The sequence below is a fragment of the Tyto alba genome, unplaced genomic scaffold (genome assembly GCF_018691265.1).
Source record: "Tyto alba isolate M040663 unplaced genomic scaffold, T.alba_DEE_v4.0 Super-Scaffold_39, whole genome shotgun sequence".
In the NCBI taxonomy this organism is placed as follows: Eukaryota; Metazoa; Chordata; class Aves; order Strigiformes; family Tytonidae; genus Tyto; species Tyto alba.
The window spans coordinates 14051111-14123199 of NW_024881314.1; the positions used below are offsets into that span (position 1 = coordinate 14051111).

General features: G+C 38.2%; 3 protein-coding genes across 4 annotated transcripts; 1 reads left to right on the forward strand and 2 right to left on the reverse strand.

The window, feature by feature from the left end:
• Positions 1-408: 408 nt before the first annotated feature.
• On the reverse strand, positions 409-39135 carry GLP2R (glucagon like peptide 2 receptor). The gene is made up of 13 exons (XM_032988819.1): positions 39031-39135; positions 33132-33225; positions 29601-29705; positions 26823-26948; positions 23331-23433; positions 22941-23097; positions 21845-22004; positions 17542-17602; positions 16455-16524; positions 10999-11087; positions 9387-9525; positions 2843-2884; positions 409-747 (listed from the first exon to the last, which is right to left on the reverse strand). Exons 1-13 carry the CDS (start codon positions 39133-39135, stop codon positions 409-411), a joined length of 1590 nt encoding a protein of 529 aa, XP_032844710.1.
• Positions 39136-43557: 4422 nt separating this feature from the next.
• Positions 43558-47046, forward strand: GSG1L2 (GSG1 like 2). The gene is made up of 5 exons (XM_032988820.2): positions 43558-43569; positions 44363-44399; positions 44864-45082; positions 46684-46731; positions 47024-47046. Exons 1-5 carry the CDS (start codon positions 43558-43560, stop codon positions 47044-47046), a joined length of 339 nt encoding a protein of 112 aa, XP_032844711.2.
• A 13270-nt stretch (positions 47047-60316) lies between these two features.
• On the reverse strand, positions 60317-70550 carry DHRS7C (dehydrogenase/reductase 7C). Of its 2 annotated transcripts, XM_009966253.3 has the most exons (7): positions 70395-70548; positions 66309-66416; positions 64988-64995; positions 63789-63999; positions 63097-63189; positions 61139-61294; positions 60317-60632 (listed from the first exon to the last, which is right to left on the reverse strand). In XM_009966253.3, the coding sequence occupies exons 1-7, from the start codon at positions 70546-70548 to the stop codon at positions 60424-60426; spliced, it is 939 nt and encodes a 312-aa protein (XP_009964555.1). In that variant the 3' UTR covers positions 60317-60423. The 2 variants fall into 2 exon arrangements, with proteins under 2 accessions (XP_009964555.1, XP_009964556.1); XM_009966254.3 differs by lacking the exon at positions 64988-64995 and having other exon boundaries at positions 66304-66416; positions 70395-70550.
• Between the last annotated feature and the right edge of the window lie 1539 nt (positions 70551-72089).

Sequence of the window (72089 nt, forward strand, 5' to 3'; positions counted from 1 at the left end):
TTTATGAAACACACTTATGAAAGAGAAAAACACCCAGCTTCTCTATTATGTGAGTAGAATGGCAATCAAGCATGGATGAAGCTGCTGGGACACCATGTGTGTGTCCAGAGTCTACCCATTTCCAGAGTACATCCTGCTCCCCTGTGTACATCTCTTTTAGAATAATTTATCTTCCAGGCTGGTCAACTCAATGCATTTTTTGATCCATCAAACCTCTTCTACCCCAGCCACACAGTTTAGTAACACCCAGATCAACATTTTTCTCAGATCAAGAATAGTGGGACAACTAGGATATTAACTGCTTCCTCCTTACATTGCACATCCTAAAGATATGTACAGCCTGGGGGTGAGAGATCATCTTTCAAAATGCCGTGGCTGTTGGAAGGTGCTGTCCTAGTGGACAGCTTTCTAAATCTCACTTTCTTCGAAGACTTCCTCAGTTGTCTCTCCAGTGGTGATTTCTCCTTCGCTGCTGTCTGACATGCTTGCCTGTGGATGAGATGGGAGAGCACATCCTGGCTTTGAGCTTAGATCTGTCCTCTGCCTCACTAGCACCTGCTGGAGTTGCATGCCCCAGGGCTTGCTTGCCTCCAGGGACAAGTGGTGTTTGCTGCCGAGGTGCTGCTTTTTTCGTTTCTGTGAACATTTCCTAAGGTATTTTATGTTTTCCCTGAGAAAGCAGAGTTTACAGCCAAAGGGATCTGCCAGCAGGAAGCGGGACCACTGCTTCTGGAGCTCAGCTTTCACCTGGGGGGAAAAGAAAACAGTCTGTCCACAGTGGTGTCTTGTGACCACCCTGCAGTCCACTAACCCAAATTCTGGTTGTAAAATGAGAGGAATTGTGGAAGTGCTGAGCTTCCTGCTGCTTTGGGGTGCACCTCACACCTGGCGAGGTCCTTGTGGGGTAGAAACAAAATTGTTTGCCAAGTCAGTCTTAAGAATTCACTCTCTTCACTCTAACTTAGGTTATTCCTAGCCCCTGAATCTCTGATACACTGTGATCCTAATGGATGTGTGTGGGAGAGCTCTAGTGACTTTCATGTTTACAGCCTGATGAAGTGAGGAGGAGGAAAGCTCAAGGGCTGTGGAAATGAGGACCATGCATCTTTGTTGGAGTATTGTGCTTGTATATCTGGTTTGTTTTGTTTTTTCTCTGGCAGTCTGCCTTAAATCCTCAGCACTGAACGTCCTGATGCCTGCATTACCCAAGCCAGTGCTGCAGACAGAGGAGCAGGACATGCCCTTGCTCTAACAACCAGGCCCTTTGGCCGGAGAGCTCAGCTGGAACAGGAGGTAGAAGGCCAAAAGAACAACTTTTAACTGTTGATGAGAAATGCTAGTAGTTCTGTGCCCTTCACAAATGTTAGACAAGTGTTCCTGTATTGCAGACAAGTGCCAGCTATCTTTTTTTAAGTAGTTCCAAAGTTGTTCCAGGTTTCCTTGTTAAATATTAGGAACATATGGCCTACCTTTTGTATAAAGCATATCTAATTTGTTTCACTGGTGCCTTTAAGAAGGTGTCCAAATTCATGTCAGTGTAGTGTGTACCATGCCAGCTGGCTGTGCCAGGCTCTGAAGTGCTACTGACATTAGATACGTCTCCATTTATTGCAAGTAGTGGAGATCTGCATCAGGACCAAATATAATGGGACTACAGACAGTGAGATTCAACTTAGAAAACATTTAAAGTTAAGTGAGATTAATTTCACAGCCTACATAACATCATTTTCTGAAATAGCTTGTCACAAGTCAGTGTGATAAGGCAAAGGCAACATGCAGCTGTGACAATATGAAGGCACTGTGCTGTATATGGGCAGGAGCAGAGCTGGTAGATCAAGAGAAGTGATTCAGTAACTCTGAATACTGCATCTAATTTTGGGCCCTCAGCACAAGGACTGTGTTGATAAGCTTGAACTTATCAGCAGAGATCAGGGCTGGAGTACTTGCCCTATGAGGAGAGGCTGAGTGAATGGGGCTCATTCACAATGAAAGCCTATGAGGACATCATGGATGAGGTTGAGCCAGGCACTCTACAGAGGTGTTTGGTAGAGACATAAGAGATAGTGGTCATAAAATGAAATAAATAGGGGAAGTTCTAACAGAATATATGGAAAAAATGTTTCCTCCTGAGTACAGTGAAGCACTGGAACAGAGGACCAGAGAGGTGGTAGAACCTCTGTCCTTGGGGAGGTTTCAGAGCTCAGCTGGACAAAACCCTGAACAACCTGGTCTGAATTCAGTCTTCACCATACATTGCAGCAGCTTTCTCTGCTATCATCTCCTTGTACAAAAGACATCAGTCATTGGCATAAATCCTGGCATGGAGCAAATTGAACCTTCAGGTGGCCCTTGAGGCACAGCAGGAGTGAACTTCCAGTCATGGAATCCCTGCTCTCTTCATCAGGTTTAGGGATGTCCTAAGCAATGCACGCATGAAAATATTTTTTCAACATGTTGCTGTCTAAGATATTAAAGCACCCCAAATTTGGTCACTTCACATGGACTTTAAGGGTACACTAAGAGAGGTTTTAGCCTGGCCAAACCAATTAAAGGAGTGGGGTTTAGGTGGCTGAACAAAAGCCTCTACTGATATTTCAGACAAGCTAGGATATCCATACCTCCACAGTGCTGTACTTACTCAGGCTTCAGTGGAAATGCTTTGCATTAAATCCCAAACCTGTGAGAGGTCTTGCTGTTCTCTTCATAAAAACTATTATACCAGTTCAAAAAAATGTATGCATGCTCTCGAATTAGCAGAGCTAGTTAGCATGTTCATCCTTTTTGGTGTCAATAATATACTTTACTAAACAACTAAAAACATTTTCCTAGCATTGTCTCTTACCTCTCCATTGGCAAAGCAATACAAAACTGCTACAAAAAAACCCTGTAAGAGAAAGACAGTAAGAGGGAAAAGTTAGAGTATACAGGAAATACCTGAAGTTTTAGTTTAAAGATGACATTAATGTTGAAGCCATAAGTATAAAGAGTGCTTCTTAATTTTCAGAAAACTAGTCACCTGTATTTACTTATTATTGAAGTAACCATTAACTTGTTTTCGTATGGTGCCTTAGCAAATATAGGGCACATTTGGCACAGATACTGAAGAACAGAGATTATACAACCATTTGCTCTTCCATGTGATCTTAATTTTGCTACCACATAATACTTCTGTTTTTTTCAAACTACTGCTGTTATACCAAAGCTGCTGATATTTCTAAATATGGTAAAACAAAAAAAAAAATGCAACTTGGATCTCTTTATCCATGTGTTTATTTGAATTTGCTAATGAGTCTGCTAAGAGGGTTTTCATTTGGGTGCTTTTTAAAAATTAGTGATATATTAAGTGATTAGTGCTAGTTTAAGGCTCAGCTGTTTTAAGTGTTATGGCTATTTTGACTTGCCATTTTTCCTTTGAAATTGATTTAAATAAACACCTTTAAAAAAATAATTGAATCCTAGAGATAAAACCTGTTTTAAACCAACCCCAAAATTACTCTTTCCATTTTCCACCTCTCTCTCTGTATTTGATCTCAGATCAAAACATCTTAAATGCATGCATCTCAGCCTAACAGTCTGGCACAGATAAGTGGATTTATTACTATTGCTTCAGGAAATGCACTTCTTCTGATATGTCTAAACACATCTATGACACAAGTTCTGGTGAAGAGAACAAATACTGTTGACTATCAGTCCCAAATCAATGTTCCTAACACAAGTAAAAAGGTATCATAATCGTATATAACACAGCTGACATAATTCAATTGTTTTCATACTTATATTTTTCCAGAAATATTTCTGTTTTTCTCAGACAAAATCTTAAAAAGAAATTGACATACACAGCAACTTCAATGCTTTTTGTTATATCTAACATTGACCAATAGCATTTTGAACCTACTGTTAATTTTATAGCAATCCTGAAGGGTCTGGAGCCATTAACTCCTTAAACATATGTGCAGTAAATATGAAAAAAAAGAAACCAGTTTATCTGCCACCCCAGTGGAAATGGGGCAAGAGAAATAGCAGTCACGGTTGCTTTTTCCATGTATTTTTTTTCTATTATATTTCATGCTTCACCTGGATTATGGTAGCAAGATACAGGTAATTTTGACATGTCATTTATGAATGTAACTTTTAAATAACTCTTTGCATCTGAATTATTTCACAGAAATATGCAAAAAAAAAAGTCACACAATACTTGGTCACTAGAGTTTATAATAGATGATATTTTACTATGGGGACAAATTTTAGAATAGTGTTATAGAAGACTCAGAAACCATGGAAAGAGATTCTGATAGATAAATAAAAATTTAATAACTTAAAGAGCAGCTTTTGATGCAGAACTGCTTCTGCATCTGGAGATCTTTTCTGGGTAGAAAGTCCATGAAAACATCTCTACTGGGTGGTTTTATTGTGTTCTGAGCATGAGCTCTAAATTTGGCCTCACAGGCACCACAAGCAGAAATAGGAACTAACCTACACGGTGCTGTTAAGTCCTGTGACTTCTAAGCCTGATAATACCCACTGCCAGAAATGTAGAAACTCACCAGAGAGGGCTTTGTGGTTAGGTTACTAGTGGCACCTCTGTGTTTACTGTAAGTTTGTAAATCCCTATGTGAATTTAGTTGACTGCTGCTGCAAGATCAGAACATGCAGTGACAGGCAGAAGCACCGTAAAATTATACAGAAGGTGGAAAACTCAGTTGATTATGCATGTTGATGTTCATTTTATATCCTGATTTCTTTAATGATTCCTCATATTAACTTTTGTTTGCAATACATGGAACTTAATACTTAGAAATCTTTCCTGTCTGCTATGATTTCTAAGGCATACATTTTTAAAATTATCACAGGGTGAGGGAAATAGAAGAATCAGAATGTCAGAAGAAATATTCGTTAACATAATAACCAATAGAAAAGGATAGATGCATGTGTAAGCCTCACTATTGTTCTTCAGTTCTATTGACAATAGCAACGTGATAATTTACTTATTAAACAACTGGTTTTTATCCACCAGAAACAAGTATTTTATTCCTGTGGCTAACAGTTTGTATGCACCAGTGAGCCAAGATGTTTATATCGCTCCACTTTCTAAAGAAAAGAAGCACCACATCTACAGCAGAACTGGTATTTAGAATTTAATTTTGTGCTCCTTGAAAATGTTTGAGTTAAAACCTTCAGATGAGATACCAGATGTAATTGTTTTTCTTTAATAAAACAGTTTAACTGCTTTTAAAAAGTACTTAGAAGATTTTCAGACTAAACAAATGTAATTGTGTACAGTTTATGTGCTTTTTTTACTAATCTCTTCACAAATAATGCTGTAGCTAAAAAAGGGAATCTGCAGTAAACATTGTCTGGGATCTTTGGGTATTTCAAAAAGAAGTTTTGCTTCTAAAGCATGCCATGTAGACAAGCATATGCATGTTCCTCTAAAAGGAATGAAGTTTGTGTTTTCTAGCAGGGATGGGTAAGCTATCTTCTATATCATATTTCTTTGTACAAGCCAGTAAATAAAATTTTAACTTAACATGATTCTCTGTTTCTTACGATATCATCTAGACAACTGCAATCTCTCCAAGTAAGGATATGTCTAGCTGAGAAACATGTACTCCAACACCATGTCAGCAGACTCCCCTTAGGATGGTGGCTCTGCATGAACTCTCTGCTGCCTGCCTGGACATTTTTCTCCTCAGGCTGGAGTGGAAATTTTCATTTAAAGCCTCAATAACAGCATCAAAATACTGCTGCATATGTACACCAAAGCACTGGTGCATACATGCAGGTTAAAAACAAGGATCACCATAAATTGTGGGAAAAGTGCAATAATGCTTTGATGTCTTCATGTCTCAGACTGTAGAAGTGGGCAGACATATGTCAAAGTAGTGAGTTAGTTAGTAGTAGGGACTTCTAGAGAGAGATATTGCTGTATACCTCATTAAAGAAAGGGAACTTGGAAACTGCTGTCCTGTCTCACCAAGAAGGTCAAGGCAGGAAGATAAGGTAAAGGACAACTTTGCTAAGCAGGTAGTTTAATGGGAGTACTACTTGAAAAAGTAATTACTCAGAAACTCTGCAGAACACGGATTGAAGCAAATAGCAGTACTTTGTGCTTATAGAATGACTGGCATGTCCAGTTTGTAGCCTTTGTAAATTGGAGAGTAAAAGGTTACAGTGAAACACATGTATACTTGTGCATAAGCAGCTACCTGAGACTCACCATTTAGTTTCAGTAACAGCTTGCTGTGGAATTTGGACTGTTTAGGATTGACCACTGTAATGGAGTGTGGCTCCTTCACACCTTCATGCTTGCAGCCGAGATATGAGGGCACAGAGTTACACACTCATTCCTTTGCTACCTCATTTCTGCTTTACTTACATGCCACTGAAGCAGAGTGACTGAAGGGGGAGTCAAGTACATAAACATCTCTAAAACATTCTGTTGACTGTATAGGTGAGAAACTTATTTTCCACGTATAGTTGCTAGTCCATCTATCTGTTCCACCCATGTGAGTGCTCTGACAAATTTTCTCCTAGCTCTAGAAATTTGTTCATGAGTAGAGTACTTTTTGTGAGTGCACATATACGAGGTTATACTGTCACTTTGCAGATACGGTGAATGAACACATCCTTTAGGGAAATGGAGCCCAAGTTTTGTATGAGGACAGACATTCTCATAGTTATGATATTTAAGGGGTAGAAAAGCTCAATACATAGACATTTCAAATGGAGTATTGCAGGAATGAACTTATTTGTTATTCTTTCACTTGAAGAATTGTTGGTACTTCCTGAACTGCCTAGTTCTTTCAGAGGACAGTAAGAAAGCTGTCTCTGCTCAGGAAAGCTAAATTGCTACCTGATTTACCTTATGTACCTTCTGAGAGAACTGAATATATGGCAACTCCATTAAAAAGAGACTCTCTTAGAATCTTTACTAGAATTTATAAATGGCATCCCATAAAGACTTGAACTTTACGGTGTGTCCTTTTATAGTTATTTGTAACCAGAATGGGAAGAGCTCTCCTCTTGGTCAAGCTGCAGTGATTACCAGGAGGAAAAACAGCTCCCTATAGCAATACGGGAGTAGTAGATATGAGAGACATGTTTACAGGTGTTGGCCTTGCTAGACCTAAACCCCAGGAGCCATAGGAGAAAAATGTAGAGGTGATCTTTTTACTGCTGGGAGAAAATACCAAAAGTCATTTAACCAGTTGGAACATGGCAAATATAACCATTGAAGGGTTAGGAAACTATATTCAGTGGGAAGTTTAAATGTTGTGACTCAAGGGTAAGTACTCAGGCTTATACTACTGCAATTCTTCTCAAGTATCAAGTTAAATACAGCTTATACAAGTTATATACAGCTAAGCTGCTGTATATAGTGAATGGGGTGGAGGATGGGGCACTAGGCACCTAGACTGGGACTCACCCAGTAACTGGAAGCTGGGATGAAAAGCAACTAAGAAAAAAATGACAAAGCAGAAAATGTAACTGCTTCAGTCATTCCTTGCATGGAATTAGACACCCATATTAAGGATCCGACTATAGTCAGTGGGTCAATGCTTGTTTCTTCAAAGGAGGAGAAGCTGGCTGTTTTGATATAGCCCATATTTTACTCAATAACCCGGAAGTACAAGAAATACCTAGTGCCTCACCACAGGCACAGCCATGCCCTAGAGTAGTCACCCAGCTAACAGCCTGTCTGGGTAGAGGCACATCTGCACATCCCGCACACCTGCATCTTGAATCAAGGGAGGTTAATATCCACTACTTCCATGTCTCACTAGGCCATGAGTGGAAGTAAAGGATGAGTAAGGCAAGTGCTGAGATTGTTCTACTCCCTACTCCTCTGATTAATTTCCATATGCCTTCTAAAATCTATTTTTATTTAATGTAAATGGCATCAACACTCAGGAGCAGGTGTCGAGGCCTCAGAGTGCCCCTTTCCCAGCCAGCTGGTCTAACCACTAAGCCACAGATTCTGTTACTCTTTCATCCTCCTTCCTCTCAGTTCATTTTGCATCTTTGGTTGCTGTCTTACACAGCTTTGTTTGAGCAAGAGAAAATGACGCTGTGTAAGCCTTATTGGGCTCTTCCCTGGAACAGGTTAAACCATCTTCTAGCTGGGGTCTGTGTTGCCTCCATTTCCCAGAGAAGTGCACTAATCAGGGGTCTAGTGTGAAAAAGTGAACTTTTTTATTGGTGCCTGTTCACTGAATTCATGGTGAGTTTCCATGTTTCATTTCCAATGAATTAAGTGCTTTGTTGAATTTACATTTAAACCCATTAAAGAGGGTGAAGCCCCAAATTGAGGGCCTCAAAAGGGCATCTCAGATGACATCTTCAATGCCTATATGTGAACTATGAAGGCCTGAAGTATGTAGATGTAGTTTTAGCATAAAAAATTAAATGTCTTCAAGATATTCTCAAGGCTTGCATGGAAGTAGCTCTGTTACAACTGCTGAACAATACGTAACTCAGGTGAGTCATGGCCCTGACAAAGTTCTTGTACAAGACATGACTTCAATGCACTTGCTTGAGGGCTTTAGTCTGGCAGGTGTACCAGGCATGTGTCCTCTAGGCTGGAACCACACACAAAACTGTTCCTGCTTATCCTTCACATGCTGCTTCTCATAGCAAATGTTTTAACTTTGTTTATTCTTCTCACAGTATTCAGATCTGAATCTCCTTTCATCAAACTGCCCTGAATACCATGTAGTCTACATTCAACTCCTTTTGGAAAAAGTCCTAAAAGGTAAGGACTGCCCCACAGGCCTGCCTTGTCAGTGATGCTTCTGAACTGACTGCCCCAAATAACCAAGCTAAAGTGAAGCTGATCCTTGTATCTCCTGGTACAGAGTCTTGATTGTTTTTTGTTTGTACAGTGGCACAACAGCAAGGTCATTGTGGTGTGTCTGAAGTATGATGGACATGTACTATGCACTGAAAAAGATGAGTCCAGAACAAACTCCTTCTTCAGTGTGACTGTAAAGTCAGCAGATCACCTGAAAATCTTGTTAAAAAAAAAAAAAAAAAAGCTATCCAGTGGTTTTTAGGAATTAATTTACATGGAACATGTATTTTAAATAGACCACTTTAATCCTGTATTAGGAACATGAGTCTGTGACGAACTGCCACACATTACTAGAGAACACAAGACACACCGTTTCTGAAGATGTCAGACTCCTTTCTTGGTCTTTGGGACTACCATGTTTTTAATATGCAGTTTGTGATTTTTTTGTCTTGTCACTGTAATAGTGTATTTAGAGACACTATAGGTTGGAGTATAATATTAAATTCAAGTGCTGTATATCTGTGGTATTCATGGGTGAGCAACATATACGTGGATATATGACCCCTAAAAGCAGTACCTGCAAAACAGTACTTACATGAAATGAGCTCATTGTCAGCTGAATGAAAAGTCTTATATGTCTTGAAAGTCCTTCCACCTGTTCATCAGTGATGAAGGTAAATACAAATTCATGGATCCCCAACAATGGAATCAGCACAAGTGTAGATTTTGCCAATCTTAAAAAGAAAATGTTTGATTATAGTATTTTTTCAAAATCATTAGTGCAAAAATAAAAAATTTAGCTACAAAGAAATGATTCCAGAAATATTCCCTCAATATTCTGACTCTGGAATGGTATTAGTAATTTTGTGATTTTGTGGACAATTTCCTAGATATAAATTTTGAAGCACACTATCAGAATAAGTCTGTACAAGAGAGAATCTTGGGTTTGGGTTTAAGGTGAAAAGTTAGGGACAAGAAATTAGATAGACACTATCATGAAATTTATGCTTCCGGGTAAGAGAAAAATATTTACATAGCTAAATATGAGTGGTCTGTTAATAGGGTACTTAGACCTTCCTATCACTGCTGAAAACCCTATGTAGCTGCATAGAAAGTTTCTGCAGTACTGTTGGCAGTTGTCTACTTTTTTAAAAATACAACCAAAATAATTTTTATGGAAGATAAACTTTAACAAGTCTGGGAACATGTTTGCATGGATCAAAGAAGACATCTAAAAAGAAAGTGAGTTCTGAGGAAGACTTGCAATGTGAGAAATAGCTTGAATCCTTGAAAGTTTAGCAAAATTTTAAGCAGTAGAACAGAGAATATAACACAAAACATTAGTCAATGTTAAATGCAGGCATTGCTGTCTGTCATCACAACAATCTTCCTGTAGCAATCCGGAGAATATAGCTGAGATCCTTTGGACCTTGAATGTTGAAACAAAATTGAAATGTGCTTCTTGTTAGGGATTTAATATTGGAATTTAATAGGAAGTTAGTAGTGGAATTTCCACCCCACCTCACCCCCTGCCCAGTCCTGTTAGACAATAAAATAATTCATCTTATTAAGGCAGGACTGTAGTAGCAGACAGCGATTCACAATGCTTTGATTAAAGGTACTAAGAATTGGAAAGAACTGTGATGTGGAAAGCAGATAACAAGTCCTCAGATTTCCATTGATTTCACTGCACCCTTAGCTCCTTGCAGAGCAGCCTGCCCTTACTGTTCCCACAAAGTGAGATGTTTGAGCAAAGGGCCTGCAAGAGGGCAGGCTAAAGATAATGTTCTGATTTGGGTGTGTAAGGAGACCAGGCACATTCCTGAGTCAAAAATGTCTCTGTGAAAAAAAGTAGATTAGAAATGCTAATGTCATTTAGGAATGTCCCACAAATCTTCCACACCTTCTTTTCTTTTGAGGACCTTTCCTCACACTCCAGGAAAAAATGTGTCACATCAGTGACACCTGAGAGCAGAGCTCTTACTACATTGCGAAATCCATAATAGCACACAGACACTGACCTGCCTTTACCTCTCAGAAGATAAAATGTTTGTGGAGCCTGTTTCCCCAGATGGCTTTCCTATATCACACTCTGAATATCTGTTACATCTGGTAGTGATAGGTAAATGTATAATCTCAAGGGCAAACTGGCAACCTTCTGATGTTGTGAGAAATAAAGGGCTAGGTCTTTGTTGTTTATTACATACCTGTATTTGTAGTCATGAAAGCTCATCTGCTGAGCTTTTAGTTTGGAAACCAGCATCCTGAGAATTTTTAAGAAGATGCCAAAGTTAACCTTGAAAGAAATTACATATGGATGCGTTACAATAAATGCTATGACACTGCTCATATACATAAAGAAATGTAAAATTGATATTAAACTCTTGAAAAACCTGTCATGTAATAAACAGAATGCAGTTGTGATCATGTTGTAACAGAAGCAGGTTACCACAACTGCAGCAGAGGACACAGAGCACCAGTGACAGACTCTGCTGGTATCAACTCTCTCCAAATGAGGAAGTTAACAGAGTTTATATTCCTTTAGGTCATACAACCTTTCACCAAACCAAGACAGGTAAGCAGGATGTGGTAAAAAACAGCAGTTATTGCAAGTCTTCAGATGAAGACGCTCTGGACAGCCAGACAAGGAAGTCTTGGACATTCTTTTACAAATATTTCACTCCTTTTTGTTAATTAAATTGCGCTGACTTAGCCAAGGCCAATCTGCAAATATTTATTTTTTAATGAGGCCTGCAGATGCCTGTGAGTCATTAACTATTTTACTTCCACATATCAAAAGCCCTATGCCAAAAGGGTATTAAGATTGAAATGTTGAGAACCTTATCATTTCCTTACTCAGACTGCTTTACATATATATCTTACAATACATTATCTTTTAGTATGGCCTGGTTTCAGCTGGGATAGAGTTAATTTTCTTCCTAGTAGCTGGTACAGTGCTGAGTTTTAGATTTAGTGTGAAAATAATGTTGATAAGACACTGATGTTTTTGTTGTTGCTAAGTAACACTTATCCTAAGTTAAGGGTTTTTCAGTTTCCCATGCTCTGCCAGATCTGAGCAGGTGTACAAGAAGCTGTGAAGGAGCATGACCAAGACAGATGACCCAAACTAACCAAAAGGATATTTTATACCACAGAACGTTGTGCTCAGTATATAAATGGGGGGGAGTTAGCTGGGAGGGACAGAACACTGCTCAGGCATTGGTCAGCAGGTGGTGAGCAATTGTGTTGTGCTTCATTATATTTTCTTGGGTTTTATTTCTCTCTCCCTTTCCTTTTCATTATTATTATTATTATTATTATTATTATTATTATTATTATTATTATTATTATTATTATTATTATTATTATTATTATTGTTTAGTTTAGTTATTAAACTGTTATTATCTCAACCCATGAGTTTTACTTTTTTTTTTCCTGATTCTCTCCCCATTCTATTGAGAGGAGGAAGGAGTGAGTGAATGGCTGCATGATGCTTAGTTGTTGGCTGGGGTTAAACACAGTACAAATTACACTTTAATTTTAACACAGAAACCTGCTTCCTCATTTTGGGAATGGACAATTGTTCAGGACTACTTTTCTTCTCTTAATGTGTAGGTATTACTGCTGGAACCCTAGTTCTTGTTCTGTATAAATAATCGGACACTTTTCATACTGTTCTCCACAAATGTGCTCAGATATATCTTTAAAACATCACAGTGGATATTATTCCCTTTAAAAAAAAAAAAAAAACAAAAAACAGCAACAAAAAAACAACAAAACAAAAACCCAAACAACTAAATCATAAAGAGATGGAGGTCCAAAATGTAAGATCTCACTAGTTAGAGGTGCTTTGATTTGATTTTGCATACAAATTAGCATCAACATTATGTTACTGAAAGTATACTTGTTACTTTAGCTGCAAGTGGTAGTGCTCAACCTTTACCCCATTGACTGTCTGGATATTCAGAGAGCAAAAACCAGAAATCAGTAGTCTGTTGTGATATTTTGCCTAGCAATGTGTAAGAACTTGGGGACAGAGACAGAGGTAGAAAACAATTTTCTGAGATAGCATTGAACTACCTTAAGCTCGGGATCATCCTTTTTCCTCAAAACGTGCCCTCTTGTCATTCACACATGTCTGTTTCTAAAGTGTGTGTCTTGCAGACTGTGCTCTCCTGTTTTATTCTGCAGCAATAAGTTCATCTTGTGGGCATCTCTTTGGACACGTTAGGGGAGCTATAGAAGTGTACATATACAAGAGGGAGTGATTTACCTTTAAATGGATGACTCTGTCTTTTCTAATTTTTAGAATTTGTCTTCTCCTTTTACTATAATATTTTGGTTTTACAAATACAAAGAATTCACCATAGTCAACACTGTAAGGTTGACTAGTAGAGCTAGCAAGCATATTCCTATTCAAAAAGTAGAGCTAGCAAGCATATTCCATTCAAACTTACTTTTGACTGGAAAATCTGGTTTATTCTAAATATAATCTTCCATTACATACTACTGCTTTTCACAGAAAACACTAAAACTTCATTGAAAATTACTGCCATAAGTTTGAAATATTTTTATTCTCAATGTTTCATAGAAAAGACAGAATTTTCACTAGAATCTTTCACTATGTGCAAGAACTCTAGTAGTTTATTTCTTACCTAATGTGAGACAAAGGAAACCAAAAGCGGCACATGGAGTTTTTAAGATCAGTTTTAAGAATGACATCCATGATAGCCTATTCCAGTTCTTCACCACCAAACTCAGTAACGACTTCCTTTTTGAAGTACTCTGAAGTTTCTGGATGGCAATAATATATATAAAAGCAAGGTGCCATCATTCTTTTCCAGGCTGACTGAATGAATAGAGCTGTTCAGGAAATAATAACATACAAGCTATCATGGTGCTTTCCCCATTATACTTTTATTTTTATTTTAAATAAAACAGGACTGTGGAATAGGGTTGAATAAGGTTAAAAAATACAAACTTAACATTTCTGAAAATTTGTGAAAATTTTTCACAAGAAAAATGTTAGGAACTTTTGGCTTGTACACCAGCTTATGCCTCATGAAGACAGCGTCCAGCTGTTGTACCTGGCTTTTATAATCCATGCCCAACTGTCATTATGTAGTGCTAACACACATTTTGTTATTTGATTTTAGATAAATTTACTGAATTATATTCAAGCATGGGATATTTAGAACAACTTGTCTGGTTATTACATGATCTGGCTCTCAGTTTCTAACCCCTTCATTTCTGCCCATTATGTGTTTCTCTTGTTTCCATATTGTGTTCCTCCATACAATTTATCTTGCTGATCAGCATCTTTGCCACTCTTTGCTCCTTCTTATTCCCCATTTCTAGTCACATTTGATGTTTCATTATCCTGCAATCTGCATCTCTTTTGCTTAACCTTTCAATTTCAGTTCTCATTGATTCCTTCCCTGCCTCTCCCATGGTATTAGTGTTGGAGTGATGCTGATGATGATCAAGCCACTGAAGGAATGTCCCCACCTTCAGCTCCACTGCTGGCCACCATCATGTACACTGGCAAATTGGATTCTGTGATATCAGGTCTGCACATATATTTTCTGTTTGCCTTAGAAGTAATTTCCAAGTAAGGGTCACTCAGTGTGATTCTGAGGAACAATCACAGACAGAATGTCCTTGCCACCTAACAGCAACAGATGTCTTAGTGACATTTATTCAAAAAGTTTATGGCTCCTTCTAAAATGAGCATTGATATCAAAACACACAGGTAAGAAGCAATGGGTGAAGATATGTGAGATCCTTCACCACTTCAAGGACTCGATACTACAAGTCTCAACAGACAGGCGATTAGGTTTAAGAAAGTTATCCCAGAAGGAAGCTGATCCTGGTCTTCTATACACATTGCTGGCAGGTGGAAGAGCTTTAGCTGTCTAGCTGCTGCTTGCTCTTCTGTAGAAAGATGTTCATCAGGTCTAACTGATAATGCTGTATCTTTTACACTTTTTCTATATTTTCTAATAATTAATAACTATAAGTACTGATAATGATCAGGGGCTACCTGCTCAGAATCAATTAAACTGCTGGGCATATCTGAATCTGTGAAATAGCACCAAGCAGAAGATCCCAAAACATAATATGAAAAAACAGGGATTAAAAATTATATTAGGGGAATAATATTTTTGTGCATTTATCTGTTCACATATAAATCTAAGGTGACCTCTCTTTTTGACGGCTTTATTTAGAGATATTTTTGAACAAAAGTTTATCCCTTCTGTCACTTTATGTCCACTTTGATATTTCTGTGTATTGGAAACTGTAGCCTATTTGTTCCAAAATATCAAAGGACAAAAATGGTACTAATTACAATGAAAAATTAATGGGGAAAAAAAAAAAAAAAAAAACAAAAAAAAACAACAGGAAAAAGTATTTTCCCCTAGGTTTGGGTGGTGATGACAGGAGCTATCCGAGTAGTGACACGAACATCTGAATCAAGGTTAGAAATTTATCTTTAGAAATATCTCTATATCTAGCCTGAATTTTGTACGTTACAGCTCTTGTCTATTTTCTACCATCCTTTTACTGTACAGTCCTGGCCCCATATTACCCCATTGGTGCTGCTACTGAAGACAGAAATTGGATCCCCTCTTAGCCTTCTCTTCTTAAGTCTGAACAAACCCAGTTCTCTCAGCTTCTTCTTGTACATGCTCTTCTTGTACACTGGGGCTTCGAGCCCCAATAGCCTTCATGGCCTCTGTTAGACTGTCCCCAGTATGTGAATGATTTAACATTATGCCAATGAATTGCATCAATTATGAATTATCAAATATTAATTACATTGAACATTATGTCATTGGAGATTTACACCTTAACATAATGTCATTGAACTCATCAGTTCCTCAATATTACAATTCGATCAGTGCTTCTTTTACTCCATGTACAAATTTGCATGAGTATAGTTCATCTCTTTTCTAGACAGATAAATAGAATCTATCTGTCTAGCTAACCAAATCACTTATTCCTCTAATCTTTTTATGCCTTGTTGACGATATTTGAATAAAGGTATTCTAGGCACACACCATAGTCCCAACTATCAAAATTCTGTGTTCATAATCATGTCTTGATGAGTAGTTTTGATCATGTTATTTCCATCTCTTCATAATCACTGCACTTCAGATGTACACTTTTTTGCATTTCTTTAAGAAAATAAATCATAACTCAGTCTTGTCATGTTTCATTTTTTTCATTAGGTGAATGCTTTCTCCTCATGACCATCAGTACTTCTAGTGCTATCTCTCTGCATCCTTGTTATCATAAGATCTTCATCTATAGAGAATTTGGAGTTTTCTAGTGGAGCTCAACACATGGTAGCACTCTCCTAAGTAACCTGCTCACTGAGAAAATGAGGGTAAAAATATGAGAAGTAAAAAATACGAGAAGAAAAAGGCTCCATGTTTGATATATATGGAGCTGTGCAGAATTCACTGCACAGATAAACAGCAGTGTTTTGAGAGGTTGACACTTTGCTCTTTGTAGATAGACAGAATGTCCATTCACCCATAGTAAGAAACTTCATTTGCAATTTATTCTGTCTCATCTTTTCTAATCCAATAATTGGATTATACTTGGAGAAAGGGTCACAAAAGACAACCAGACTTGTGCATGATGAAATAATTCTTACTGCAATGGAAAACAACATTGGTCCTCGGATGATCCACCAGATTCCCATGTGTTCATTTGTTCCCCAGCATCTGAAGAATAATTTAAATTATAATTACTTTATTATCATAGACAAAACCAGAAATCTTACATAGCCTATGTATATATTTCAAAAGGAAGTATATATTTCAAGTGGAATTCATCATACTCAAACTCATCTATCTGAAACGGGAAACTAGAAACTGATAAACTATGAATTGTGACCATGGTTTATGACATGCTAAAAAGTATTCATATCGTTTCCTTGAAGCTGTCTCCTTATCTTCTGCTCTAACCTTCTAACATGTCCTATGCACATGTTCCTTCTTGTTAATTAGCCTGAAACTCTGTGGGGTCTTGGATTGTCATATAATAGAGCATAAGAGTTTCCCTTTACCCCTCCAATTCCCTCCCCCATACCCTGGACGAGCAGCTGCATGGTGTTTGGCTGCTGGCTGGGTTCAAACCATGACACGTATATAAAACCCAAAGTTTATGTGATGCCATTAACAGCATCATTGAACATCAGAAGACTGGAAAACTGATGTTTACTAGTGCAAGTTACTCTTACTGATTCCTTCACTGAATACTGAACACATCCATTTATTATCAGCTTTTAGTTAATATACATTTTTGTCATTATCCTCCATAATAAACTTTTTTTTTCAAAGTGGTGGTGAATAGTAATTAAACTCAAAGTGTAGATGGTGTCCAAGGAAAGTACTGGTCTCCTTTTCTTACTAACAAGATGCTTTCCATGAAGATGTTTGTGCTGTCAATTTGCTTCATGTAATTGGATGAACATAGGATGCAATAGCTTCCATTTCAGGAAGATTGAATGTTCATTCTACTTCTTGATTTATTCATAAGTAAAACTGAGAATTACTGGAAGTAGTTAAATGTAAAAGTGCTAAAAATAACCTGGAAAATATAACAAGTATTAATATGTGCTGTATAATCTTAATATAATCTGGTAGTCAATACTTGTGTCAATTATTGGCAAGGATGTCTAGAAAAAACAAGCAAAGAGAAAACGAGTATTCTAAGACATGTTTTATTTAGTAACCTACCCTGTGTTCTCCAATTTTGATCTGCTTATTCCCCAAGGGCCCACAAACAGGATAGGAACAACTGAAAAGAGAAGGAGTCAATTACAGCCAAGCTTGCAGAACGGTTCATGCAAAACACAGTATGCTATAGTAGTGCATGGTGCTTTTCAGTCTTCTGTGTAGAACTGTACAAAAATGAACATGATCCTGGCTTTCCCCATTTGTAGTTCAAATGCTAAATGAAATTTCATTGTATAGTTGAATCTTGCATTTTCAGACTGATAAACACACACACAAATATATATATATACACGCATACACTTCTGTCCTGTTCAAATCTTCTAAATTCTTGACACTGAGAATTCAAAATAAGTGGCACATGAGACCTCACATACCACCTAAGGCATCAGTTGTTAGCATTTTTATTTGTTGAACTCTAAAGAGCTTTCAGTGGAGGCATGGAACTCTGTCTAGTTAATTAAAACAACTGACAAAGGCTTGTTTTCCTGGCTTACATTTCCCAGACCCCTCAAAATTAATCCATTGTTCCTATTCCCCTACTGTTGACCCTTCTCCTGGAGATCATAGACTGTAAACTGAAAAAATCTCTCTGAAACAAAGGATTCCTACACTATTCCAGTGGTCTACAAACGTGCAGGCACAAACTTCAATCATAAGCACAAGGCATGTGATCTACAAAAAGCAGGTGTTTGGCTGGATTCTCATCTCAGTAACATACAAGAGATTTTCTGGTGGATGTGGCAGAAAGAAAGGAAAGGAGATATGGGTCATTGTGGTCAGAACAGGATCTATTCAGGATTCTGAGACACTAGTTAAGTTTATGGGGAAAAGTGGAGTGTGGCAAGACTGGGAAAAGGCCAGGAGCAAAATACTCTGAGATAATAGATCTCTGAGTGGGTAAAATGAGGAAAGAGATAGAAAGGGTCTCGCTTGGGTAGGATTTGGCATTAGTGCCACAAGTGGGTCTGAAAGAACAATCAGAGCATGGACCACTTGGGAAGGGAGCTACACATCCAGGGGAATATAGAGTTATTCATGGAGAAAGATGATACCCAGGAGGATGTGGTGATGTTATCAAGTGCAGTTCCTGGACACTAGCTGAGGAAGTTTGTCGCAGTAGGTGTAAGCATGGTTCACCCCTACTAGTTCAGCAACAGTGGTACTACAAATGTTTGTAATAGAGGTGCCAGGTGCCCTATCTTAGTAGTAATTCCAATAAATATAGATTTGAAATTAAGCTAGTTAATGGGAAAATGTCTTGAGGAAATCAGTGAATATGATACAGGTAAGAGAACAATGGAGAGAGACCAACAGGGAGGTGATCATTATTATTTATAGCCTTACAATAGTAAGAAAATTTAACAGACTTGTCCTGTTGCAGTTTGAACAAGGAATAAAATGATTAGTCCCTGTTCAAAATAGCTGGTGATCAAAGCAACAAATGGATTTAGATGTGGAAAGAGTGAGGAAGCAATGAGATAACACTAATCAGGGTGAAAGACAGTGGTCTTAGTGTGTCAGCATCCTGCATGATAATGCAGCCATATTAATATAGCACAAGGGATCTTTAAAGAGGAATGTGAGAAGGAACAGAGAAATCAAGGCATGGATGGTGAGAGGGACCCTCTAAAGTGTAAGGTGCAGCAGAGAAGAAAGCCCAGAGGCTTGACAGTGGACAATGAAATGCAGTATGCTTTGACAGAAAATTTCAATAAATAGGGAAGGATGAGAATGAGTGAAAGAAAATAGTTAATGTCTGATGAGGAAGAAGCAAAAGAGGAAAAGGAGGGGTGCCAAAAATGGATAGCATGTTCAAAACTACAAGCCTGAAAAATAATCTTCGCAGCAGCATAGTGGATGAATACAGGTAAGACTAGAGAAAAGGATGCTATAGGAAATAAGAAAAGTTCCAATGTGACTTTATCTAGAGATGCACGAAAGAATTAAAGTAATACCATACTTTTCTTAAACTTTGGAATAATTCACTCTTCAAAGGCACTTGTCTTCTTCCTTTGGTTCTAGAGAGAATCCCTATTATACAATGCACAAAGTGAAGCAATCTGTTGTACTGACATCTCCAGAACAATACATACACTACTCTCTCATGCATATTCAAAACCTGGTTCAAATACTGTAAGAGACAAAAATCAAATATCTTTCAATATTGTCAATAGTAGTAAACACAAGCCATTTTTATAAAAGAGAACTAAGGTTTATGAGTTCTTTAATGGATCTTTATTCTTTCAGACCTAAATTATGTTTTCTTGTGAAGTTCCACAGGTTTTATACCATACTTTCAAAACTTTTTTGCTCAGGTTTCCCCCTGCATGGTATTTTAGATGCCAAAGACCTGGTTTTGATCTTGTTTGAAGCACTGGCATTTTCTACAGCAATGTCTCTTTGTTAATAAATTAATACAGTCATATTAGAAAAGCATGGCAAATGGCCTTATCTGAAATTCATTTAATTGCAGGAATTTCTCCAGTAGACTATTTTTTTAGATGCTATTCAATTCTTATTTCAAAATTCAAGAGGTCAGGCAGATAGCAAAGGGAAATAAAGTGAACTGTCTTCATTCCCTGCAATTGTTACAGACAGCACCTAGTAATACTATTAGACAACCAAAACTGAATAACATGAATTACTGTCAAACTGACAGGGAATTTGTCAGATCCTTGATAACAATAACCAGAAATTTCTTTTAAACATGTAAATGTTGTAGCATTCCAACTGTAATGATTATAATTTCAATCTTAACTGCTGTTTGCTTCAGCTATTTATGTTTGAGTTTAAACACTTCTTTAAAATCATACATCTTTATCCTTGGTAGATAATTTTAGCAAGCAGTACAGCACAGCAAATATGGAATAATTTATTTACAACTACATAACCATCCACCACAATAAAAACCTTTGAAACATCACTTTTTTTTTTTTTTTTTTTTTTTTTTTTTTTTTTTTTTTTTTTTTAAGTGGGCTATACAGTATAGTCCCACAGTCCTGGATACACAATTTTACACTTGACAATATAGTCCCATAGACATAGATGTGATGATAGTGAACCAGCTTGTAAAACCATATATTGATTAAAGTTTTATAGTCAGAAGTTCTTATGGCCATCCATCCTATCCTCCTCCTTAACTCAGGCCACTGGATTTTGTGAAGACATTTTACATCAGTGAAGGCCATGATGCTCTTGAAGGCTTTTGAATAACAGAAAAATAAGGGCTTTGAATAACAGAAAAATAAGGTAACAACAGACCTTGAAGGTTTTGGAATAACAGGAAAATAAGGTTTTGGAATAACAGAAAAATAAGAATGTTATCAGTGAACAACAGAGGACTTTGGAAGAATGCCTGGAGCAAGAAAGTTATTGTGACAAAGGAAAAAAAAAGACATGCATAGTTAAGCTAGCCAATCAAATCTTAGAATAGGTAAGTAATGTATGTTAACCAATAAGCACTTGGGAGGATTGACAACTTTGTAGGGGGATAAAAATGCAGCTTTCTGAATAATAAAGGGTCTTCGATCTTAACATCGGAGTCCGTGTCGTCAATCTCCTCAGGATTTGAATCAATAACTCTTGCAACAAACCTGCATGTTTTTTGAGAGTACATTTTTAATCTTCATTTAAAACCTTTAAAGGTCTGCAAGTTCTATAGGTAGATTTTAGATGATTATTGGGAAACCCTAAGTTTCTCCTTTGTCCAGGCAAGATACAGAATTGTGCTCTTTGAGTAAGCAACAAACTTAATTGTCAGATTATATAACATAATTTAGACAATATTGTTCAATTTCTTGTAACTAGCTTCACATTGTCTTTATTCCATGAAAAAAGCCTGAAATATAAGACCAGAATCATGCAGTGTTTCAGACTGTCCTATAACTTAAAGCATATTTTAGAACTTCCATGTAAACTAGAAAAGTGACCATATAAAATAAAATTGTTAATGTTTAGACATCTTTACTATGTAGATGCTCCATTACAGAGGAAGAAGATGAATTTGGTGATAGTACCATAATATTTAGTGATGACAGAAAATACGGACAGATACAGTCAAATTTCTTCTTCTGTCTACTAGGCTACTGTTTTCTAACAATTAATTCATTTCCTGTCTCTGCAGGTCAAGCCCAACTGTAACGAATGCATAACTGTTGGTACACCTTTATTGGCAATCACTGACTTCAAAACAAACATACAAAAAAAGATTTCAGATTTTTTCTTTCTTTGTTACAAACTATCTACCAATGACTGAAAAAAAAGTACCACAGAATCAGGAGCTTGGAAATTGTTATATACTTACCCCATCCTATCACAATATATGTCTGTAGCAGTCGTCTTTCAGAGAGTACAACAGTTATCAGCAAAGTATGCAGATAAATTCCTTCTACTAATAGCCAAAAATAATTTGCCCCAACAAAGTAATGCATGAAAAACTGGGCAGTCCTGCATATGAGTACAACCTGTAGAAATGAAAGACCGTGAATCATTGTTAATATATAAAAGCTCTGACAAAACCTGTTTTTCTCTTGTTACTTTAGCAACCATTTTAAAACTAGGACATGGTTGTGATATAATTGTGGTTTGGTCACGTATCTCATGAGACTCTCCTTGGTACTGAGAGAGGCTGGAGGGAAGTGCAAGAATTTAAAGGCTTCTGCATTGTCAGAGAGTTTGAGTGGAAGTGAGAAATAGGAAAAGACAGTGACAACGTAGGCTGGGGTGTGTGTTCTTTATCATGATCTGCATATCAGAATTTTTATTGATGATCTATTAAAATAATAGTCACCATTAACATCTTTCAGGTAATGTTGTTCATTGACATGAGCAAACTATATTGATACAACATCATACAAGTATAATTTAATCACAGTGTTTGCACATGAGATATTATTCCATTATATAAACAAGTTTAAGAAAATTAGCACAATTTCCTAGTACAGAAAAACCTTTAAACTATTTTTTTCTCTCTTAGTGTTCTTTTACTGCAAATGCATTTTTTGATAACGTTGTCTTAAAAGCAAGATTTGTGTGCATTGCACTGTACTATGCATACCAAAAGTGAATAAATATAGTGTTATATAAGTGCCAAATAAATGTGTAGAATTCTTCCTAAAAACTATAGGTGTAAGTTGTTTTGCTTAATTGGATGTTTCTCAATATAACTATTGATTGGTTTGTTGTTTCTATACAAGGCTTCATATAGAATCAATCTATTACACTTATCAAATCAGAATTTTTTTCTTGATTATCCCAAGCTTTATCAGCAATATTTCAATATTCAAAGCTCAACTAACAAACACCTCAAAACTTGCTGCTGTAAGGCAAACTTCTGAAATTGTAACCGTTACAGCCACTAGCGGTACACGTTTCCTATCAGCAATGAACTAACAAGTTACCTCAGGACTGAGGTATAGTATCCATCCAGTTTCATCATTTGGTCTTTTGGAGTAAATATTGTAGTATACAGTGTCTTTTATCAGAACTGCTGTGGCGCGTAAGATAAAAGATGCAAATAAATTCATATGGATGTAGTTCCTTGTGCAGTGAAGTTTTCTGTGGGAGAAAAAGTAATGTATGAATCCTATGGAATATATTTAATTTGCAGAAATAAAAAAAATACTGTTGAATTCATCAATGGATTTTGCATAGGAATTGCTTTTATAATGCTTATTTGGAAAATAGAAGTTATTCACATCAGAAGCTAAGCAATAAATTCAATTACATGAAAAGAAGAATGTAGATACTGGGGTCTGTACTTTTAAAATGCATGTTAAGTTTGTACTAACCTGAGTAAAGAAAGTATAAGGAGAGCTAATACAAGTGAGATGAGAGAAAAATAATATCCTATAGTGTACAACAACTGTAATGTGGTAAGTAATTTATGTTCTTCTTCCTAGGAACAAAGAATAAAAATGTGTTATACATGCAGGCAGGTGGGCAGAGCACAGACACAGCTCAGAAACCTTTGAGTCCAACTTCTTTGTGTTGCGAGGTAGCCAGGAGAGGTTTCTGATGCCTCCTCCCTGTACTGCCTGATGAAATCACTGTGTGACAGAGACACTTGCATACAGCTTTAGTTTTTTTTTTTAATTTCAAGTCACTCATGGTCTCATATTCAGATTGCTCCTGCACAACACCATTCATAGTCTGATTTACCACTAATCATTGCCATGATTACATGCACCAAATGGATCCTGGTGGTTTAATAACTGCAGAAATCAACTTAATCAACCTGTACACACAAGCACAATTATTATATGTGTGGACTGGGTACACAATTACAGATCAGTTGATCTAAGGAAACATTAACCAGATGGACCCCCCACACCCTCAGGAAACATTGCACCTGGGGGTTGAGACATGCCGTTTGTTTGATAAGATTGTTTGTTGAGCCATGCCCTTTGTTTGTTGGGACATGGTCTTTGTTTGTTAAGACATGCCGTTTATCTGATAACATGGGACTTGCTAGGGGAGGGCTGGCGTCAAAGTTATAGTTGGGGAGTCTGGCGCGGGGGGCTTGGGGTGGAGGATATGTTAAGGATTTCTCGGAACTAACTGTAATATTCCCTCCCTATTCCCGGAATTGTGATACATATGTAGCATTCTACGTAATAAAAAGGAGCTGCTTTTTGCTCCAAGCGAGCATGCCTGTAAGTGGAGTTATCCCCCTTGTGCCCAGTGCTGAATAAACATACCTACTTTATAACCCTACTGGTTGTAAAGTCGTGATTCTGTGCCTCACAGTTGTGTCTGTACTATTTCAAGAGTTAGCTCTGTCTAGAGTCATTGAAAGAGACAGACTTCTTCCTCAATTTCAATGAAAAATAAAAATCGAAATTATTAAGTTTGGGTTGTCTATAATGTCTTTGACAAATAAGACATCAGAGGAGGAAGGGGGGCACTCACAATTTTTTTGCGCTTTGCTTCATTTAACATTTCTTCTTGCTAAGTTTTTCCACTTAGCTGCTTATGTCTACCTTTCATCTCTTCATATGGCTTTTTTATCTCAAGAAGAGCTTCTCTGCAGGGGGGGTCATAGAGATGTAGGATAAGTGACTTCCATAATCCATATTTGGCCTGCAATGATCTTGGAACCTGTGTCTTTTCCTTAGTGATTTTGCTGTTTTCTTTGTGGATTTTCTTACTGCTCACCACCAGGGATTTTAGCACTGTCTTCCTGCCAGTAGCTAATAAATTTATGATAATGAGTACTATCTGGATAGCACGGATAAACTGCCTCTCTTGGAGAGAGTGGAAGTGCCCAGGGAGAGCAGTGTGGGTGTAGGAGATTCCCATAGCACAGCCATTATTCACTCTGCTCACATTAACAAGCATGAACCTAGTGAAAACCACAAATTATCACTATGGCTGTGCCAATTTTGCAACATCAAAACAAATGAAATCAAGCTGTTTCCTCTGATGTGTGCATATACTAGCTCTGGGTTATTTCTAACATCTTGGGACTTTCCAATAAGTATAACAAACAGGTACAAACCCACATTCAGTGTTGGTAGAAAAGTTGGATAAATCTCTCAGGGAAATCATCTACTGTCACACAAGATGAATTAATGTGTCTTCCACCCTCAAGTCTGCGATCCAGAATGGTCAACAAGCAATGGAAAACTCTTAGTACTTACGAATATTTATCACACTTGTATAAATAAACTGTAAGTTTGGAAGTTCATGTACTCACCAAGTTTAGTAAAAACTTAGTAGTACATGAGGATCCTGAACTAAAAGTGTTTAATAGAATATTCAATAAAATAATATTACTCAATGTAAGGGAAAGAAAGAGTGTTATTTTTGAAGAACAAGTCTGATAAAGGAGGAGCAATTCACACCTAGCCTGTGGCCAGAAGATAAGCGTGTTGTTAACTGTGATGACCCAGTACTTGGAACTAGTTTTAGGTGGATGGAGATACCAAAAGGCTTAGGGAACCTGAACTTTTGAACTTTTCACCTTAGTACGCTTGCATGATGAGCTTATGCTTATTAACTTCTCCGCCCTGGAGAGAGCCAAGGTTCATTTCCATGAACATGCGATGTATGAACACATACATGAAGAGTCGTGTCAGTAGGCGGTTCGGGAAGTCTGTACACCCTGTAGCACTCAAACAATGAGGAATCAGGGGAGGGAACTTGTGGTCCAGAGACAGGGATATAAACCATGGCATGATGGCTGCTCGATGGGTCCACCTGGTGGGGTGCCCGGTCTTGCAAGAACATAATAAAAAGTGCTTCACAATGCATCCTGAGCTGTTGATAACTGGCAGCTGAGCATTTTCTCACATTCAATAAAGTAATAAACAGTAATGGTGCCCATCCAATAAAGTACTAAAAAGTAAAAAATAATCAGCAATAATAGTGCTTACCTAAGAGACTTAATTTTCACATCAACTAAGCTGAAGTTTATGACAAAAGAAGTTACAAGAAGCTGAAACCACATAAGCTGCATGCTTTACTGCTACCAGAAACTGCTGCATTCGTTACGAGTCATTGCTCAGTTGTGCAAGCAGGCAACATGATCAGATCCCTGTTTCACTGCTTGAACTGTCCTATACCTTAAACCCAGCTTGGGTGGTGGAAGAGAGCTTGCTCAGCTGCAAACTACAGTGCTGCAGAGAATATAAGCCAGGCTTCTTTGCAGGTACGGAGCAAGCATGCGATTCCCAGCTTCGCAAACCAGAGTTGATCAGTAGTTGTTTTAATTTTATCTTCAATGCAAAGACCTAAATGCAGTCAAGGTGAGAGTAGCTAGTCAACTCGGGAGAGCCATTACATCTTCTGACAAAACCCAACGCTTGGGCTGCATGCTGTATCAGACTGGAATGGATGGCATTTGCATCATTATGAATCCTCCAGTCTGTGACTCACTAATTTTGAAAGGATTGTTTAATTAAATTAAATGTTAATAGGCTCAGGAAGTGTCAGGGAATGAAGTTGTCTGGGTTTTGCAGACTACAGCGATTTGGGACAGATTATGGGATGCTTTGAATTTAAGTTATTTGCTTGTCAAATTGCAGTCATTTACAGTCTTACTAGGAGCAATTCAGTACATGTGAGCACTGGACTCTGAACAGAAAATGATTTGTGGCGTAGAAAGCAGGAATCCCCCTCCTAAAGCTTTCCTCCTCTGCTGTTTCTAAATAAAATAACAGGTTTCCATTTGGTAATCTAAATGAAATCTGAACATCTTTTTCAGGTATTCAGTGGAAATGTTTTATCAGTTACCCAAGAAGGGATTAAGATTAAAGTATTAAACCATAATATAAACATACTTACATTTTTTTTGAAATTATTTTTCTCAGAACATTCTGAACTATCACGCCAAATGTCTGTGGAATTTTCCTTTGTTTGCCAAGTCCCTTCATCCAAGCAGACTCTGTATACTTTTCCTACACTTCCTGAAAGTAAACAGAGGTTTAGTCTGAAAGGCCAAAATAAAGATTTAATTTTTCATGCACATTCTAAAGATTTCACTCTTACCCCACAGCAATAGACACCACCCCACCCCCACTCAAAAAAGGAATAAAACCCACTTTTCTTTTGTCTTTGACAATATATTTTTCATATTTACATAAGACAAAGAATGCAATCTAGAAGAAACAAATTCCCAGAATGTACCTGGTATTTGCAAAAAATACAGTAACTTAATCCAAATGAAAAGTCTACACTTCACTTTATTCCTTTTTCCTCATTAAGATCATAAATTCCATCAAGTATGGGTAGCACATTGCCCAGGTTGTGCAGTCAAAATTGTAGGAGGAAGAGTATGGGAATGATCTTTCTCTGAAACACCTATGGCTGGTATTTTATTTAGGTGCTTTGGGGCCCTATCAACAGGTGGTGTGAACCCATGAAGCTTTCTTGGCTTTCACTGCATTGTTCTAGTTTATACTAAGGATTTGCCATCAGAAGAATAGTATGGGGACCCTGGTTGATGTTTGTTTGATGTTGTTCTCAACAGCTGCCTTCCATTTGTTTCTAATCAGATCTGAGTTTTTTCATTAATTTTTTTAACTAGAAGGTGTTTAAGGGTTGCAGTAACAACCAGAATATCTTGTTTTGCTCATGATAACTGGAACTGAGAGAACTGCTTTGGGAGAACAGTTTGCTGTGATGGAGCAGGAACTTTGTGAGGAGACTAGACACTGAAAAAAAAATCTGAAGGCATTTATGAAATGTGATCAGAAATCTCATTTCTAGGCTATCCAAATTTTCAAGCTCAAGCTCAGACTTGACAATGATGGCAAACTGTAGCCTGTACAAATGTGATTGATGAGAAACAAAGACCACTAATCACTGGGTTTTGTGTAAGTCTGGTAAGATGTAGGCCTTGATAACTACTATGCTATTGAAGAGGAGCTGAGAGACTGAGAAGAGATAAACATCCTGCCCCAGAAGGCACTAGAGGCTGGATGATTGTCTAGGAAGCGTAAAGACAGCAAAAACATCTGTGGTAACTGGGGGAACTTGCCCCTCACACCTGTAAGGAGCATGTGTGTTAATTTACATATCAAGCAAGGCTAATTCAAATATAACTAACCAATAGCAAATGGAATGGTAATTACAGAACAATGAGTGTAAACTTAGGTTTTTACTAATCATGTACCAAGATAAATAGGCTATAGTTCCTATGTGTGGTGTGCTAGTTTTGTGGAATTACCACCTAACACCCATTTTTGAACAACTATGAATAAACTGATATCTCAGCTCTGTGTGTGAGACTGGCTTTTGCACACTGGGTAACGAGGCCTGTTTGAGGGACAACAAAACCACAATAAATTTACCTCAAGTTTTCAAGTATTTTTGGTCTAGGTCCATTGGTGTCCCAGAACAGACACAGCTATGCCTTGGAAATGGGACCAGCAATGGAAATGGGGACCACAAGCAACCCTAACCCCAGTCCCTCAAAAATCTCTAGGACAAACAGACAGCTGGGCTGTTTCTAATGTTGCTTCTCCTAAGGTGCTGTGGCATGGATGATGAGAATGCCAGAAGATGCTGTAACACAGCAGCCCCAGTGTGTTCCCCACTGTGAACACAATTAAAAGCTTTATAACATGGTACAATGTCTTACATCTTGCACTTGTAGAAATTTAGACAGAAGAAGAAAAAAAGAGTCTTCATTAGATGGAGTAAAGGAAGATGCATTTATGTTTATTATGAAGAGCAGAATTTGTTCTAAATGTCTGGCAGAAGCAGTTGTTTGGTAGACTATATAGAATCTGGATCTCTTTCTGTTTAGCAGCAAAAAAAGGACAAATGATCACATAACAGAGCAAGCAATAGGTGAGGTCACCTGGAGAAGGCTAGGATAATCAGCATGTAGTAGTCTCCCAGGGAGAAGAATTCCCAGTATCTGAAGGACTCAGACACAATTGATCCTTCCAAGTGACATCAGAAATGCGGCTAAGAAAGCCACATGCAGCTAAGAAAAGATATGTACCAGGATTCAGAAATGCTAGGGTTCAGTGATAGGAATGTCCTTTCATTTCTTTAGGAGAAAAGTAATGTTTGATTTTAGACAGTTTTACTCGTGTTGATGTTATTCTTTTTCCCTTCCTGAAAGCCTCCCTGCTCCACTCCCTCCAGGAAAAAGGCTGCTTGGGAAGCTTATTTTTTTACCACACCACTTGCTCTTGGTGCAGTATGTCCTACTAGAGGGCTGATTGCTTGGACTGCTGCTTTGTTTGGCTATTACAGTTTTCTGTGAGAGAGCTTCATGTCTAGCATCATTGGGGACCCCAGAAGTTGAGCTTTAGAAGCTGAACCCTAAATCTGTTACTGCTAATAAAGGCCTGGCAGTATAGTTATGCAAACTTGGAAATGCTGTTTTCTAGCACACAATATGGAACAGTAACAAGCACAGATGGAGAAACAGAGTAACAAATTAAACAATGACAACAATTCTGTGCCTCAATTCAGAAAAAAGGTGAAAAGAGGTAAGACTAGAAAGGCATTTCAGAAGACATTGGAACAAGAGACAAGCACCATCTGTCCTTTAGCTGGATTCCCAGCATAAACTCAAAGAGAAGTTACCACTTTCACATTACCATTTTCCAACCATGGCAAATATGAAGGACAAGGAACAGAGACATTTCCTGGGGGTGAGTAAGGCCAGCAAACAAATTGATCAAATGTCCCATTACAATGTATTCCTGGGGAGAGAAGCAAATAGAAGTATCACAAAAAGGTTTTCAGGCAATGGACAATCATGAAGCCATTGTATACCGTTCCAAGTAACTTGCAAGGAATTTTATTGGAGTTAAGTGTAACAGCTTTTTTATGATACTGGCCATACATACTGTTCTTACAACCTCTCTGTCACAATTACACCTTTCTTTCTGAGAAAGTCTGCTTAAGCTTTTACTGTAAATTTTCATTATTATTTTTCTGACTTCTGGTCATTCACCTTTGAAACCCTGAAGTCAGATAAAGATTTACACAACACAGAAGGGCCACATATTACCAGTATCTAACAGCAGGTATTACTTTATCATCACATAAAAATCTAGCATGATGAAGTGGACAATGAGGAACTAGATAACTCAATGCTTCAGCTGACCCTTCCTGCATGTGTTCTTGGTACAGTGACTCTCCTACATGGTAACATCCTGCATGGTAACCAGAGTAGTTAGTTGCTTACTTCCAAGGGAACAAATACAAAACCTGCCTGCATGGGGTTTTGGGGGACCTAAGACAGCCCAGATGCATCACGCTGCTGGCAGACATTTCATTTTATGATCAAATTGACACTATGTTGTACAGTTTTGTAACAGTTTTGACAGAGTTAAATATCTGGTTTTCCTGATTTGAACTGCTTAGGACTCAGAAATGATGTACCATCCATGCAAATCCCTAAACTATAAAGATTCCCATATTCTAAGTTCTGAGCATGGAAATGCATACTGCCAGAACTGGCTTTAAACATTATTGTTGGTTTTCCCCTTTTGCACAGTAATCACTAGAATACTCCAGGACATTATTCATATAATGTTCATTATTCTCTTGTAAGTTATTGGAAGTTGAATCCACGACCTCCATGTCCCCAGAGAGTGGAAAGCACAAGTTTCACACCCCAGATTACTTCTGTTTTCATCCAGTGTCTACTCATAACAAATGCATAAACATCACAGAAAACTGGGACTGGAACTCCTATTTTTCCCCAGCTGTCACTTCTGGATACATAGTGGGATCAATTTGAAAAAGAGTTATCCTACCTCCTTCAGCATGACTAGTTGCCTAGTGGCTATCATGCTTTCCTGAAATACTATAGAATCATAGAACAGCCAGGTTGTAAGGAACCTTGAAAGATCATCTGGTCCAACCTTGCATGGGAAAGGGAGCCCAGACGAGATTATCTAGCATCCTGTTCAATCACATCTTGCAAACCTCCAGTGATGGATGAGGTTGTTGCAGTGAATGATTGTTCTCCAGGGTGAAAAGACCTACCTCCTTCAGTCTTTCCTCACAGGGCAGGTGCTTCAGCCCTTCCATCATCTGAATGGCCCTCCTTTGGACCCTCTTCAGTCTGTTCAAGTCTTTCTTTAGTTGTGGGGACCAGAACTGGACACAGTACTCCACAAGTGGTCTGACAAGTGCTGAGTGAAGTGGGTTAATCACTTTATGTCTGCTAGTAATGTCCATGAGGATGTAGTCCAGGATCTGATTTGCTTTTTCTGAGACAAAGGTGCACTGCTGACATGTTCAGCTTGTCCACCAGGACCCCCAAATCCCTTTCAGCAAGGCTGCTCCCCTGCCACACAGATCCTAGCCTGTACTGAGCGCTTTGGCTATGTCCTTGTTAAACTTCATACAGTTCTTTCTAGCTGACTTCTCCAGCCTGTCCTGGTCTCTCTGTATGATGGCTTTTGGTAAATCCATGTTGGCTTTTCCCAATCACCTGCTCCATTAGGTTAGTAACAGTTTCTAGGAAACCTCATTCCATTACTTCCCCAGGGATTGAAGTAAGACTAACGGGTGTGTAGTTTTCTGGGTCCTCCTTTATTAGTGACTAATTTCCTTGCTCTGTTTAATAATGAGCCTGTGCCTTTGCATCTGCTCATGTGTGTTGTTCTTGACATCTTTGGACAATTTCAGTTCTAGATGAGCCTTAGCTCCTGACTGCATCTCTATATGGCCTAGCAAAGTTCTGGTAGTCCTTGATGGGTATTTGGCTGCCTTTGCATAGCTGATATGCTTCTTTTTTGCTTTTAAGCTCACCCAAAAGCTCAGGAAGAACGAATGGGCATTTCCTGCCCCATGTATACTATGAAAGCCGAATCAAGTTCTTGATGGAGATGGAGGTCAGAAATGAGAATGCGGTGTTGCTTTGTTTTGTCAGTTGTTAAAGCTTCACAGCGTAAGCTAAGGCTCATGCTGTTGCAGCTGACAGGAGCTGTAGCTGCCTCTGGAGCAGGTCAGTAATGGAGAACATGAAAATTAATTCCTTTAGCATGCAGCCATGCCCAAGTAGAATTGCTCATTTCCAGAAACTCCTAATTCAGTTGAAAGAATAAAAAACCTGTTACTGAATGTGTTCAATAAAACTTGTTTCCTCGACTCACAGGGTATCTCTTCCCTTTTGCTTTTCAAAGGCCTGTGAATGTTACAGATTTCAATATTTTGGCAGAAGTTTAAGGAACTTTAAAACATAAAATGTTACGTAATTTAAATTTGAAAACCACTCTTTCTTTTTTCCTTTTTTTTTTTTTTCCTGCTGTTTTAAATTCCCAGGCTGATGTTTTGAACTGATTTCCAACTTCAAAATGCATTTGAATGATGAAAAATGAACACATAGAGCTTAATCAGACCATATGTTCTGGCTGACAAAGTTGCACACTACAATGTCCTAAATGCAGCTTTCTGCCACTAGCAAAGTGAGTCAGAGCTCACCATATCACCTCGGATTCTGCCTGTGCAGTTGATGGAGTGAAGTAGCCACCAAGCAAGATGACCATGGGTGTATCACTTGTAGACAGGAGCAGAGACCTGCCTATAGCCAGTGAGTACAAACATAGAGCACAGTTTCATTCTTAAACTTTCCTTGGTGACTGCAGTCACCTCTCTCCCAGCTACTTTTTGAACTTCTCCAACTACTCAAACCAAGCCTGTGTCATCCTTTCCTGAAGACAGGCATATAGCTGAGCAAAATTTACACTTTTAAGAGTGAAATAATCACAAATTATAAACTCCCCTTTGGCAAAAACATGGGATTGTCTTCCTTCAGGCTGAAAAGGAAAGTGAAAACTTGTCTCCTTCATCTAAAGGACATGGTTCTTACTAATAATGAATAGTAGCTACCTCTTTACTAGTCACTCAGTGTCACACCATAGTGGTAGCTCAGTACCAGCTGTTCAATGGTTCATTTCTGTATATGAACTGGGTTTATATATAGGAACATAATATGTTTCAGGACAAAGAAAGTCATTAACTTCATGATTACGTTTGCATATCTCATTACAGCTGATTGTCTTACATTTAGAACTTACAGACACACACTTCTGCAAAACAAGTAAAAGAATATTTGCGTATTTATCAATATTACTTAACAAGTTGATTTATTGTGTTGTTTGTTTCCTTACCAGTATCTACAGTTGATTCCTGCAGCATTTTCAAGCAGCCTTGTTTATATTTGTTCCATCCAGTAGTGGTTTTTTCCAGCAGAGATCCTTTGGCCTGTGAGTGAAAATACTGAACATGAGGAAAATCAGTTAGAAATTTGTGGTCTTTTAGTGACAAGTTTTTTTTCCATTATAAGAAATTTAAGAGGAGAGGAGTGAAGAGGAGAAAGGAGAATGGAGGAACAGTAGGGAAGCAGAGAGGTAAAAACAGATCTTTTCCTTCTCCAGGAGACTACCCATTAGTGAAAATTTCTTTAGTTGCTCTCTTTGCCTGAGCAAGAAATCTGTTGCCATGGTGCCATATTACCACAGAAATTTATTCAGCTTGTGTAAAATGCTTTTAAAAAAATCCGCAGAGATATTTAATTGCTAGAACCTGTGAGGGTGCACCAAAAACATTGGCATTTAGTTCCTCCACTGTAGAAAATGTGTGCTTATCTTCACAAAATTTACAATCTTTCCAGGCTTTTTACAGTCAATTTATGCTGTCAGCTAATACATAATGAATAAGCAATATTATTTAGCTCCTAACACCTTTTCTCCAGTGCATTCTGTACTCTTGACCAGCACTTCAAAGACCACTTTCTTCTCCAACAGCTGTGCCATAGACATCTTTCTTTTTGTCCTTTTATTTTTGAGAAAACACAATTGTAAATCTAGTTTTACTTGCCCATTTGCATGATCTGAATTGCCCTTTTTGCCTGGACAGGGCACAGTTTTGCTGTCCTTTTGTGTCCATACGGGAGAAGAGTCTTTGTCCTCAAGATTTCTTACATAGTGAAATGGAGCATTATTTTTATCCATGCCAAAACTTTCTCCATATAAAACCTCTCACAGAAATGCATTTTTCTGTTCTGAGAGTTTGTAAGTACATTTTTTTTTTTATTTAGATATTTTCAAAGCTGCTTTTGCCTAGGCCTTCCTGTTTTAGTGATGACCCCAGAGGAGATCTAGAATTCTTTTCAATTCTGAAAATCTAGATTTCTGGAGAGGATATGATCTGGAACATTTGCATTGATGTGATTTGTTTAGAGAGAACACAAATAAAAGGATTTCAAGAACTACTAGTATAGCCTTGAAGACAGGCTCAATTTTGGATTTAGTCAGTTAATGACAGCAGATTCTGCAGGGCCCCCTCTGGTGTCTGGAAATCAACCATCCCATGATTACAAGAGCTGCCTGTTCCTCTTGGCTGCTCCTATGCTGCCAGCTTCTGGATCCTCGCTCTGGCTCTTTGTCTTTGCCTGATCACCCCATGTTGTGTTCTGGAAGCTTCTGTCCCCAAATGTGTTTAGCTGCTCCTAAAAGTAAGAACAGTGGCCCAGGTCACCAAAAATGACGAATTCCCTACTGGTTGAAAATGTTACCAACTGTAGCAACCAAATTCTGAAGAGTAGACCAAATACAAGTTTTCTATAAAGCAACAATCCCTATACCAAAGGATGCTTTTCAGCTCTCCAGGGAAAATCAATTCCATTTTGTCTGAACTGGAACCTTTTTGGAAACTGCCTTTCACACATGTGTGGTTGTCCTGAGCTTGTCTGAGCTTGGTGATGTGCCAAGGGTTGAGATAAATAACCAGGAAAATGCATGGCTGTGAACTTCACCTATGTCTTTTTCTTTGGACTTATGTTTGTTGTAAAGATGAAGAAAATAATATTTATTTACTTTCAAAACAAAAACAGTGGAGAATATTAGCTAGCTGTTACATGAGACCACTCTATCACGCATGTATTTGCCATGTAAAATGTTGCCTGCCCAATACTCTGCTTTTAGTCTCAGCTAATTTCCAGACATCCTACTTTAAATTCCAAGAAGTAGAAAGACTATAATTATTCTTCCTCTGATGTGCTTGCAAGATAAGGAGAGAATATTTACAGCAGCCATGAGAAAGGAATGTATTTTTCCAGAATAAAAAGCATCTTGACATTTCCCTTATGTAGGCCACAAACTGCTGGGAGCCAGAGGAGATTCTTCAGACACTCTGGGGTCAGTGAACCTCATTTGAAGAGGCAAAGACGTGGAGATGATGCATTTGTAGAAAGGATTGCTTGATTTAAGGGATAATACTTTGGTTTCTAATAAATAAATTTATTAAACAGCCAAGCAATTCCAAGAAAAGCCTCACAGCAGCTACCTGACAGCTTGTTTAGTTCCCTTTCTAGAGACAAGGTTGACATACAGTTGTGAAGAAACTCACTCAACAGGAGTGAGGGGCAGTTTAGGCATAGATTAAGTGTTTCACATCACTTCCTTATGTAATTGTCAGTTTCTGCAAACCCGCAGACTCAGATAGTCAATATCTGGTCACAATTGATATAGATATCTGTGAGATGTTTGGTTTTCTACCATAAGAGTATCTGATGAAAAAAAGAAATCAAGTCTATATAAAATCAGAGCTGCACCTGACAAAAAAAATAAGAGCTGTCATCTGATCTCAAGAGTTATTTTGATATATTGTTAGTAGAATGTATAAAATAATTCAAATTATTAATCAAAAAATGTGCAGATGATTGGAAATTAACAGAGGAGCAGACAATGACCAGTTAATAAGGGCCATTTAAATCACAGAGAAACATTAACCCCTCCACAGAGCATATGCTGTGATAGACCTAATGCAACATTTTACTCCTAGAAGCCACAGCTGGAGAATGTGTGTCAGGACTTTTTGAAAATTTATATTTAATTGTAGAAATGAAGTGACATGAGACATCTGCAGACAGTGTTGCAGTACTGACTACTGACATTTCTGGAGTTGTACATACAAGGGGGGATGTTGAAAAGGAGTACAAGACAATGTTAATGAGTAGTATTTGCCCCTGGTGCAACTCTGCCTGGATGGTATAAGTAACTCTGATAGTCATATCTCAAAAGAGACGGCAATAAATTTGCAAGTTGTAAAAAAAGTGCTGGAGTGGCCTTAATCAAAGACTAAGAGATCCCTATAGATTTATCTTATCAAAGAAATGATAAACAGATATCCCACAGCAAAACATGATGGCTTGAATAGCAGCAGCTTGTGAATTGATCATCAGCTACTTACACAGGGACTACTAGAAGTAGCTAAAAAAAGCAAGCTCGTTCACATGTGACTATTCAGTCTGCAGTGGTGTTCACTCTCTCTGGGGAAAATCTATAAGAACATATGTATAGAGAAATGCTGAAGAATGCTGACAGTACCTTGAAATAAGGAAAATCAACTTGCTTTCCCTTCTTGGCTTGAAAGGGATTGTTGCAGGTGCCCCAGACAGAAGACACTAGTGTTTTCTGCAGTGGGACACCCTGTTAAGGCTCTTCTGCATTAAGTGCACTAAAGAGATATTCACTGTCTAGTGAGAAGGAACTAGACATAAGAGGGAAGGAGAAATTAAGGAAGTGGGACACCTTGATGTCGTATGTCTGTTTAACTAAGTGAAAAAGATTCAACAATTAAATGAGACAGACTTACTTCTGTATATACATCCAAGTCACTATTATTTTTTCAGAGAGGGGCCCAGGTTCTCTCAGAAAGAGTGGGGTCTGCAGTCTGTGTCAATGTGAGGAGCACAGCAATCACTGCTGAGATCACAGGGGGCTTTTCCTGCTTTTGGCACATGTGGGAGATGGCCCAGTCTTGTGGCTTTGTTCTGAGAACTGACAAATTGCTGTCTGCATCTGACTTGTGTCTGTGATTAAAGATCCCAGCAAGTTTTTATTATGATCTAAGTTTTGGGCTACTGAGTACTATCTAAATTTAAATACAATGCATGATCAACAATAGAAATACACGCTTTCAGGTAAATTTACTGTGGTCTCAAGCAGTGGCAACATGCATGTAAGCCTGTCTTTTGTTCTCAGTTTTAAGTTTCTATTGACATTCAGCCACTAGCATTTAAACAGAACTTCCAACTCAGAAGAAATTAAACTCCAACATCCAAGTTTCAGAAAGTCCATGACCTTTTGATATACACTGGACATTTCTTCACTTCAGGCTATCTGAAATTTCACTGGTAGCAAATGAACTGCCTCAGCCTGCAAGCCTGGCACCCCACTCACACCAAAATTCACTCATACTGAAATATAATCAGACTTCCCTGAAAGGATCTTTCAATTAATTTCATTTGCTCAGAGACCACAATGTGCACCAAGATGACACCAGTATTTGAAAATATGCTAGATGCAGCAGAAAACACTGCCTGAAGTTCTCACTTGTGAAGTGGATTATAATAATAAACCCCCAAGGTTTCAAACAGACTGGTTTAAATTTATTTTTTAGATAACTGACCAGAGTATAATCAGGATTTCACCCTTTTTATTTCTTATACTAAACTAACAATGAAGTGAAATGATTCTGTTTATTCAGATTATGCTATTATGGACAGAAAAACCTTCATTTTATATATAAACTAGAAAAAAGAGATTAAATATTTACTTATTTTTTTCAGCTATGATACTGGTTTATTCTAATTGATATGTTTTAATATCTATATAGGTTTTTGCTAGAAAATATGAATATAGTGATTTATGATTGTTATTTTTCTAAATTTTTCTTTCTTATTAAATAAAATATAAAACAATGTAATGTTTTTCTTTAAACAAGTTCCAGGAATCACCATGACAAAGTAATTTACTATGATTTCTAGTCTTGTAAAGCTTTGATCTCACAGAAGTAATTGGGATATCTTCTGTTAGCATTGATGGAACCAGTGCTTTGGTCAAGGTGTCCTACAGATTTCAAGTGTCTCATAAACCTGAGAGTTGTTTCAGTTCTATATTAATTTACATGAGAGAAGCTCTAGATTTGAATTGTACAAAAGCATTAGAACATTTTCTATTAAGAAAAAAAGCCAAACCTAGAATAAGTGTCTCCTGGAAACTTTTTCTTCATAAAAAATCTGGAAACACAATTACTGTCTCTACGATATGTACACATACGTGCAAACCCACTTGCTTAGCAAACCAGCTAAATGGAGGATGAGTGGGTAGAAATGCCTTATTGCTTTCAGTTTAAAGTAAGCCTGTCAATTAAACTTACTGTCATGTACACTTATTTCATAGAAATGCACCCTAAATCTATATATGAATTTTATTCAGATTAATTGAAAATTACTGCAATTTAGTAATTTTAAAAAAATATTTTGAAATCAAGGTTGGTATTAATAAATAAATAATAATGATTAAAATCATACATGAAAATTTCCTTGAAGTGAATTACACTGAGATATTTTGTCATTAAATACGTAAACCTCTTCCAAATTATAAAATAATAAAAACAAAGAAGTAAACTTCCAGATTTTTTTTATAGATCTAATAAAAAAAAAAAGAAATTAATAGTTTAGTAGGTCTCCACAAGAAACAAAAGTAGGAATGTCATACCGATTTACTGGCCTTCTGTAAGAAGCTGAGGTGCAGAATGAAAAAAACAACACCAGATTTCACAAATGTGAGATTCAGTGTTCACCGCTCATACAAGTCAAAGACTAAAAGATAATGCTGGAAATAAAGTAAAACTGTTTTTAAACAAATGAAAAACAGTCTAAAATAAACATGATTTGGAATAATATCGATATCCAGTAGGAAAACTGAAAAAGAAATATAATTCAATACTGATCAATATTGCTATAAAAAGAGATTGTATAAATAAACACAATTTTTTCACTATATGAATGAGCATTAATAGAAAAAAATTATAATAAATTACCGAGTCAAAATGAAGCTCTGAAGCTTCTCAGTCAATATTTCTCATGATTAATTTTTAGTAAACATAAATCGTTATGTCAGAACTATGTTTGAAACAAACATGCTGTTTGTGAAGGTTAAAATGTTATGTGATAGGAATCCACTTTTATGCTTCCCATTATTAATTATTGAATTAGCTTACCTGTTTCACTAGAAACAATATCATGACAGAACTGGCAGATGTGGGAGATATTCTGATCCAGACTCCCATCTTGGAACAGAGAGAAAAAAGTTTCCCCATGCCCATTCTGATAAATTTGTCCCCAGTATGCTGCTATTTCACTCTACTATAGATAAATTATATCATCCTGTCCTGTGAAAAAAAAAAGTAAAAATATCTTCTTTTATGAGTGCAACTGTTTCATGAACCTTCTTACAAATAAATGAAGAATTCTACTAAAGTGTCTAGGCTGCTAGACTCCAACTACATTTTGTTTTTTCTATTTAAAGACAGAGAGAATTTACTCTAAACTTCACAGAAAGTCTGCTTACTGTAGCTTGTCCTTTAGCCAATAAGAAGTCAGAAAACTATTAAAGCATTAAAGGGCTGATCCTCTTCTCTTGAAACTCCATGGGCATTTTTCCAGTGGTTTTGCAAGAGTGCAATCCAGCTCCACAAATATATATATATATATATATATATATATATATATATATATATATATACACATTTATATACACCTCATGAAATCATTAAAAGAAGCCCTAGAACACAGAAAATCTTTGTGTAGGAAGCTTGCTGAATCTAATTGACTGATAGGAAGCGGTTCAGTAATAGCTGTTTTTATCCTTTCTGATCATATTTTGTCAAATATGCACAGTAAATGCCAGATCAGGGAGAATCTAAATGTACAGAAAATTATTTTACCAGCAGTTAAACTTTTACTACAGTTCTTGTGACATTCAGTGTTTCTTTCACTCCTTCAGATGCAAGGTTGGAGAAACTGCCGAAGAATTTTAGCTTTAATTTTCAAAATATTGCTTGCAACCTTTCTAGTAGGAAAGCCTAAAAACATTAATAAATCTATGTGTTAGGCAGGCTCAGGGAATAAAACAATTTATAATATAATAATTTTAAGGTCTAGCTTACAATTTTCATGGTCTGAATTGGCAAAATGGAGAGTCAATCAGATGTTACCTCCTCCATTTCCAAGACAATTTAAACTTGTGCCTATTTGTACCAGAGGATGTCTCATGCACTTCCCAGAACTCACAAACATCCCAAGCATCTAAGCTGGAGAACAGAAAGGGGTGCAACATTAGGACTGTGGAGGACACCAGTAGCCCAGTTTTCAATGCCAGTCATAGGTTAAACCTAAACTGTGTGGCAGATACACCCTGCAGCAAACCCTATCAACCTGGCCAGCAGTGTACCCTGACTCTCTCTACACATGTGCCAAAACTTTCTTCTGGAGGAATCCAGAAGACGGAAGGACATCATGTAAACCTATGTCTCTACATGAAGTCTGGATGTGGTAAAAAAGCGTACTGGGACATGGGGTGTGGAAGTGCTCTAGGCACAAGTGGAAATGCATCCAGCCCACTCTAGAGGCCTGGCAGTAACGTCACTGGCTGCTCTACACTACTGTGCCTCCTGAGTGGATGTGTCAGTATACATATGCCTCTCTGCCATACCTAAGAACAACTCCGGGGACCAGGGAGTGTTGGAGAATGGCTCAGAGACAGGGGTCATGAGCCCACCAAGCAGTTGTACGATCAGAGCCTGTTCTAGGGGCTGATGCTGCCTCGCTGATGCTGGGCCTCACTAGGGTTTGCCTGCAGCTGCTTGCAGCTGCTGATACATGAAGAATGTCAAGGATGCTTCGGCCTTGTGTACCGTGGTATATCGAAAACAGGTTAAGAGGAATTAGAAATAGTGGCCTGAGAAACTTCGTGTTATGGTACTGTTGTGTATCGAAAACAAGTTAAGAGGAATTAGAAATAGTGGCCTGAGAAACTTAGTGTTATGAGAAGCTTGTGCTGTAAGCTAACCACAAGTAGGTGGACCGTGCGAACATGACCTTTAGAGCTTAAGCCAATCAGCTAGTGACTAGTAGGCATAATAATTATTGTTGTCTGTATAAATATATGTACCCTGGACCAATAAATTGAATGATGCTTTATCACCCACATTAAGTCCGTCTTGGCGTGTTGTTCCTCCGCCGCTCCGCAAGGGAGAGGCATTTAAAAACCCCTGTAGTAACTGCTCATCTGTGTATTGCTCCAAGGGATAAAAGCACATTTTCTAATAGCCATATGAGTAAGATCAGCTCTGTAGCAGGTTAAAACCAGGAGACCTGAATAGTCCTCTGGCATTGGAGCTGTTCTGAGATCACCATAAGAGATGTCCTAGTGCTCAAGAAAGCCTAAGGTCTGCCTAGACCCTAGATGGAAAGATGAACAGGGTGTCCTGTGATACATTCTCACTATTGCTCAGTAACATACAAGTCCTTTCATCTACTCCACTGATAGCTAGCACACAGCAGCTGATGGTCTGTTTTCAGTTTTTGCCTTCTACACGTTGTTAGTTTTTATCTGTTCACTTTTAAAAATCATCTGATGTTTATACTTGAATGAGCTTTGTGGTTCCTCTCTAGAGTTAGCACTACCCAGGACTAAGTCAGTGCAGGAGACCCACATTAAAGTATCCCCATATTGCAGTAACACTAATAAATTGTGGCACTAGGTGGTAAAGTCAGAATGCAGAGCTGAAGATTGAATTTTTGAGTTACTGTTCAGAGTTTTTACTAGAACAGCATAAATCAAGGTCATAATGCTGAATTCTAGCCACCACAGCTGCCCATCCTCATTCACTTTCAACTTTACACCAGCAAAAATCACTGAATATAACGCTTTGTTTGGAGAAAGGTCCAGTTAACCTGTTTGCTTCTCTTTTATTTTCTTTTTTTTTTTTTTTTTTTTTTCCACAGTATAACAGATCTAGCAAATAAATGTTCATGCAATACATTTATCCTATTATATAGATCATCCTTACATAGAAAATTGATTTAAAAGTTTGTAGTACCAGCATTGATAGGACATAAGCAGAAAACTGGTTCAGTGTAAAATCTCAGAGTGCAGTTGTCAACAACCAGAAGAATCAATTGACAACTTTTTTTGAAGTGTTCAGAGACTGATTCAAATCTAGTACGAGGTCTATTTAGTCAAAGAAGGCAACAATGCTGTGACATTCATGCTGGTTAAATTTTATAATGGCCATAAACCTGTAAAGTTTGTACATATTGGAAGAGGTGTCAGTGTTATTTCAAAGTAAACTCAACTGCCTTGAGTTTCACAGGCCTTGAAATACATTTGAATACAACCATATGCAGATTACTATAGGGAATAAGAACATAAATAAGTGTTTAATCCTTCGAAGGACTTCCTTCTCCCTCATTCCTTCCCACTGATCCTGTTCTCAGACTTCCTGGGCAGTTGGTAATGCTATCCAGAGTCAGTAACAATTCACAGAGGCTTCAAGTGGAGTTCATGAGCGCTACATCCTTGTAAAAATACAGTGACACAAAGCTGGAGGAAAAAATAACTCCTGGCTCAGTCTACAGTCTGCTTTTCAGGCTGTGAGATTTGCTCTGCCTTTTTAGTCCAGATACCAACTTGGTCTTTTACTCTGTTGCTGGTCAGCTTTTCAAGCTGAGATCTTTGCAATAATCTAAAGCAGGCATTTATCCTGGTTCTTTCAGGTTCATGCTGGGACTTTTCTAGTGACATGCTTCTCCAACCCTGATATCTTATGGGTAGAGAGTTGTTTTAAAAATCAGAATTACTTTAATTAAAAGACACATATGTGACTTCAGTGTCTATCCTGTGTTATCAGTTTCTCTTAGGGCATGTGTTTTGATCCTACAGTTGCAAAATGAAACAATTATTTACTAACACTCCTGCTCCTTCTGGTTTTCTGCATCACTTATTTGCATTATCGAACAGGCAGAAAAAGCAACATATATAACATGTCAAGGTGGGAAATGTTTCTTAGATGAAAGGAAAAAAAATGCTATTTCACAGAGAGCACACATAGACAGACAAAATGAGGATAATTCATCTTTTTCTCTACTGTTTCACCTAACTGGGTGTCCTGAGTTTGTGTGAGTGGTGAGGTTTTTTGATGGCAGGAGAGGGGGTTATAGGGGTGGCCCCCTTTCAGAAGCTTCTTGAAGGTCCCCCAACTCCAAGTCAGCTCCACTTCTGCTCCAAAACTGAGCCAATCTGCTGCGCCTCTGCAGTAACGTATTTAAGAAGGGATGTGGCGAGAAGCGATTAGACTTGTGAGGAGGAGTTGCGGCAGCTGCGTGAACACCAAGGTCAGTGGAGGAACGCAGGAAGAAAGGAGGGGGGAGGTGTGCCGTAGCTAAGACCCCCCTGTATCCTGTGGTGAGACAGCAGGGTGTCCCCCCTCTGCTACCCATGAAGATCTATGGTGGAGCAGACATTGATTTATGGCCTGTGTTTTTTGACTGGATGATCAAGGTGCTGTGCCTGAAGAAGGCTGGGGTCTCATGGGAAAAGGTTGCCCCCGCTGCTGTAATTCAGCACTGGGAGGATTGCAGCATGTGGTGGTGTCCCACGCCGGAGCAGCTCGGGAAGGGCTGCAGTCCGTGGGAGGGACTCCAGTTGGAGAAAGTTGGTGACCCACAACAGTGCAGTGTGGGGAATGCTGCGGCCTGTGAGAGGGACTCACATGAGAGAAAGTTTGTGTAGGACTTTCTCCTGTGAGAGGGAGACCACAATGGAGCAAGGGGAAGAAGTTCCAGAAGCTTCCCCCACCACAGATGGAAGAAGTGGCAGCACTGACTGCACCCCCCATTACCTGACCCTGCGCTGCTGGCGGAGGAGGTAGAGATGTCGGGAGCAGAACTGAGCCTGGGAAGAAGGGAGGGGTGGGGGGGAAGGTGTTCTCAAGGTGTGGCAATGCTTCTCACTGTCCTACTCTGTTATGTGTTGTTAGTGTCTGTAATAAATGTATGTTCTTTTTTTCTTCCCCTAACAAGTCTGCCTTTTGCTCGTGACCATAAAGGGTGATTTTTTTCCCCATCCCAGTCCTATCTCGAAACCCAAGTCTGGTTCTCTGTCCCTTCTCATTGCCGGAGGGGAAGGGAGAGAGAGTGGTTGCGTGGTGTTTGGCTGCCGACCAGGCTGAAACCACGACACTGGGGTAGAATTCTATTATGTGTTCATGGAGCCCGACTGGACAGAGTCCAGAAGACCATCAATAGCAAAGTCATGTAACTTATGACTTTCATTTGTCACTGGTGGGACTATGAACAGATGCAGTCACCTTCCCAGTGGTCTTGGGAAGTGCTGTAAGGCTGTGAAATGCTCTAACTCAGCAACTGGTTATATTTCCTTAGGAATTTATTTACAGTAAAATTTACCACTGTATTCAATTTAATCAGTGTTCATTGTAACAGAAGCATTTGGAACTGCAAGATTTTATTTATTTCTTAGGTGTGAAATAGAGAAGTTCCATCAGTCTGACTCCACCAACTGATCAAGGTAAATATGTATAATTCATATAAATAAAACTTTTCTGATCACATACTGGGGTACTTCTAATGCTTCTCTGTTCTGCATATCTTTACTCCTGTGATTCATAGGGTGAACTATAATTTATTGTCCCACTTCATCATATATCTTTCACAAGATATTACTGCTAAGCAACACTGTTCTATATCCTTAACCTCTCCTGCCACATGATTTCCGGTCATGCCCATATATCTGTTTTCTGTCTTAACTACTAAGCTGGTGCAATTTTCTGACAGGAATGAAAAATGGAATGGTAAATACAGGCAGGCATTTCACAAGGTGGATATAAACATAGCTTTGTAAAAGGTTGTTTCTAGAACAGTTGATAGTGCAGTCCTGGAGGATGTCAGTTTCAAACCCAGATGCAGACAGATGGCAGAAAGCCTCAGCAGCATTTTCTCTCAGTTTTCTCTCTTTAATCTTCTCTATTACAGCATTCAGCAGCAGTTACTGGTGTGAAGGGACAAGAAAAGTTGCCAAACCTTTCTGTACAGGGCAGAGCAAAGGTGATCACTGCATCTGCTTTAATAGCCCCCACATCAGCAACAGCAATGCTGTGCAGTATATTTGGGAAACAGGAGATGACAAGTTATTTAACTACAGGTTTCGTGCTGGTCTTTGGTACTCCTATGAAGAAATTATAAATGAAAAAGGTAAGTAAACCCCTGTAAATTTACTTAAGAAAGTAATCAGAGTTCTTCTCTGTGACTTTGATGTCACTTTTCTCTCTGCTGCAATACTGTATATGTATTTTAAAGGAAAATTTATCCTTACAAAGTTTCTCTTCCCTGGGAAGGGGAATCTTAAAGGGTACTACCTAGCCAATTCCTAAAAAATTCCTAATATATTCTGCAAAGAACTTTAGAGCAACAGATTATAGTACAGATGAAGATTTTTTTTTTTAATTATTCTTCTAACCAGAGAAGCAAGTTAAGTTACTTTAACAGGAAAGTGTTTTATTTTTCTGTTGGTTTTAGTCCCTTAGGCAAAACTTAATGTATTTGCCTTAAATGATTGCTTACGATCTCATTGGCAAATTAAAAAGCACAATGTGATTTTCTTGGTTTTAAAAATCATTTTAGCAATTAAATCTGTGAGATCTAAGCTATTTCATGGATTTCCTCTTAAGCACAGGTATTTCTATTTTCTTACTGAGATCTCACCTTCCATAAATCAAAGCAGTGAAGATTATTTTCACCCTACTAAAACATCATTTGGAGAATTGCTAATCATGAGTGGTGGCATTTAACTGAGTTTCACTGTACATATATAAATGTCAGTAGAATTAAATTAGCTTGCCTTTAAAGAAAGTTTATAGTTAATTTTGGATCTTTGTATAAGGGAATTACTTAGCTGGGACAAGAAATAGAGCATTTATTGTAAATCTAGATCAACACTAACTTTTTCCCCCTATTGTCCTGATCAGTTCACAAATGACAACTAGAATAAACTTCAGAAAAATCAAAGCAGCTGTCATCTGTGCTATAAAATGCAAATATTTTTTCAGTCACCTGTCCTGAAAGTCCAGTTCTACCAGAAGATCTTGTAATTCATGCAGTTGTAAATGTTGAAGATCAGAACAAAATACATGTCCAAAAGACATCTTTTATGTGGTGATTGCTATGGATACCAGAACAGTTTAATTTGTGCATCTGCTGTGGCAGTTCTTTTTCTCCAGCTTGGTGCAGTTAGTAGATGAAAAAAAACAACCTGTACTTTCATAGCAGAGCAGCATTAATTCCAAGAGCTTTGTTCACAGCATTTGTGTGGGGGTCAGGAGGTCACATAGGTTTGAAAATCAAACCTTACAGAAAGAATTGGAATCAAGCTTAGAAGAATTTTTTATGAGCAGCAGCCTTGTTGCTGTAAGGAGAACAGGTCTTCCTTCACAGAGAAGGAAGATGGTATACAAGCTGCCAATCTTTCAACGGAATTGATCATTTTCCCATTCTGTCTTTCAGAGCTATAACCTTTTGGAAATCAATTCAGCGCCTTTCTCTAAGTCTCCCAGACTCTGTTTCTGCCTTGAAAAATTCTGGAAGGATTCTCTATATAGGTCTCAGGAGTAGGTCTATGTACAGGGGACTCTGGGTGTACAAACATACATCAGAAATAGTTTCTCTTGATCATCACAATTTGTGCTTTTATGATAGATTTTGCATTTTCTGTTTTTTCATAATCTATTTCTTTGTATCGTTACAGAATACAGAATAATCCTGGATTTTATTTTTAAATAAATTTTATATTTTTCTAGGTTGGAAATGTAGAAGCTTAATCCGTCTGACTCCAGCTACTGATCAAGGTAGGTATGCATATTTTGTTTGTTTAAATAAAACTTTCCTGATCACATTTATCAAAATAAATATACTGTATTTTATATTAAAAATGCTTTCTTTAATCCCACACAGTTTTTTGCCTTTATTGAGTTTTTCAACTTCAAAATTAAGTCTACACAACTTAAAGTATGAATCTCTGTGTTTTGAAAACAATTTGAATATAAAGGGTTTTTAAAATTACTTTAAATACGGGTACCAGAAGTCAAGAGTTATAACTTTTTGCCTCCTCTCTCCTCATACCTCCCTATCCTCAGTCAGGAATTTTGTGGCTTGCATCATGAAGTCTGCACAAGGCAGAGGGATAGGCAGAGTATGAACGAGGGCAACAAGTATGCTGAGGGGACCTGGGGGAAGACAAGTCTTGATGACAGTCTGAATCCCCTCCTTGTACCTTACACACAACTGTGAGGAGGCAATTGCATTTCCACATTCCTGAGAGCAGAGAGTTGCCCTCTTTCTTTCAAAGAACCATTTATGTTCTTACAAAACATGCCTGCAGACGCTGTTAAGCTCCTCCGCTCCAATGTAAACCTTATTACTGATGAGGTTAGACCAATCACTTTGCAACTGGCTGATTCAGAAAAAAAGTCTTCCTTCTTCTCCATGCGGCTGAAACTGCAAGTCCAGAATTCTAGTACTTTCCTGAATGTGCCATTTCAGCCCCTTGGGGAAGAAGGAAGACTCAGTATCTGAAGGCTATTCCTCCTTCCCTCTATTGCAGCTTGTTACTGTGCACAAATAATTCAAGATTTGTACAGTGTGAGAAAAAAATATAAATGAGATGTGGTTCCTGCTCACGCAGACATGGTCCTCAGAAAGGAGTGATGGATTACGGGCTCTGCCCTGAGAGCTCGTCACATATGAAACCACTGGTGGACATAGTGCTGAAACTAATTCTGTAAACGGCATTGGCAAATGCCACAGGAACCTGCAGGTCAGATCAAGACAGCATCTAAGCACCCAACAGCCACACTGAGAAGCTATCCCTGTGTGGTAAAATCCCCTGTGGAAATAGATTCCTGCCCTGCACAGGAGAAGAGAAAATTTGCATTCTGCATGTGCATATGGCTGCTGTGTGCACAGAACTCAGGATGCATCAGGCTCACCCTTCTGAATTTATTATCCCTAGGCATCACACAGACGGATTATCACAGTTGTTCAGTGCATTTGTAATGATGGCTTACTTCTCAAAACTGTTAAGATGCAAGTTCTTGTAGCTGAAGCAGCCAATACTGTTGGTCAGCATAACAACTGGAGTTCCTGAACAAAATCAGAATTTTTTACTGCTGCAAAGGTTTGCTGGAGAAATAATCCTTGCCCAGCAACCACCACACATAGCCTGGCCCAAGAATTTGATGTCTAAATGGCATTTGAATCAGACAAGTCCTACAGACACTGTCAAAGACTGAAGCAGAGGTTATTTACCACCCAAACATTGTTTACTGTCATATGTAGCTGTCCTGGTTTGAGCCTGGTCAGCAGCCAACCACCTCGCAGCCACTCACCCACCCTCCCCCTCCACCTGGGAGTGGGGGAGGGAATTGGAGGTGTCGTGGCTTGGGCCTGGTCGGCAACCAACCACCGCAGCTGGTCACCCTCCCTTCCCCCTCCCCACCTGGGAATGGGGGAGGGAAGTAGAGGGGTGAAGGGAGACTCGCAGGCTGAGATAGAAATGGTTTAATAATGGCAATAAAATGAGAACAACGACGATGATAGGGAAAAAAAAAAAATATATATATATATAAACAAGCAATGTACAGCGTAATTGCTCACCACCCGCTAACCAATATCCAGCCCGTTCCCGGCCAGTGACCCCGAGATACCAAGGTCCTGCAATCGCAATCCCGGAAGCGAGAGAGAGCTCCTTCCCAACCACCCCTCCTTTATATAGTGAGCATGATGTTCCATGATATGGAATATTTCATTGGCCAATTAGGGTCAGGTGCTGTGGTCGTGCTCCCTCCCTGCTCCCTGTGCCCCTGCGCACGGGCAGAACATGAGGAGTCGGAGAGTCCTTGAAGTCTCAGTAGCAGCTGAGAACGTCAGTGTGCTATCAGCATTCTTCCCATACCAAACCCAAAGCTAAATCCAAAACACAGCACTCATCTAGTCCCTGAAAAGGAATATCAACTCTATTTCAGCCCAAACCAAGACAGGAGGTATAAAGGGAAACTCACAAGTTGAGATAGAAACAGTTTAATAATGGTAATAAAATTAAAACAATGGCAGTAATAGAAAATGTAAACAGGCAATGCACAATGCAATTTCTCACCACCCACTGACAAATACCCAGCCCGTTTCCGGCTAGTGATCCTGAACTATCAAGATCCTGCAGTCACAGTCCCGGAAGAGAGAGAGAGCCCCGCTTCCCAACCACCCCTCCTCTATATAGTGAGCATGACGTTACATGATATGGAATGTTTCATTGGTAAGTCTGGGTCTGGTGCTCTGGTCGTGCTCCCTCCCTGCTTCTTGTGCACTTGTGCATGGGCAGGACATGGGGATTTGGAGGGTCCTTGAAATCTCATCAGCAGCTGAAAACATCAGTGTGCTATCAGCATTCTTCTCATACTAAACCCAATGCTGAATCTAAAACACAGCATTATTCTAGTTACCAAAAAGGAACATTAACTCTATTCCAGCCCAAACCAGGACAATGCTACACAAATATATATTTTTATTAATTAATACTATTTCATTCTGATCTAGTATTATGATTTACAGAATACCTTGAGATACATTTCAAATTTACAGAATTGAAATTTTGGCCAGATGATACAAACCTTTTACTGGGTTTGCAGGTTCCTCTGTACTGTTGTGAAAAGAGTTCATATACACAGTGCCAGCTTTCTCTGGAGCTGTACGATCCGGAAGCTTGCATTTAATCTTTAAGCTCCTTTCCATCATTTCTCTTTTGTGCTTGAATTCCAAAACAGCTTTTGTATATTTATTAATAGTGGTGACAGCTGCAGCCATACAGCAAGCGAAGGAAGCCCATGCAAGGCTATAAACAAAAAGGGTTATCAGAAATTAGCAGAACATTTTCATACCCAAGTCCTTGAATTTTATTTTTGAAATCACTGCATATATGTGACTGTATTGGTGTGTATTAATGAAAGAGGAGCATGGCGGGGGAGGAAGAAAGATTCTTAGTTAATGACCATCTACATACCTGACTTATGTAGTTGACCTTGACATATTGGTTATAATACTCATATTTAACGTTCCTGTTTATTGAAACCCCACCTCAAATTTCTCTTTACTTTATTTACAGATTAATATCAGAAAGAGGATGCATAAAAAAATAAAAGGTGCATTTATTGAGACTACAAATCTCACAGGTGATAAGTGTTGCACTTATCCAAAAGGGCTAAAAATAAAAGAGAAGGCACAATCCAATAGGTGGCTAAAGAAGGCTCTGAGCACTGAAGTACATTCCTGAGAAAATATAGTTCATGACTAAACAGAGAGAAAAGAATATCAACTCTGAAATGTTAAAAGTAAAACCATAAGAAGACAGAATTAAAAAATTATATTGAGGTACAATTTGCTAAAAATGTGTGAAACTTCCAGACTACTGAGTGGACAATGAATGCTGGAGGTATATAAGTATTGTGTAAAAATATGGGCACGGTGGAATGAGCTGGAATTCACAGTGGAGGAACTTACTCATCAGAGCCTTTCTTAACATGACAAGGTCATGATTATTTAATGAAATGTGCTCTCATGGAGACATCAGTTTAAGAAACTCCTGCTTATCTCTCCTCTCCCTCAGAGTGGTTTGTTCCCACATCCTTGCTGTAGTTCAACAAACTCATTTAGGTTTTTTAATAAGTCCCTTTGGTTTGGGGTTTCTTAATAAATTTACTAGATCTCCTCAGAGGATATGTTGCAATTACTTACAGGGCCAAAATAATGTAGAAAGAGGGGTGTTCAGAGGATTTTTGCTATAGATACATATCTTTCAAAATCCATCAAATCTGATCAACAGCAAGCATTTGAATTTTCAGGTGCCGGAAACTGCTGATATTTCCCCAAATGTGACTGAAAAAAAGAATAAGAACAACTTTATTAGATTAAATCAGAAGTCAATCAGGACCAATATTTTGGGTCAATAGAGCAGAGCTCAAGCTTCATACATGCTCTGACAGCCAAGTTCACAGGTCATTATCACTCATTCTTGTTGATCTTTCTAATTTTATTGTACCATTATTGAACGAGAACTTATATCTGCTTTCAGTCTTTATGATGCAGACTGGCCAGGGATTTTTGCAGTGAAATAGGGGATTTGTTTTGTCTTTTGTTCTGTTACTTTTCATCTTCCTAAGAACTCAGATCTCATTTGAAGTTTACCGGATATTGCTCTGTGTCTTTCTAGGAGTTTGTTTCCCTTAGCAGCAACAATTTGTTTGAAATTACTGTTATATGTGTATAAATGGAGATGTTTCTCTAGTGCTTTCAGAGAACTGAAGGATGGGCATGGTCACTACTATCAAGATGTAGATTATCCAGATCATGACAAATGTTATATCTCACCCTATTTTTTCCAGCAGATGAGGTAGCCCAGCACCCGTATGTCACCCACTTGCTGAAAGTGGAAAGGGTGATACCCCTTTTGTCAGGAAGAACTGGTCTGAGAAGGTCCAACACCAAGTATCCAGACAACACCCTGGGCAATGTCCAGGAACTACTTGGATACCCTCAGTGGGTGTCATAGGAGCTGTGCAGAATCCTCAAATCCTCAAATAGAATCTTCCTTCTTCCCTACTTACAGATGTCTATACTTTTTGCTGCTTTGACTCTCACTGCTTCCATTCATTTATATTTTTGCTCTTTCAATAATAATTTGTCTTCTCTGGTTTGGTACTCTGATCTATTTTCTGGGAGGATTCTTTATTTCTTTTATGAATGGGATTAGGCCCATTTCTACTCTAAAATTAATATAAACAGTGGTCACTGGAAGGAGGGGGAGTGTTCCTTTGTTACTTCCCCCTTCCTATGGTAGTGGAAGCAGAAAAAAAGCCCGTTCCCTCCTTTCCATCCCACTGGGGGGAGAAGAAAAACACCCAAATCACTGTCACTATTGCTGTTACTGAAACAATTCCACCGATGCTACTATTGTCACCATCATCATGTTCATCACTGCTGTCATCATTGCTGACACTACAGCCAGCCTTCCCCTGAGAACCTGGATTAATGACTTTCACCATGTGGTACACACTAGGGAATTGAGGATTTCATGGCTGCCCTCTAATGACTCAGTGCAGCCTGGGCCACTGAATGCCCAAAGAAAAACTTCTACCAACACAAGACTTTCTAAGCCTGCATACAGCAAGACATTGAGGAGAATGGTCAGAGTGGTGCCTGTTTTGGATGTTTCAAGGAAGTCTTAGTATTTAAAAGTATATTCAGGTGTCTCATTTCAGAAAAAGGCAGTGACACAGGTCACTTTTTAAGCGGTCTCCAATGTTAATATAAGTATGTGAGTTTGTTAGAATTTCAGAGCATTATGGATTTCCACCCTAATTCTTTATTGAAAAGACTGTAAAAAACCCCATACCAAAATAGAACACAAAAAGGGTAGGGCAGCAAATAATGCAGCCCACATATAGTTCATGGCTTGAATAATTCACTATTAAATGTGCAATCTCTCCAGGAAAATATGTGTATTACAGCTTATGATTCAAATGTTTCCCCATATGTGTAGTGGTAGGATTTGCTGTGAAAGAAAGGCTAATAGAGGGAAAATGTTTTCTGTGTTAATACTAATCTTCTAAAATGGCTAGGAAGACAAGCAAAAATCTGGAAGATTGCAGGCAGCACATAACTCACCTATAACATTTTCTAGGTATTGTTCTGGCAAAAGTGTCAGAAATAATAAAAATTTGATTTGTGATTATTATACATGAAGAAAAATCTACCATCACATTGAAGACAGGAAAGTAGAAATGATCACTTTCATCATAGATCAGGAATATGTAGCTGCTCCACTCCCAGGATCAATGTGGAGCTTCCCCATGGAACTGAGCCATGTGTGCCTATTATGTTGATCACCAGTTTTTCTTAATTGTTATATGAATCCTCCTGTTAATGAACCCTATAGGAAATGCAATTGTGAATGGTGGCAGAGGCCTTATACAGCATACTGAGCAGCTTTGGGCTTTAGAAAAATCTTTTTTTAAAAAAAAATTTTTTCCAGGCAAAACAATCATAACATAAATATAGTATGAAGTTATTATGCCAGCAGGATCCATAGTAGATCAATTTATAGCCAGTGATAAGGTGGAGCTGATAATAGATTAGTACAATTAAAAACAGTAAGCTTACAATAAAACCATGGGCCATTAGTGGCAAGAGAGGAAAACTGAGAGACAATAAAGTGAGGTAACAAAAAAGCACATAGGTCAGTCTCCTCAAAAGGGACGTGGTGGTTGGTAGACAGCCCACCACGGGGTGACAGGCACCTGTGCCCAGCTTCTATCTGCTATGTAAATGGTCCTTGGGAGTGGTGTCACCTCAGAATAGGCAGTTTGTGGGCAAGATGTAGGCAGTGGCCTCAGACACTGCTTGGACCGTTGCTGACTGTTGGTGTATGCAGTTTGCACAGATGTTCTGGGGTCTGCTTCTAGTTTTTCTGGGAGCAAGTTCAAGGCTCCTCAAACTCAGGTTGCAGGTGGGAAGAGCTGACTCCCAAACAGGAAGTTTCAAGCACTCATATAACTAGTGCTACTTGCTCCCATGTCAGAGGACATTGCCCCCAGCACCAACTGGAGCAATTGTCCCAGATACAGAAGAGATCTTGGCCCAGACTGGGCTCCTGAGGAAGGATGAAACTCTGTCTGGATTTGGGGCTGCAGGGAGTGCCTGGGGCCCCTTGCTGAAGCTGGAGAAGTTGAAGGCAGCATCCTTACCTGTAGAAGGTGTGCTGTGACTGAGAAGCTCCACTGAAATTAAAGAGCTGTGGGAGGAGACGAGAAGGCTTCATAGAATAAGGGATGATAAAAAAGAGATTGAAAAGATCTTCACAGAGACGCCGCAGAGATGAAAGCCTGAACCTCTATAATAGACAGAAGGAAGAACAGAGTGAGACTGTTCTCACTGGAGACTCCCAGTACCAGGAATGCTGGATATTGTGGCTTGTGGCAAGAGGAAGATGACCCTTTCTCCACTGGCAGATCTGCAACTGCAGAATAGTTTTTGGTCTCTGGCCACAGGCAAGGCACTGCAAGCTGTCTGGGGAGCATTCAGAGCCAGCTGAGCCTGAAACATGCAGCAGAATCAGGGGAGTATGGCAAGTGACAGTAGTGGGAGGCTATGTCCTTTAGGAGGCCACTATCTGGTGACTTGCTATCCAGGGATGTTTACTGTTTGTTGGTGGCTTAGATCTGAGATGTTTCAGGGAGACTACTGAAGCCTGTCCATCCCTCAGACTACCATTCCATGCTGACTATACATGTGGACACCAACGATACTACTGGGGAGACCTTGACCATGTTAAGAGTGACTATATCACTCTGGGGGGTGAAGGTGTAGGACACGAAGGACCTGGTGGTGTTCTCATTGATCCTGCAAGGACAAGGCTTGGGAGTAGGGCATGGGTCCTGTGGGTCAACACTTGATTGTGCACAGCCAGTCCTGGTGATGGGTTTGGATTTGACAAATGTAGGTCTCTCTCAGAGGATGAGGAACTGCTGGGGATAAACAGGATCCACTTGACAAAGCTGGACAAAAGTTCCTTTGTGATCAGGCTGGCCAACCTGTTCAGAAATACTTTAAACTAGGAAAAATGGAGAAGGAAGATTTCACATGATGTAGAAGTCAACAGTGATGGAAAGCAAAAGGTGCAAGGTAACAGAAAAAAAATGAGACCTCAGGAATGATAAAACAGGGTGAAGAAAAACTCATCTCAAGTACAGAAAAGCAAACAGCCTGTGAAATAAGTGGGAGGAACTAGTTTTCCACATGAAGTTGATAAGCTGCAATGTCATTGGAATAAGAGATGTGGTTGCATAACTGGGATGCTGTGATTGCTGAAGATTAACTCTGTAGAGAAGGACTTGGGGATCTTGATGAACTGAGACCAGAGCAAGCTGAAAATGTGCCTGACAGAAGGAAATCCAAAAGTGTCTTGGGCTATATTAACAGGAATATACCCAGTAGAGCCAGGGAAGTGATTATTCCCTGCCACTTTGCATTCATTAGATGACATATAGAGTACTGTGTTCAGTTTTGGGCTCCACGACACAGGAAACACAGAAACAAAGTAGATTAAGTTCATCAGATAGTCACAAGATGGTGAGGGGTCTGGAGAACATATGATATGAGGAGAGGCTGAGGCATTTTCTGCCTGCAGAGGAGACTTCAGAGGGACCTGAAACCCTCCAATGTCCACAGTGTCTAGCAGTCCTCCAATTTCTACAATGAGGTTATTTATTACATGGAGCTAGGTTTTTCACACTGCTGCATTGTAGGAGAATGAGAAACACTGGACATAGATTCAGATGAGAGGCTTGGATTGGATGTAAGAAGAAACTTTTCCACCATGAGGACTGTCAAGCAGTGAAACAGGCTGACCAGAAGAGGCCGTGCAGTCTATTATCAGCTTCTAAACATTCATGAACTTCTTAAAACCAAACAAATGTAAAGTTGCATCTTTGACTGGTGTAGACTGTGTCCTGCCAGCTGAGACGTTATAGCATAGAGCACTGTGGGACTTGCTAAAGGATATTTATACCTGAAGTCATCTCCTTGTACCTTCACCAGGGTTTGTTTGATTACATGATTTACTCTACCTAACTTGTCTGCAGTTAATTTTCAGCATTTTCAGCATTTGGTATTCATCCAAACTCTCCCATCCAATGGGAAAGCTGACAGAATCACATTCTCTGGCCAGAGGAATATCAAAATTATCTTGGCTGGACATCAACTGCAAGACTTACCTATACCTATAGAATCACACAGAATTATAGAGTAATCTAAGTCAGAAGGAATCTCTGGAGGTTTCTGGTACAACCTCACCTCTCAAAGGTGGACCAATTAGATGATGTTGTTTAGAGCCTTAAGCAGTTCAGTTTTGAATATATTCAAGAAGGGAGATCTCCTGACCTCATTGGAAACCTGTCTCAAGACTACTGGAATTGTGGAAAAAAATAGTTCCTAATATCTAAACAGAATTTCATATGTTACAATTTGCATCCATTACCTCTTTTTCTTTCACTGTGCACATCTGAGAAGAGTCACCTCCATCTTCTCTACATCATCCCACTAGGTGGCTGTAGACAGCAGTAAGCTTTCCCCTTTCATCTTTAGAAAAGTCTGTCTTTATTCATCACAGCATACCCAGTATTCTGAAACTACCACCTTTAGTTCTGTAGATGAAAAAAGCAGTTGCTAGAGTGTTTGGTATCCATGCTAGTAGAAGTAGCCTTAATCCTTTTACTTGTTTCACATATTTCTTTGTGATAGAGATGTTTCTAACATCTTCACTGATAGAGGAATTACTCCTGATTCCATCTGACTTTCTGCTTTTGTTCCTTTATAACTGTGGTCTCTTCACCCATCTCATGTTGTTCCTGGGTGTCACTGATGGATTTCTACCTTATACAGGAACATAACTGCTTGGTGCCTACAAAATCTTTAAAAGATCTAAGTGCCTCATTTTTTTTTTTTTTGCTTAGACTGTGCAGTTTATAAACACAGACTGGTAATCTCTACAATATGCTCTTTCTTCAGGATTGTTTCTCACAGTGGTTGACACTCATAGAAAGTACTGTATGCAGACAAAAGCTTTTAAATAATTGTGCAATAGGACCCCCATCCCGATCAATTCTTAAATCTCACCTGGCCTAGTTTTCTCACATGTTAGTCATTCAAGAAGGTATATGTCTTCTGTTGGATGTCTGCTAAACAAATTCACCTGATGAAGCCCAAGACTTCTTCAGGTGAACAAGTCTTTTGCAACCCATGTTTTCACATTCTGGATCTTATTTTAACTTTTGATTCCCAGTTAGCAGACATCAATAATTCTGGGGTAAGTCCTGGAACCATTTGAAAGCAGGCATAAACCCCATCTCAACACCTTATCAAATACTGTGACATTTTTATTTCAGTTCATTTGACCCAATCAATTGTGATGAACATGGTGTCTCAGTAAACTTCAGATGCCTGTGGCCCAAATACACAGATCTACATCTGTGCTGGTTATCTAGAGCCCAGTGAAGGTTAATGAGAGAAATGGGCACTTCTAGAATGCAATTCATATTATCCTATGCTATATGTCAGATAAGCCACAGGTTACAGTCACCTGTTTCTTTCCACTGCGAGATCTGGAAGGTTAGCTCTGGGTAGGCTATATCTAGGACAGGGTTATCTAAAATTAGACAAGAGTTTCCTCACTTCTAAGACTTTCCAGCCTTAACATTCTTTTAATTCTTCCTTACTTCAAGAGCCCTTGTGTCCAATAATGTCAATTTTCTTGACCAACACCAAGAAATAGTTGGTTTCAGCACAAAACCCCATAAATTTAAAACAATGCAACTGCAGCTTATATTAAAAGAACATTATGTGCCTTTTAGGCATGTGAGAAGCTTAAAAAAAGATTAAAGGAGCTGTAGTTGAATATCTTTCTCCTACAACTTCTACAACTAAGTGTACAGGCATAGTTCTGTCCTCTTTTATAAAAGTTAGTATTATTAAGGAATCTACGTAGATTAAAATATGGCTGAGTGAAGTTCACAAAAAATATCTTTTAATGAACTCATGTCATAATATTTAATTTTATTAACATAATAGTTTTTTTATATGCAACATATATCCACAGGTATTTAGACAGTGAGGCAGACATGAACAAAATAGATTCCCCTGGAGGAAATAATATTACTTCAGAAATACCAGTAGAGAAACCTTGTTCTCAATATGAGAAAACCCCACAGAATTATAGAAAAGTGTGATACATTTAAAGGTCACATATTCTTTCTTTTCCTCTAGGCAGGATAAACTAAAGCTACATATCTCTTTAACAGATGTTTCATTAATCTCTTCTTTAAAGTTTTGAAAGACAGGCATTCTAAAATTTCTGTGGCAATTTATCTTACATGCTTAACTATTCTTAGCAGAAAATTCTTTCCCTGTAAATCTCCTTTGCAGCAGTTATAGCACACTGTCCTACTACAGCAGAAGTGGAGAACAGTTTAGTTCATTTCTCTTGGCAATACATTTTAGGTATTTTAAAACTATTGAGATATAATTTTCTTCTACTTTCTAGATCAAAATACATCTACTCTTTAAAAATTTCTTGATAGATCACAGGTGTGATCATTCTCACTGATTTTCACTGTGGTTTCTTGAACAGTTCCACATTTTAAAAGTGAAATATTCAAAGCAAATGAAGAATTTCTGTTGATACCTAGAAAGCGCAAGATGGAGCAGAAAGATTATTCAGGTTATTTTAAGATGCAAATGACTTGTTTTTACGACAAAGCTAGACACTGTTGATTCATGTTTAGCTGTGATGTCCTTTGATTCTCTGATCATTTTTTTTGATGAAATTACTCAGTTATTCCATATTTTGTTCTTGTGGAGCTGCAAAGGGCTTAGCTGTTGCTGAGGTACAGACACAAGTGTAACTGAGACCACAGCAAAAGCCCATTTGTTTGGGAGAGTTCTGGTGAGGAGCAAGAAAATTTTGGACAAAGTGGATGTTTGACTTCACAGTTAGGGTATAATAATTTAAACAACAATAAAAGTCCAGTGATACAACAGAAAACAGATGGAATTCCAGTAGGTACTGCAGGAACTGGCTACTTCTCACTAGTTGTGAACTACTTCCCTGAGTGAGGTAGATGTATGCACATTTCTTGAAGCCAGAACAATTGAATTACATGTATGAGAAAAGGTTAACATCCCTGCAAGTTGATAACCATGTATTTCCTTGTATTGAGAATTCCTTTCATGTTTGCTGATTATTACTGATAGAAAGAGGTTGATAAGTGCAGCTGGTGTTGAAAGTTATATGAGCAATAAGACTTGTAGCAGCAAGTGTAGTTTGATTGCATGTTTTCTGAGTACGTATTTCCTTTGTAAGTATTCTTCAAACAAGGCATTTTGACAGTGTCTGCAAAAAAATGGGTGGTCATGACCTCTGTGAGTACTGATGACACAAGAAAGACCAGGGGAAGGTTTGGGAGATGGATTTTAAGTTCTTAGATATAAAAATGATGATCAGGACACCCTTGAATTAGCTTTATTGATATTCTGGTTCATCTCACAGGATGAGATAAAAAGGGAGTTAGTCCTCAACATGAACTGGGGAAAAGTCATAGACAAGAGAAACCTAGAATGAGTAGGAGTGAGATAACTTTGAGACTACATGGAATTTACACAATCAGTGTGAGTAATGACCATGCTCATGTTGCACATGATGATTAATTACCACACATAGTCCATAGAGTTGGACAAGGGAACTCAGTGCCCCATGCTCAGTAGCAGTCAGAAAAATATCTCAGAAACAGGACTTTGCATATGATATGCAAAAGGAGAAAAGAAGTGAAAAACCCAGGAAACTTCTGTATGCCTGCCTATGATTGTTCATTTATCTTGAATACTGCATGCAGCTGTAAACTGCCTATTAAAAAAAAAAAAAAAAAAAAAAAAAAAAGGTAAAGAAAAGATATAAAGAATATAATCTGGATTTTTCACAAAGGGAGAGTGAATAGGTACAAGGGCTCTCCAACTTGGAAAACTGGTATGATAAGCATGGATGACTGGGAGTGAATGAATGAGTGCCATTTTTTTTTTGTCTCTCACAATAAAAGAAGTAGGAGATATCAGAGAATATTATCTGACAATGAATTTAAAGTAAATATAAGGAAGTCTTTTTTAATATATGATTAGTTCCTTTACACAAGGATGGAATGTTTCAAATAGGAATTTGAAAAATTTGTGTGAAAAATTGATAGTTTGACTAGATGTAGAGACAGATTCTGTTTCAAACTGTGTAGCAGATAGCTAGAACCTGGGAGAGTATAATACAGGGAGTCTCTCCATATTACTGTCCTATTCTTATAATCTGTCTTTTAAGCATGTACTCCAGGGTCTTGTCACATATGAGACATTGAACTTGATAAGTCCCTATGTGGGCTTATCATTTGCGTATCATCTAAGTACTTCCAAAAATCACATCCAAGGAACACTCTGATCCAGGCTTTAACTTCCACTGATTTCCACTGTTTTCCACTAATTTTTACTCTTCTGTCTCCCACATCTCCCTCCTTCCCAATCCCTTTGTTCCTGTAAGGTTTCATCAGTCCTAGCACTGACAGACTATTCTGATAAGTTGCTGCAGGTCCCCAAACTTTGATCTACTTATTTAGATTGGGAATCACTCACTTGTAGCAGTGATAGAGTTCCTAGTAGAGTTTTTTCCATGCTGCTATAATGAAAACAATGACATCTTGGCATATTCACTAAATCCAGAAAAGCAGAAGTCCCACAGATGAACATGTCAATTGTAGTGAATCACTGAGACATTGGCTGGTTCAAGTTTAATAAAATCTACTGCTTTATTCTACCCATAATGAGAAGCATAAGTCATTGACATTTGAAACATAATATTTTTTTTTTTTTTTCAGGACAAAAGCAGAGAGAAGAATTGAACAAAATCAATTTTCCTCTTCTGTCTTCAGATTTTCCCTATTTCCTGAGGCAACAATGGCAAAAAACAACTCAGGGAAGAAGGTGCGAATGTAAACTGCTGCTCTGGGGATAGGGTTGGCCATAAGCACCTCCTGCTTATTACTGCTCACTGTGCGCAAGACTTCCTCTGCCACCTCCACTGGGTGCACACCGTATGCCACCTTTCTGAAGAAGACTGGAAATTAAACAGAGAGGAATGAGAGCTACAGACAGACAGACACATTTGAGGGAGTGGTGGTGAAAAGATACACAGCTAGTGCATCAGTCAAATTCATTAAAGTCCTACACACTTTCAATTCATTACCCTTTTCCTTCCCCTCATCAGTATGTCCCTAAGATCTTTTCACAATTTTGAAATAAAATTCTCAGAGACCCTAAGAGAAGGAGCAACTTGAGTGCAGTGGCACTCTACCTTGGGACTTTTCATGGTCTGCTCTACCTTCATTGCCCATGCTCTTGAGTATTTATTTTCTCACATTATGCTGTCTCTTTTCATGTTCCTTCTCTTTTCACCAGGCTCATCTTATCTCTCCAATCTCTTGTTTCTTTTGCTCCCTTAACAAGTCCTTCCTTTCTGTCATTTCAATTCTTTTCCTTATGCTTCTTCCTTCTCTCTGGGAAAAGCCTGCATACTCATATATGGGCCTCATCTACCATCTCTCTCGAAGTATCAAACCTTACATTTCCAAATAGATGCCTCCCAGTTGCCAGGTGCTGGTTGACGATGGTATGAACAGATGAAGGTTGGATTCACAGCATTGACAGAAATACCAAATTCTTCCATTTCAGCTCTGAGACAATCAAAAAAGCCTACAGCAGCATGCTTAGAAGCAGCATCTAAAAGAAAGAAAAAACCCCACATATACATGTTTGGATATATGAATGTATGGATATAGATGTATGATAGAGCTCCATAAAATATGAATGTTTGGAAAATTGAGTATGGAATGATTAGCCAAAAGGCAAAAGAACAGTGAATAATTTCACCCAGTGAAATTCTCATTTGACATACTTAAACAAAAGAAAATTATTTATACAAGAAAATTATGCATGAGGTATGCAGTCAGCTTTCCTAGACATGTCAAATAGCATGTGTCTGGATTTTGTAATCAGAAATATTAAGTCCTGGGTTAAGGAATAATATTTCTATTATCTTTACAGTTTAAAAATGTCTTTGGTGGATGGACAGTCCGTAAGATGAGTCTCCATACTGTCTGTTGCTGCAGTTTGTGACACATCAATAAAATGCAGTGAAATACATGTCAATTTCTGGAATGCAGGAGTACTAATGTTTTGTAAATTAATTAGGCCTTTGCCCTGCAACAGCAATCCAATATGCTTTTAATATTAAAATTAGTTTTAAAGTAACTGAATGTTAAGATTTTTTTTAACTGCTCTTAGTGCCTTTTTATTGAGAAAGATATTAAAGGATGATACTACGTGAACCTTGACCAAAAAACAGAATTATGTGCTAAGCACAGCAGAGATGCAAAGCACTCATCCACCTTGTAATTGACTTGGTTTGCAGTGAAAATTAACCTGTGCATAATATAAGATAAAAAATGGCAGGTGGGTTACAGGAACGGAAAGAAGCTTCTCCATTCTCTTGTTTTGACATTCTTTCTTCTGGCAGCTTCATTTCATGTAACTTAGATATTAGTAGAGGCATTGTAAAAACTATCTCTGTGAGCTCTTCTGCTACTCTTGATTTTATACACATACAATGTATCTTGACGGAATCAGCTCTTTCCTAGATGGAAAATATTCCAGATGTCCCATCAAAGTGTTGTTTCTTTTCTGAACCTTTTTTGTAGTTCTTACACTTCTTTTGAGATGGGGGACCAGAATTGAACACAACGTTCATGATGTGGGTGCTGCATAGATATATACAAAGGCATAAATACAGGATTTATTTTTTTTCTCTTTCCTTATAGTTTCTGTCACTGTATTTTGCTTTCACAGAACTATAAGTCACAACCCTGAGGTCTCGCAGACCCTTTAATTCAGAGCCTGTCATCCACTCTGACCTCCTGTCACTGTTAATAATGTCTATTTACATCTATGCTATATTTACTGTCCACTAACTTTGCACTTTATTAATGCAAAGACCCTTCATCATAATTCAGGACAGCTTAGTTTCTTAGGAGTTTTGAATGAAAGACCTTCTTGAAAATTTTCTGGAAATCCAAGCAGAATACAGTTACTACATCTCCTTTTAAACTCCCACACATAAATCCATTAAGTTCACGAGTCTCCCTTTCACAAAGCAGTAGTTAGTATATACCAGTATGCTGTATTTATACAATACTGCATTATTCATTATGGTTTCTACTAATAGGCCCAGCACAGATGTTAGAGCTACAAATTTGCTGTTTCTTGAATGACTCCTAAGATCATAAAAAAACCTTGCTGTCACATTTGATATCCTCTTGTCCTCAAGTACCTTAAGCAGTAGTTATACTTCAAGGATAGTATTTTAAGTATTTCTTCCTGAGTTCCACTTTGAAAATTTTTCAGCCAAGTACTGTATTGATAGCTTACTGAATTAGGATGCAGATTAGCACTTTTAATAACCAATTATCAGTACCACTCACAATTTATGTGCATTTGAATGTACATTTTTGATATGCATAACTTACAAGCTGCACGAAATGGGATTCCTATCTTTCCCTGGATACTATTAATTAGGACAATGTGGCCAGTTCTTCTTGAAATCATATAGGGAAGAATGGCTGGGAAAAAAATAAAAAAAAAAAAAGGGAAGAGAAACATAAGTGAAATAGCTCAATGTATTCAATGTATTTAGTGAAAAGTGACAGGTGAAGTGTAGATAGCACAACTTTAATGAAGGTTGTCTGAATATTTCAATCAAAATTATCACAAATTCCAGTAGTTGGAAACTGAGTGTCTTCTAGACTTCACTTGGGTTCTAAATGCAGATTTGGGTGCAGTATTATTACATTTAATTGTCAGACTGTCTGTCAGACATGTCTGTCAGACCCCTTGCAAGGGTTTTGAAAACAATTGTCTCTGTAACAAAGGTAGCAAGAATGTAAATAAAAGGTTCCCCATAAGCAAAATAAAATAAGCAGACATTTTAAAAAGTGTTTATTTTTCAAACACCTACTTATATATTTCTTGACCAATTTATTTCCAGACACAGGCACTCTGATTTTGATCTTCACCCAATTCCAGTTCATTGATTTTCACAGAATTGTTTTTGATTATAGTGAAGAAGGCAAAAATGAGTGCAAATGAAACAGTGTAATGCCAATGACTTATACCTTAGGCTTTAAGAAGCAACAGCAAAACAGGAAAAAAATTAAAATACCTTTGGTTAATGTTATAGGTCCAAAATAGTTGGCATCCATTATCTTTTTATCAAGTTCCAATGAAATGCTCTGCACTGCTCCTTTCACCTTCATACTTGTGTTGTTGATCAGTATATCCACACAGCCATAGCAATTCAGGATTTCCTTAGCTACATCTTGAATGCAGTTTATGTCTGAGATATCCAGAAGTATGAGCTTCGGTGCATACGTCTGATAGAAAAGAGACATTTCAAGAATACCTGTTATATAAAAGTGTATTTCTACATACTTGTCTTGTAAATTAATTTACCTTGATAGCTGAAGAAAGTGTTTTTATCATTTTCACAAAAACTTTCATTTGCTCTTTTAACCCACTCTAGAAAGATGGTAATTCAGCAATGAATGTTCGTAGACTCTGAAATTGAGATGAAGCAGAAAACCATGGGAAGGATAGGTTGGACTAGCTCTACGCTATTGAGTTTTGTCTTGTAAGCAGTGGAAAGACTTAGACATGGTGTGTGACTCCTGCCACTTCAAGTTATGGTCTTTCTGTAAGCATTCCTCTGGAGATCCTGGCTGACCACAGAGTCTAGGATATAGTATTTTGATAGATAATTTACATATACATAGGGGGAAGTTGGAAGGTAGGAATGGTTTGTTCAGCTATAGGTTATCACAATAGAGTTTACATTTGTACAATTTCTGCAAAGATGTAGATTTTATCTACTATGAGACAGAGGAATGAACTTTGAGTATCTTCTCTTACTATATTACTACAACAATGTAATACAGATTCCTTAGTCATACTTAATAAATTTTTCCTAGTTGAGTTTGTGCAGACTAACATGAACACACTACTTTTATGATTATTTATGCAGATGAATGAAGCTCACTGCAAAAAAAAAAAAAAAAAAAAAAGTCAAATGCAAATATTTGTTGGTCTAGTGAGCAATGGCTGTAGAATTTGTGTGATGTCTTCAGGAACACATGTGCCCTGAAATGAGTCAGCTATCTGTTGGCCACTGGTTGAGGTGTGGGAAAAGGAAAATAGCAAAAAAAGTGCAAAATACACGTTTCCTTAACACATGGTGCCCAGAACAAGCACAGGGTGAAGATCCGGTGATTTGTGTTGACATGGCAACAAGGAGGAATGTGAAGTGAGGTGGAGGCTATGTGATCCTGTTCTTCCACTTTTCTCAAAGAATATCTGACACTATACAGATTTATCTCCTGCTCTTCCCTTTTTCTCAAGGAATGTTTTGAACAACTCTACAGACACTATGTCCCATGCTTCCACTTTTCCCACAACAACTGTGTACACATTGCACCAAGTAATGTGCTGTATCATTACTCAAGAAACAATGGATTGGCCACAGTCCCACCCACTCACACATACACACTTAGATAAATATTACCTTGAGCTCATATCTAACTCAGAGGGATAATAATCTTACACCAAACTGGAGGGACAGATCGATGGATTTGTGCTCCTTGACACCCCTTCCCCCCCAAAGGGATAACTTTTGGTAAGATTTATGCCCTCAGTTATGCTAAGTGATTACCTGGGAATTAAGTGTGTGATCAATCATTTTTGTGTGTAGTACTATATAGCCAGCATGCAGTTTGTGCATTTATTGTAGGCAATCTCAAAGAATCTGTAGATGTTGCGTAAGAATAAACCGTGCTATTCATGAACCCGAATGCTTCTCTTGAATGTAACCGGACCTATAGCACATGGGCTGTTCGTGCATCTGGTGTCAGGCCTATAGTCATGGCAATAATTGGCATATCCATTAAGAGATATATCCAGCTGCCCCTAGCTCCTCTAATCTCCGAGGACTGGCTAAAACGCAAAGGGATTCATCTCTTACCAAATTAATTCATCACGTTAAATGCAACAGTCACAGAAGGAAAGCTTTCCCATGAGCATCAAAGAAGCACCTTCCAAAGAACTGGCAGCAGGGGCAGCCTTGCATATCTACTTGCATGGTCACCCAGACAGTGATAATGAGGAAATGGTACTCTTATTCATATGATACCATGACCTTCTAGCTAGGACTTCTCCCAGAGTAGTGGAGAAATTAAAAATTAATTCAATCTTTAGACCCATCTCCACTCTTGAGCACTCTAATTATGTGAAAAATGGATGATAGTTCCTGTGATTAAATGAAGCACTTTGAATCCCTTTAATTCAAATTAACAGAGAAATTCCTCCACCTAGCATTTTTAGTTGGGTGGCTTGTTCAAACTGCAGGACCACTCAGTTGCTTTACAGTAATTACCTTGAATTAGCTTAAGAAAGAAGGATTTCTGACTTATACTTTCGACATTATGCTCTGAAGACCTTCAGAAGTGTTTTTCTCTCTCTCTCTCTCTGGACTGTGTTGGGTGTGTTACCTGGGTGACCAAAATCACCATTAACAGTGAATCATGTTTCACATACCTTGTTTTACTAGATTTAAGAGCCTTTGTGTACTTGAACAAGGTGTTTACCTGAAGTTGTGAATTTTCAAAGCAGAGGGAGGAAATACTTACGATACTGGGGTCTGCCATGTTAATTAAAGCATCATACAAGGCTTCTAACTTTTCCCATGTCCTGCCACACAATACAAGCCTTGCTCCTCCTATGTGAAACACTCGAGAACATTCTAGGACAGAAATAAATTCAAAATAAATAATAACAATAATAAAAATTTGATTTTGTTTACTTTGCTTGAATTAGGATGCTGATTTTGCTAATGAAGTTGGATGTTTTAAAATGCATTAATTTTGAAAGAATAAATATATATGAGAAAAAAAAATTAAATAGCAATATATATGTGATTAAGAAATTAAAATTTAATGTAATGGTATAATGCACAATTAATAGTACAGCACAATGGTACTGTTCAGTCATAGGATTCAATAAAAATTCGTTTACGAAAAGAACAATATGCCAGTTAATTGATGATGAGTTTGACTTATTAGAAAAATTGTTCCGATTATCTTTCTTTCTTAACTCTCTCCACCTACATACACCTTTTCTATAAAGAAAAATATATACAAAATGTACACTTAAGACTGTTACAATATAAACTGCATCTTTTGCAAACCTTGATGTCTACTGCAGTATAAAGAAGAAACCACCCAACCCCAGTAAATAGTAAAACTAGTGCTGTGTGCTGCCTTCATGAAACTCTTGGCAACTTGAAACTCATCTACAACTTTGAGAGTGAGCAATATGGACAACCTTGCCACCCACTGGCCCACAGATGGACCACCAATGAGAGAGGCCTTTCTTCTACAGACCCTTCCCTCCATATGTAATCCATCCCAAGACCTTTATCTGCTAAGTATTAGACCTTCCAGTAGTCAGCAGAGGCATCAGGGACTAGTTTGAGCTACATCTTGTTCAGTCACATTCCCTGAAGCTTTTTTGAGAAGGTCAATGAGAAATTTCTGAGTATGCTGAGCTGCTAATGCTTTTTCTCCATATGTTCAGGGATATTCTGAGCTAGGGATTCACCCCAGTTTAAGCTAGATCTCTGGGGAGGATTCTTCTCCATTTCTTATGCAAGTGAACTATGCCTGTGTTTTTCTGGAAATGGGAACTCACATAACAAAAGGAACTGGCAGTCAGTGTTATTCATTATCCCACCTCAATACTGGCTACAAGACTGCAGATTACTCATTAGTTTAGGTCTTCATGGGAGTATATATTCAACTGAATCCAGATTATGAAATATGAGGCTGGAGCATCTGGACAGTGTGTGTCTGGTCTATTTTCTTCTCTAGATGGTGTTGAGGGAGAATATGTTCCTCACTGTCCTGTCAGCTTGACCAAAGAAAGACATTTAAAAACATGGAATATAGATATCTCATGGGCATCTTTTAAGAATTACTTCTCAGTTGTATCCCTTTGGTTGTTATAGGCTGCTACAGGGTGCACATGTTCTAGCTCAGTGGAACTGAAAGTGTGACTCTCAGTCCAGGAATCTGTCAAGGTTGTCCTTCTGACTAGAAAAAGTACAAAATTGCCTAACTTTTCTTTCTTGGAATTGGTAATGTCTTGCAGATAGGCCTGAGGATGTGACTGTTGATGTGCCCATTGTGCAGCCAATTTGTTGACAGTGGGTTATATGTGGTGGTAGGATTGGAAATCAAGAGTTTTTGTTTTGTTTTGTTTTGTTTTGTTTTTTTTTTTTTTTCCTGAGTAAGTCTTCCAAAAATCTCTCAGCCTTTCAGCCCTCATATTTGGTCCCTAAATCAAATCTGTATGACAGTTACATATTCAGCAAGGGAATAACAGGAATATGGTTTTACAATTCCTCTTAAGCCTTTCTGGCCTGTTTGATTTGTCTTAGCTCATATGGTCTTTGTTGAATGGACAACATTACAACCCCAGTGCTATACCTGTCTCTCATCCAAAAAGCATTTTCTTCAGACTTCAATATCCACAGGCAAATTCAATTATGTTAATATGTCCATTTTAGATTTCTTAAATGCTCATGTTAAACTTTTAATATCTATATGGAAGCATTTCTGGATCCACTCTTCTATTTTTGTAAATGTATGCAGATGGAGACTTTTATTTATGTAATTTTTTTCATTATTTACAACAGTAATTTTATGAAAGTCTTTCATTTTCCTTTTTCTAACATTGAAAGATTTTTGATTTAAAACCCAGAAGATTATTTTCCAGTACTAGGGCAGCTACCCTAGTATTTTTTTCTATAAACATAACAGATGGGGCACCCATCTGAATAAAATGTGGCTACTGTGTGAACAGTAATAAAAGGGAAAAAGACAAACTGATGATGTTCTCCTCTAGAACTATCCTGGGCTTTTCTGAGTGATAGCACTGAAAAAAAACATGAATCAAGTTTAAATAACAATAAAACATTGCAAACATTTTAAATCATCATAGGCTTCATTTATCTTTTTTAACTTTTATAAACATCATCTTTAGTCCATAAATTCTGGCATGTGGGAAAAGGAATTTGACTGTTGCCTAAGAGCTCAAACACGCAGCAGCTGTCCAGACAGCTGGTATTTTAAAGCTCTGGTCAAATGGCCATTGCATATGCATGAGTGGAATGCACAGTAAATTCTGCATGATTTGGAATCGTTCTAGCCTGCAAATAACTTCTTTGGTATCACCCTCTGGGATACTGGCAGTAGATATGTTTAGGATAATAAAATAAAATTTCATTAAGCTATCTCCTTTTTCACCTATGTGAAGAAGGGGTGAGAGGGGAAGGCGATTGCCTTTGTAGCCTCAAGAAACAGGCAGCAGCTAGTCACCAAAAAAAAAAAAAAAAAAAAAAAAAATGTTAATAAGGAAATTGAACTTAGGAAAATCTTTCCCAGGGGTCACGCAGTGCTGGAGCAAGATACCTGGAGAAATGTTCAATAGGTTTCCAAGATTTGACTTTAATCCACACCCAACCAGATCTAGCAATGGTGATATTCCTGCTCCAAGCAGGACTTTTGTCTAGAAACCTCTAGGCATCCTGTGATTCTACAAGACACCCAATTTCAGCTGAAGAACTCTAAATCATGCCTCTCCAAATAAAAATACTCAAATATAACCAATGAGAGGAAATGTATGCTAATATTATCTTCAACTGAAACTGAAGTGTGTCAGAGAAAGGGAAAGACCAGGTGGGGTGTGGAGGTTGGAATTATTTCATACCTTTTCCTAAGAGACCCTGATAAAGGGCACACCTTGATAGTGAAGGATATATTTCTGTTGCACGTCTCTGGTCTGTTCTGCTAAAGAATGATTCTTCAAGAGCATTCCCTTTCTCCGTCTATTTTCTGCTTGGGAGTGCAACATTTCCAATATACAGCAAGTCTTTACTGAAAACACCAAAATGTTGCCTCAAGCTACGTTTGTCTTATAAGGCACTTGCATCTGCTGCTCCTCAAGTTATGCCTAGAGCAGGACTAAGAGCAGTACACAAGCAACATATGACCAAGTACCTTTAATCTGGCAGCACTGTGTAGGCAAGAAATATGAGCCAAGATGCTAAGTGGCTGGCCAACCTGGAGATCAGCTTATATAAATAGATAAATTATGACATATCCTTTCCTTCCATCCACTGAACCTACCATTACATATAGCCAGGCAGCCAGCTGGAGATACTGGAGGATGTCAAGGGAAGAGGACGAATATGGGTGATAGAGAGGGCAGAGATATAAACAGAGGGGTGAGTGCTGTTGTTTACAGGGTGCAGGAGATGTTGAAGTCCTTAAGGACTGAAAAGGAACATGTGAAGAGTAAGGTCACACCTGTTTATACTGATTTGCTGCTACTCTGCATTGATAGCTTATGTAATAAGATCTCATAGTAGCAACATGCTAAAAATAGCACTCTTAATGTGCTTACAAAACCTCTCATTTTATTGAAAGAAATAAATAGAAAGCCCTGCAGTTCCTAAAAGTTTACTGGCAGTTCCTGTGGCTGAGACTAAAAATATATGTTCAAAAATCATATGATTTGTTTAAAAATATATTTCTTAACTTCTGTTTCATCCAGGCAGTTATGAACATATGCAAGGTAATGTATATACATTTTATCACCTAGAGGGTGGTTCTCTGGCTGTTTCTATTCTCTGACACTGAGCAGAAACGAGACAACTCACCCTTTCCCAGTCCAGAAATTGCATCTGTGATCACCACCACCTTGTTTTGTACAGCTGACTTGGACAACAGCCACCTGACTGATTCGTAAATATAAATAATTCCACTGATTCCTAACAGAAGCAATGGTAGAGCAAGTACAGCAAGAATATTCATCTCTGTGGGAAACAAAAGACCATATGAGAGTAACAGTAATCATAATATTCATTCATTGTTTTTCAAATTATTCTTATCTCAAAAATCAATGTTTTCATATATAGAAAATAGACTAATCGGCATGTCAAAGGCCTGAAGCAGTGCAAAACTTTTTTTCCAATCAATGGCCTAATATTATTATTTAATAAATAGGATATTATTGTTTGTTTGTCTGTTTTCCTAACCACTTCATGGTTTAACCGAATATAGATTTTTTTCATTCAAAATTACTCTATGTTGGCAAAAATATAATAGAATTTTAGTACAAATATTGGCTTGAAGCAAAACATAGGCTAATATATAACACTGAATCTTTAATTATGTTGCTATTGTAGGAAAACAGATAAAAAGCTTTTAATCTTAATTTCAGATAAAACACATACTGGAAGTGTTTTCTGTTCTAGAAGACAGAGAAAATAGAATCACTTACTATAGCTATGAAGACTCCAGGTACAGATAAAGCATTCTTTTGTATTTTTGTAAATTTTGTATTACAGGTTTAAAGTCCTTTAGCAATTTCATAGAGCATTGCATTTGTTGAAGCTGCTTGCCGTGAATAAGAATTGCTATGTATAGCCATGTGACAGAGATACTTCAAAAGTAAATATAGCATCCACAGTGTGATTCACATGCCTGACCTATCTAGCTCAACAGGCTGGACAGTCATGTACAAGCTCTTAGAACAGTATCAATTCAACTGTACAAAGAAACATCTATCTTTGTCTTGCCTTTGGTTGCAGTTCACAGGGCTGTCTCATTTTCTTGTCGTTGGGCTTCAATTAACTTTATACATAAAAACATTTGTATAAACCCCATTATATCAATATGTCCTCAAAACCAAGCAAAAGATACAATAAATAAATTGCCACTTGAAATAATCACTGTTCAGCAATATGAACGATGTATGTATGTGTCAGGAAAAGATCTTGGAGCAAGTTGTCTTGGGAGCCATAGAGATGCTGTGGGCAGATGTGTGCTAGAACAGAGACCAGGCTGGTGTACTGTGCTTCCAGATGCCACAGGCTGCTTTCCACTCCTGGTATCTGCAAGGCAGATGTGCCTCTTTCCCAGCAATTTCAGGACCGTATCAACTTTAGGTAGGTGGTCTAACTTCTACATTTCCTACAGAGAGACATTATCTGTTGATCTGACAATCACAGTGATGGGTTGCCCTTAGGTGTTCTAGGGAAAAGAATGGTTTACTTTAAATCGTTCCTGGTTTGCTGTTTCAAAAATTGTATTACAATCTTAAATTGGAAGTTTTGACAACCAGATTCAGTACTCCTGTTCATGCTGTGTAACAGGTCATCTAAATTCTATGTTCAAATTTTCGCCTCCAATGAGGGAATGACAAGTCTACAAATGATAGGGGGTCATTGATACTAGAATGTTGCAATAAGGAACAAAGACTTCATGGTTATTCAAGAGGGCATAGGAGGGGACTTGTAGACATAGTTTGTAAACGTAACTTGCTCTAGAAGTTAATGACATTGGGAATTAAG

Excerpts from the sequence above, each read along its gene's own strand:
- DHRS7C (XM_009966253.3), bottom strand. The coding sequence starts at position 70,548 with ATGAATATTCTTGCTGTACTTGCTCTACCATTGCTTCTGTTAGGAATC. Across the intron at positions 61,295-63,096 it reads AATCCCATTTCGTGCAGCTT|ATGCTGCTTCTAAGCATGCT; the intron begins GTAAGTTATGCA and ends TCTTTCTTTTAG. Across the intron at positions 60,633-61,138 it reads GGAGGCATCTATTTGGAAAT|TCTTCTTCAGAAAGGTGGCA; the intron begins GTAAGGTTTGAT and ends TTTAATTTCCAG.
- GSG1L2 (XM_032988820.2), top strand. Across the intron at positions 44,400-44,863 it reads GACTCCACCAACTGATCAAG|CATTCAGCAGCAGTTACTGG; the intron begins GTAAATATGTAT and ends TCTCTATTACAG. Across the intron at positions 46,732-47,023 it reads GACTCCAGCTACTGATCAAG|GAATTTTGTGGCTTGCATCA; the intron begins GTAGGTATGCAT and ends ATCCTCAGTCAG.
- GLP2R (XM_032988819.1), bottom strand. The coding sequence starts at position 39,135 with ATGGGCATGGGGAAACTTTTTTCTCTCTGTTCCAAGATGGGAGTCTGG. Across the intron at positions 23,434-26,822 it reads TAATTTCAAAAAAAATGTAA|AAGAACATAAATTACTTACC; the intron begins GTATGTTTATAT and ends GTTCCTAGGAAG. Across the intron at positions 2,885-9,386 it reads TGACAATGAGCTCATTTCAT|GGTTTTTTTGTAGCAGTTTT; the intron begins GTAAGTACTGTT and ends TTTCTCTTACAG.